The sequence below is a fragment of the Lycium barbarum genome, chromosome 11 (genome assembly GCF_019175385.1).
Source record: "Lycium barbarum isolate Lr01 chromosome 11, ASM1917538v2, whole genome shotgun sequence".
NCBI lineage: Eukaryota > Viridiplantae > Streptophyta > Magnoliopsida > Solanales > Solanaceae > Lycium > Lycium barbarum.
In genome coordinates, this window is record NC_083347.1 from 106,138,461 (window position 1) to 106,210,549 (window position 72,089).

At 38.7% G+C, this 72,089-nt stretch overlaps 1 protein-coding gene across 1 annotated transcript; it reads left to right on the plus strand.

Annotated features, from left to right (window-relative positions):
* Window positions 1–24,595: 24,595 nt before the first annotated feature.
* Window positions 24,596–27,628, plus strand: LOC132618690 (peroxidase 51-like). Its single transcript, XM_060333704.1, has 4 exons — window positions 24,596–24,908; window positions 25,484–25,684; window positions 26,436–26,601; window positions 27,098–27,628. Exons 1-4 carry the CDS (start codon window positions 24,690–24,692, stop codon window positions 27,502–27,504), a joined length of 993 nt encoding a protein of 330 aa, XP_060189687.1. The 5' UTR covers window positions 24,596–24,689; the 3' UTR covers window positions 27,505–27,628.
* The last annotated feature ends 44,461 nt before the right edge of the window (window positions 27,629–72,089 follow it).

Below are 72,089 nucleotides of genomic sequence, written 5' to 3' on the forward strand. Positions count from 1 at the left end.
GTGTTCGTCCTGGTCTAGATTGACCCCTGCCATTCCTTGACTTCGATCTGCCCCTATTTCGGTTGTAGTTTCTGTCATAATTTCTGCTTCTGTTTTCAACATTAAAAGCAGAACTCGTCGATGCCTCTCCAGAATCTGTCCTGCGCACTTCCTCAGCAAGGATACGATCCCTAACATCGTTGAACTTTAGTTTGTTACTGCCGACAGAATTACTAACCGCTGCTCTCATTGGCTCCTAGCTATTTGGTAGGGATGCCAACAAAATTAGAGCTTGCACTTTATCATCGAAATCAATTTTTACCGCTGACAATTGATTTACAATGGTATTGAATTCATTTACGTGTGCGGCAACATGAGCATTTTCCATCATCTTTAAATGAAATACTTTCTTCATGAGAAATACCTTATTATTTGTCGAAGGTTTCTCATACATGTCAGACAATACCTTCATCATATCTGCGGTGGTCTTCTCCTTTGCCACGTTGTGAGCAACGTTCTTCGACAGCGTCAGCCGAATGACTCCCAGAACTTGTCTGTCGAGGAGATCCCAATCTGCTTGCTTCATCTCCTCTGGTTTCGGACTCAGAGGTTCACGAAGCTTTCTGCCATATAAATAATCTTCAATTTGCATTCTCCAGAACGCAAAATCTGTACCATCGAATTTACCGATGTCGTGCGTCGTACCATCTTCGCCTCCCATCGTTTCTAAATCACAACACAACCTGTTGCTCTGATACCAGTTGTTAGGATTTTGAATCCCAAATCCGACCTTTGTAAGCAGGTTCCTAGGAAAGATTGGAGAGTCACAGCTGGACCACTTAAATACCAACCTCCTTAGACAGAACCTACTTACGCCGTGATGTAAGCGAAGAATAAATAGCACACACAAATTTATAGTGGTTCACCCTCAATGTGAGAGCTACGTCCATGTTGCTGCTGCAGATCTTATTAAAGAAGAAATATTACAAGTTTTTACAACACTCAACCTCACAACCCCAATCCCAATTACACTCAAGAATTTTTTTTCTCTCAAAGACTTCTCTTACTTAAGCCTTTCACTAAGAGTATTTTTCTTAGATTTTTCTCTCTTTGGGATATGTTGTCTTCTTAATTTTTTTTTTGTGTCTAACAAATGAGAAAGCTTCCCTATTTATAGGTATGAGATGAACCTATTGATGTCATTAGTGACTCAAGCAAGCACTTGACAATTTTCCAAAGACAAGGAAGATATTTTCTTCCCAAAACAAGGGAAGTGTTTTCTTCCCTAAAATAAGGGAGGTGTTTTCTTCCTCAAAATAAGGGGATGGACCCAACAACTAGGGGGCCGCGACGAGCGCCCGGTGCTAGCCCACCCGGGCACCCCTTAGCTTACTCTTATGCTTACATTTAGGTGAGCCACATAATTAGACATACGTTTCATTTCATCCATCAAACTAGTCCCATTTGGACAACAACATCTTTATATCATCATAGGCATCTATGCCACATCAATGTACATGGGCCGACGAGGCCGACAAAAATGATATACAAAACATAGGCCGACAAGGCTAGACATATCTAACCATATACACGTGACTACAAGCCTCTAAGGAGAGTATCACATGTCACATGTGCGGGCAGGACCCCGCTATGCCCATAATTATGTACACAAAAGAATAAGTACCCAAAAGCTATGGCTCCAAATGAAGTGGAGCTCCGCTACGAAGTCACTGAGAATGTAGCTAATGATCCAGCATGTCTCCCTGTGCACCTGCGGGCATGACGCAACGTCCACAAACAAAAGGATGTCAGTACGAAGAATGTACTGAGTATGTAAAGCATGATCAATATCAATATGAAAGCATAATAGACAACATATGAAGTAGCATAGGAGGGGAGACAATAATATCATCATCATGGCACTTACTTGCTTTCCATAGGGACATTCCGTTCTATTACGTATCCGCATACATACGTCCATATCCGTACTCAATTTCTCTCACAATCATTTACATCTCATATACATAACATATTCGTACTCTTAATGATGTCATATACATAGCATATACACATATATACATATATACATAGCGTGCTCGACCATGAAGGTTCGGTGTTTCATACATACTTGGCCAACCAAGGCTCAAGGTTATATCTATCTGGCCCTACCAAGGCATCAGGGTTATCCGTACCATTTGCAGATGTGTGCGCGCGTTACGTATTCGTATACATACTCTATACATATATTCTACCCGGCATTATACGCTCGGGGTTTCATCATAGCCCTTCATAGGCACACATACATATAATAGCTCATAAGCATCTCTAGCATCATTTTACTCTCATCATCATCTCTATCATCATCATTATTGTTACGTCTATATTATAGGCTTACTCGTCATATGAGGAACGTAGTACAATTGTAGTACATAGCAAGGATCATAGGCTCAGTAGCTTTTGATAATAGAATCATATGGAGCACATCATGAGCACATAGAAGGATAAATGATTGGCCAAAGAACCATGCCTTATGAAAGTAGGGTTAGCCTTACATACCTTTTCGTTGAACTGTTCTACACTTGCACGTACTCCTTCGATTCTCACGTTTCTACCTTCATTAAGGTCATACTATCATTAGAATGGATAACTAGCACACATGGCTAAAACTAGAGAAAATCGGGCAGCATCTCCTTTATTTATACAACATTTTCCCATATCGTAATTCAACTCCCAAACGTCAACAATACACTCACAATATCATAACAATAGCCATTAATCATCCACATTATCCACATTATCTAGATTTCTCAATTTGCTCCTAATTCACCCATATTCATGGTCATAACCCCTGACCTCGTCCATTCATATACAATGTCTATTTCACGATCTTAATGACGTTTATAACCCATTCATATCACAACACAACAACAATCATGATTCAGTTCAAACTATTTCTCAAAACGTCACTATTCATCATTCATGACCCATTTTGCTATACTCTTCTAATGACCAAGCATTTCAACTCTCAAATACCTTAAACAACATATAAATATCATGAATCTTACCTTAGATGTTGTAGGAACGAGCCTTAGTTGATAATACTCCACTTTGAGCAAAACCCTAATTTTCCTCCATTTGGATTTCTTGACTTGGATGGTCTTTAATGGGTTTCCTTACTCTTGACTCACTTGATTTATGTTGTTGATCATTAATAATCCTTGAAAACTTGTGTAATAAATGTAGAGAGATGTTTTAGAGAGAAGGATGAAATGTGGAAATGATTTCATGAACTTGGCCCCTTATTTAATAACCTACCACTGATCTATCAGGTTCATTATACGGTCCATTATACGGTCCGTATAACATTATACGGTCCGTGTAATTGACCGTGAAATGTGTCTTTCCTTCACCCTTCACTGTGACCATTATACGGTCCATTATATGGGCTGTATAAATTTATACGGTCCGTATAACTGACCGTATAATCCCACCAGTGAGCATCCTTCGCTGTGATGGTTCTGCGGTCCATTATACGGTCCGTATAATGAGCCGTATAACCCATCAGTCCACTGAACTTGTTCTCGTCACTTCGTTTGATCTCCAAACCTTATGGAACCTTCTTAACACTTGTTTAACACTTCATTAGAAATCTAAGGGATGTTATAACTCTTTCCCAAAATGCCCTTAAGTCATCATTAACCCGTTACTCGTATTTTTCACTAGTTCATTCACTTGCGTACCAACAGAAGATTTTTCGAGGTGTAACATTCTTCCCCCCTTAGGAACATTCGTCCTCGAATGTTAAGCACTCGGGGACTCTAGAGAAATTTCGCCAGAGTTTCCTCTGTAATATGACACTACCATCTTGTGACAACAACCCATAATATCGATGCCTCACAGGGCCACAACATAATAGCATTACAATTTGGCCTCACGCGACCAAAAACATAAAAGAAAGCATACATACCTTATGATTTTGGCGCCTCATCTTGGCCCTCATCCAAAGGCTGGAATAGATGTGGGTATTTAGATTTCATACTTCCTTCCGCTTCCCGTGTCATTTCTTCTCGATTGTTATTTCTCCACAAAACTTTAACTGAGGCCATTTCTTTGTTTCTAAGCCTCCGTACTTGCCTATCTAGTATGACAATGGGTATTTCATCATAGGCTAGCTTCTCTGTCACTTGCACATCATTTACCGGGACGATCCTAGTAGGATCTCCAACACATTTCCGAAGCATCGAGACATGGAAAACTGGATGGACTGACTCCAAATCTGGAGGTAGATCTAACTCATAGGCCACCTTGCCTATCTTGCGCACAATCTCATAAGGCCCTATATACCGGGGACTAAGCTTCCCTTTTTTGCCAAATCTCATAACGCCTTTCATTGGTGACACTTTAAGGAATACCCAATCTTTAATTTGGAACTCTAAGTCCCTTCGACGATTATCCGCATAGGACTTCTGGCGACTTTGAGCCGCTAACAACCGATCTTGTATGAGCTCGAATTTCTCTATGGCTTGCTGGACCAAGTCTGGCCCTATCAACTTAGCTTTTCCAGTTTCAAACCACCCAATTGGGGATATGCACTTTCGCCCATATAAAGCCTCATACGGTGCCATTTGAATTCTAGAATGAAAACTATTATTGGAAGCAAATTCAATGAGTGGAAAATGATCATCCCAACTACCTCCAAAATCTATCATACATGCCCGTAACATATCTTCAAGAGTCTGAATGGTACGTTCAACTTGTCCATCAGTCTGCGGATGAAATGCCGTGCTAAGGCTCACTTGGGTCCCTAGACCCTCTTGGAAAGACGTCCAAAAATTAGCTGTAAACTGAGTCCCTCTATCCGAGATAATATATACTGGAACACCATGGAGTCTCACTATCTCTTTAACATACAGTTTTGCATAATCTTCAGCCACATATGTCGTCCTGACTGGTAAGAAATGAGCTGACTTTGTGAGTCTATCGACAATCACCCATACAGAATCATACTTACGTCGAGAACGGGGTAGACCTGTGATGAAATCCATATTAATCACTTCCCACTTCCAAGTTGGGATTTCTATAGCTTGCAACAATCCACCTGGATTTTGGTGCTCGATTTTCACTTGCTGACAATTGGGACATTGAGCTACAAATTTCGCTACATCTTTCTTCATCCCATTCCACCAATATATAGACTTAAGATCATGGTACATTTTCGTCGCTCCGGGGTGGATAGAATAACGGGAACAATGAGCTTCTCTCAAAATTTGGTGGCGTAGACCTGCCACGTCAGGAACACATAACCTGCCTCGACATCGGAGAACTCCGTCTCCTGAAATATCAAATAATGACCCTTCTTTCTGAGGGAGTGAATCTCTGTATTGCATTAGCATGGAATCCTCATATTGTCGCGCTTTCACTTCCGCTACTAGCGACGAAACTGCTAAATTCTGAATAGTGGTTCCCCGGCTACCTGAGTCCATCACTCGGACTCCTAGGCTAGCTAACCGTTGGAGCTCACGAGTCATTTCTCTCTTTTCTTGTCGCACTTCACATAGACTTCCCATGGACCTGCGGCTAAGAGCATCAGCCACAACTTTCGCCTTTCCGGGGTGATACAAGATATCAACATCATAATCTTTTAGCAACTCTAGCCATCGTCGTTGCCGCAAATTCAACTCTTTCTGCTTGAAGATATACTGGAGACTCTTATGATCTGTATAAATATCCATATGGACACCATATAAATAATGTCTCCATATCTTTAATGCATGAACCACCGCGACCAATTTTAAGTCATGGGTTGGATAATTCTGTTCATGTTTTCGCAATTGCCTTGAAGCGTACGCAATCACCTTGCCATGTTGTATCAATACACAGCCTAATCCAACACCTGAAGCATCGCAATAAACAACATATCCTTCCAATCTCTCCGGAAGTGTCAAGACTGGGGTGGACGTCAATCTGTCCTTCAACTCTTGGAAACTGCGTTCGCAAGCATCTGTCCATTGAAACTTAGCTGACTTCTGGGTCAACTTTGTGAGTGGGGCAGAAATAGAAGAAAAACCCTCAACGAATCTCCTGTAATAACCTGCTAAGCCCAGAAAGCTACGTACCTCCGTAGGAGTTGTGGGCCGTGGCCAAGTCTTCACAGCCTCAATCTTTTGGCTATCCACTCGAATACCATCGGCTGCAACAATATACCCTAGAAATGCCACTGAGGTCAACCAGAACTCGCATTTGGCAAACTTTGCAAATAACTCTCGAGTCCGAAGAACTCCAAGGACAGTACGCAAATGATCCGCATGTTCTGTCTCGGATCTAGAATACACCAAGATGTCATCGATGAATACTATCACAAATAAATCCAGGAAAGGTCTGAACACATTATTCATCAAATCCATAAATACCGCCAGTGCATTAGTTAGCCCAAATGACATTACTCGGAACTCAAAATGGCCATATCTTGTTCTGAAAGCTGTTTTAGGGATATCTTTCTCCCTAACTCTCACTTGGTGATAACTGGACCTCAAATCGATCTTTGAAAACCATTTGGCACCTTTCAATTGATCAAATAAATCATCGATCCTCGGAAGAGGATATTTGTTCTTAATCGTCACTTTATTCAATTGCCGATAGTCAATGCACATTCTCAAAGAGCCATCATTCTTTCGGACAAACAATATGGGTGCTCCCCACGGGGATGAACTAGGCCTAATAAAGCCTTTCTCAAGCAAGTCTTTCAATTGCTCCTTCAACTCTTTCAATTCTGCGGGTGCCATTCTATAGGGAGGAATAGATATGGGCTTAGTGTCTGGAAACACATCAATAGTAAATTCAATCTCCCGCTCCGGGAGGAAGGCCTGGAAGCTCTTCCGGGAATACATCCGGAAATTCATTCACTACCGGAACTGACTGAAGAGTCGGCGACTCAGCTTCTACATCTTGAACTCGTACTAGATGATAAATACAACCTTTTGTGATCATTTTCCTTGCCTTTAGATTGGAAATAAACCTACCTTTTGGTGATGCCGTATTTTCTTTCCATTCTAAAACTGGTTCTCCCGGAAATTGAAAGCGAACCATTTTTATTCTACAGTCAACATTGGCATAACAAGAAGCCAACCAATCCATACCCATAATGACATCAAAATCTACCATCGTTAGTTCATGCAAGTCAACTATAGTACGACGGTCACATATCACAACTACACAATCTCTATATACTCGGCTAGCTATTACCGATTCACCCACGAGTGTAGACACCTCAAAATGTTTGATCGACTCCGGCTCGACTTCAAATCGACCTGCAATATATGGAGTAACATAGGACAATGGGGAGCTCGGATCAATCAAAGCATATACATTATGAGAGAATACCGATAATATACCTGTGACCACGTCAGGAGAAGACTCAAGATCTTGGCGTCCAACCAAAGCATAAATACGGTGCTGAGGACCGCTAGAAGTGGGGGATCTCCCTCTGCCTCTACCATGGCCGACTGGCGCATGTGAACCTGGCCCCGTAGGGCGTACAGATGCTGAAGATTCGGCTGTTGACCCTGATGGCTGGGTCCTACCTCTACCATGTACTGAGGGGCAATCACGCATGAGATGGCCCGGTCGACCGCATGAATAACAACCATCTGAGCCCAATCGGCATCGACCCCAATGCGACTTCCCACACTGGGAACATCGCGGTGCGGGTGGCCTTGCCTGACCCGAATCATCTCTAAACTGAGACCCCGAATAACTCTGACTCGGTCCGGAATGAGTAGATCTATCAAATCCCTGGCCCGAAAACCGTCGAGGTGCACTAGTCATAGAATGTCTTGAATGCCTGGGAAACTGTTGCCTGTGCCCGCCTCTAAACTCGCTCGTCGGACCCGAAGATCTAGCCCTCTTGCTATGTCCCCTATCTTGCTCACGTTCACTTCTTTGCTGTTGCAGGCTTTCTTCTAAGTTCTGAACATGGGCCTGAATGCGTGCAATATCCATATTGTCCTGAAGGGACGTAGTCAAGCATCTATCCATCAAGTGTGGCCCTAGGCCTTTAACAAACCGGTGCACTCGATCACCCATATCCGCTACCATGGCCGAAGCATACCTAGCCAATGAATTGAAGCGGAGACTATATTCTAGAGCACTCATACTACCTTGCCTCAAATTTAAGAACTTATCGGCCCTAGCTCGCCGAACTTTTGGAGGCATATAGTGTCGGAGAAAAGCGTCAACAAACGCTTGCCATACCGGTGGAGGTGCATTGGCTCCCCGTGAAGCCATCTAAACCTTATACCACTGGATTGAGACATCTCTCAATCTATATGACGTTAGCTCCACCAACTCGGTGTCTGAAGCATGTATCAATTGAAGTGTCCTCAACATGCCATCAATGAAGTCCTGAGGATCCTCCTCCGGCTTTGACCCAAAGAATTTCGAAGGGTTCAAAGCAATAAAATCACGGGCCCTCGCACTAACGGACCTATCACCCTGTCTCGTACTCTGCCGCTGAGTCTGAGCAGCAACCAAATGAGTAAGCAAATGTATGGCCTCTTTCACATCTCGGCCTGAAGCATCTGGTGGAGGAGCTGGCTCCTCAGTAATAGGCACTGTCTGGGAGGACTGAGATTGGGCCACACTCCGGCCTCACTTTCCTCTACTACCGGTGGCGGTGCTCTTTCACCCACTTTTCTGCCACCGTCTTGCCCTTTTGGGCTGCTGTAGCCTTTCTCTTTTTAGGCGTTTCTGAAATACACAACACACGATTAAGGAACAAGAATTTTCTTATATCATAGCCCTATCGTACGATTCTTAGGAAAAAAAGAAGGTGATTTAGTCCTAAAATGTCCGCAGCTTCTTGTTTATAAGTGTGGCGCGCAACACACCCATAACCAAGACTCTACTAGACACGACTCGTAGACACACCCTAGGACTGAACTGCTCTGATACCACATTTGTCACGACCCGACTAGGGGGCCGCGACGAGCACCCGGTGCTAGCCCACCCGGGCACCCCGTAGCTTACTATTATGCTTACATTTAGGTGAGCCACATAATTAGACATACATTTCCTTTCATCCATCAAACTAGTCTGATTTGGACAACAACATCTTTATATCATCATAGGCATCTATGCCACATCAATGTACATGGGCCGACGAGGCCGACAAAAATGATATACAAAACATAGGCCGACAAGGCCAGACATATCTAACCATATACACGTGACTACGAGCCTCTAAGGAGAGTATCACATGTCACATGAGCGGGACAGGACCCCGCTATACCCATAATTATGTACACAAAAGAATAAGTACCCAAAAGCTATGGCTCCAAATGAAGTGGAGCTTCGCTACGAAGTCACTGAGAATGTAGCTAATGATCGAGCCTGTCTCCCTGTGCACCTGCGGGCATGACGCAGCGTCCACAAACAAAAGGACGTCAGTACGAAGAATGTACTGAGTATGTAAAACATGATCAATATCAATATGAAAGCATAATAGACAACATATGAAATAGCATAGGAGGGGAGACAATAATATCATCATCATGGCACTTACTTGCTTTCCATAGGGACATTCCGTTCTATTACGTATCCGCATACATACGTCCATATCCGTACTCAATTTCCCTCACAATCATTTACATCTCATATAAATAACATATTCGTACTCTTAATGATGTCATATACATAGCATATACACATATATACATATATACATAGCGTGCCCGACCATGAAGGTTCAGTGTTTCATACATACTCTGCCAACCAAGGCTCAAGGTTATATCTACCTGGCCCTACCAAGGCAACAGGGTTATCGGTACCATTTTCAGATGTGTGCGCGCGTTACGTATTCGTATACATACTCTATACATATATTCTACCCGGCATTATACGCTCGGGGTTTCATCATAACCCTTCATAGGCACACATACATATAATAGCTCATAAGCATCTCTAGCATCATTTTACTCTCATCATCATCTCTATCATCATCATTATTGTTACGTCTATATTATAGGCTTACTCGTCATATGAGGAACGTAGTACAATTGTAGTACACAACAAGGATCATAGGCTCAGTAGCTTTTGATAATAGAATCATATAGAGCACATTATGAGCTCATAGAAGGATAAATGATTGGCCAAAGAATCATGCCTTATGAAAGAAGGTTAGCCTTACATACCTTTTCGTTGAACTATTCTACACTTGCACGTACTCCTCTGATGCTCACGTTTCTACCTTCATTAAGGTCATACTATCATTAGAATCGATAACTAGCACACATGGCTAAAGCTAGAGAAATTCGGGCAACATCTCCTTTATTTATACAACATTTTCCCATATCGTAATTCAACTCCCAAACGTCAACAATACACTCACAATATCATAACAATAGTCATTAATTATCCACATTATCTAGATTTCTCAATTTGCTCCTAATTCACCCATATTCATGGTCATAACCCCCGACCTCGTCCATTCATATACAATGTCTATTTCACGATCTTAACGACGTTTATAACCCATTCATATCACAACACAACAACAATCATGATTCAGTTCAAACTATTTCTCAAAACGTCACTATTCATCATTTATGACCCATTTTGCTATACTCTTCTAATGACCAAGCATTTCAACTCTCAAATACCTTAAACAACATATAAATATCATGAATCTTACCTTAGATGTTGTAGGAACGAGCCTTAGTTGATAATACTCCACTTTGAGCAAAACCCTAGTTTTCCTCAATTTGGATTTCTTGACTTGGACGGTCTTTAATGGGTTTCCTTACTCTTGGCTCACTTGATTTATGTTGTTGATCATTAATAATCCTTGAAAACTTGTGTAATAAATTTAGAGAGATGTTTTAGAGAGAAGGATGAAATGTGGAAATGATTTCACGAACTTAGCCCCTTATTTAATAACCCACCACTGATCTGTCGGGTTCATTATACGGTCCGTATAATTGACCGTGAAATGTGTCTTTCCTTCACCCTTCACTGTGACCATTATACGACCCATTATACGGGCTGTATAAATTTATACGGTCCGTATAACTGACCGTATAATCCCACCAGTGAGCATCCTTCGCTGTGATGGTTCTGCGGTCCATTATACGGTCCGTATAAAATTATACGGTCCGTATAATAAGCCGTATAACCCATCAGTCCACTGAACTTGTTCTCGTTACTTCGTTTGATCTCCAAACCTTATGGAACCTTCTTAACACTTGTTTAACACTTCATTAGAAATCTAAGGGACGTTATAACTCTTTCCCAAAATTCCCTTAAGTCATCATTAACCCGTTACTCGTATTTTTCACTAGTTCATTCACTTGCGTACCAACGGAAGATTTTCCGAGGTGTAACACATATACAAAGTGAAATATGACGCTAGAAAGCTTGGAAAAGAAAGTGTAACAACGTACCGACCCCTCATTTTTAGTATTTGCATTTTAATCCTTGTTTTAAGAGTTTGCTTAAGTTGGTATTAAATTTTGGGACTTGTTGGTATGGTTGGGACATAAGGGGCTCAGGATGGAATTTGACAATTTTGCAACTTGAATTCAACAGTTGAAATTTCTGGTGCACGCAATCGCGGACCTGGTGGTTGATGTCGCGATAAAAAGTGGTTAGGGCCAGTAAGCCTTTGCAAACATGTGAGACCTTCCGCGAATGCAGAGGGTCACAGTACTATTGACCTTTGCGAACGTATTTTGTGGTACGCAATCACAAAGAAGGAAACATGGATTGATTAAGAGTTGACCCTGGCGATTGTGTGATACCTTTCAGCGATTGCGATGAAGACCAGACCTGGGTGTAAATTGGACAGCGATGAATTTCAGTCGGTATCTCTTGCCACTTTTGGATACTTGGAGTTAGTAGGTGATTTCACAGGGAATGACTTTGACCTAAAGAGATAATTTATTCTTTGTTATCCTTTGAGAATTATACTCAATTATGATTGGATTTGGACCATCAAAACATGAGATTTGATCTGTGAAATTGGGTAATTTGACCTAGTTTTTCAACTAGGAACTTTGAGGATTTGACCTAGCTAGTAATTGAACTCTAATTGATTTATTTGGATTCGTTTGATATATAGGTAATCCAATTTTATAAATTCTTTTCGAAATTGACTAGTTTGACCGGGGGTTGACTTTTCTTTAAATTTGACTTTTTTGAAGATTATGAATAATTCCTAGCCTAATTTGAGCTGAGTGTCTATTGGAAACAACCTCTCTACCTACCAAGGTAGGAAAAAGGTTTGCATGCACTCTACCCTCCCCCATACCCCACTTGTGGGACTTCACTGGGTATGTTGTTGCTCTAATTCCTAGCCTAATTTTAATGTGTTATTCAATATTTGTGTAGAATGGGGTCATCTTGGTGGGTTTGGCAATTTCAAGTGAAGAAAAGCTTACCGATTATGAGATATGTAGAATCTTTAGCCTTTCAAGTGCTTGCTTTCTCAAAGACGTAGGATCTTACTGATTAAATGATATTATTAATGCCAAAGTGAATAAAGGCTTACCGATTAAATGATTTTATTAATACCAAATTGAACTTTACATTGCCAAACTTTCTCCACAAAAAAAAAAAAAAAAAAGGAAAAAAAAAGACCCCCATTACAAAACTGGAATCTATTACTCAGGCCTAAAGACAGTCATGAAAAAAACATAGAACAAAGGACACATGACACCCTCAATAGCTATACTTAGACCAAAACATAAACATACTTGCCTCCATCACCTTACAAGACTCTATATGGACTTGAAAACTTCTACCAGGTTAGTTCAGTTAATCAGTTGCATCCTTCATTCTTTGGTGACTTCATGGAGACTGCAGAAACTGGTTGGGTATTGGTTGCCATTTCCTCTGCTTGTTCCCCCTGATATGAATGAAAATTGCTAGTTCCTTGCATAATTTGTTAAACTAAAATGTTCCTGGAACCTTATCAGATTCCTTTCTCTCTTGATAACAGACACGACCATGGCAAATAAGCAACTTATGATGCCACCTTTACCTGATCTTTGCTTAGCTCTATTGTTTACTCGCTCCACCTCTTCTTGCCAACTTCCTATTTGGCTATATTCCCTTATCCACACTATTACCCTATGCCATATTGCTTTTGTTGTATAGCAGGTGAAGAAAAGATGCTCCATGGTCTCATCAGGTCCATTATAAAATACAAATGAAGGAGGTACAAGTACACCAAATTTGAGTAACCTGGCTACTGTTGCTAATCTTCTTAGTAGAGCAAGCCATAATATAAATTTGTGCTTGGGATGGATATTTAGACGCAACAACAAGTTATTTTAGGGAAATTTTGGTTGAAGTGGTAGCATGGTAACATACATTTTCTTGATGGAGTATCTATTGCTTACCACTATTGATGCTAATCTGCTCTGCAGGTTTTCTTGTAGTGAATTCAAATTCAACACATACTTTCTTGCTTAATCTTTATCACTATCCAAGTAGCATTCTTGGGTATTTGACAGCTCTCCAGTGGTTCTTGCTTAATGTAGTAAGCATGTACCCACTTAATCCATAAACAGTTCTTCTCCTCTGCTAAAGCACACAGTTGTTTCAGAATAGCAGCCTTGTTCCAATAGCATAAGTGTAGTATATTAGCCCCCAACAACCTTTGGGTGACATAGTTTCTCCCACAATACAAGTGCTCTCTTGGAAATGACATCAAAACCTATCCACAAGAAGGACATGCACATAAACTCAATCAGTTTAAGTATCTTCTTTCGTAATATGAAGATTTGTGCCCAATAAGTTTGTATCCCAAACACCATAGATTTTATAAGTTGCAACCTCCCTGCATAAGAGAGCAACTTGGCTGACTAGTACCTAATCCTCTCTGTAATCTTTTCAATCAAGGGCATACACTGTGCAATGGTGAGTTTCTTTGAGGACATTGGCACTCCTAGATATTTGAAAGGCAATGATCCTTCACTGAACCCCAATTGATTGAGAATATCTTGTTTTAACTGTGGATTGACACCTGATAGGTATATTGAACTCTTGTCGATGTTTGCTTAAACCTAGATACTACTGAAAATTTGTGAAATGACTCATGAATAAGTATAATGGACTGTAAATCAGCTCTACAAAAGATCAAAATGTCATTAACAAAAAATATATGCATTACATTCAATTTCTTGGATCTGGGATGGGAACTGAACCCTCTGTTAGTAGCAACCTTGTTCAGCTGTCTTTGCAAATATTCCATGGAAATCACAAAAGGTAAGGTGACATAGGGTCACTTTGCCTAATACTTCTTTTCCCTTGGAATGGTTTTGTGAGTCCCCTATTAAGAACCGATGAATAAGATACAGGGGAGATGTATTCCATTATCCATTGTATAAACTTAAAAGGAAATCCCAAATCTACAAGCATACCCCTTAGAAAACACCATTCAATAGAGTTATATGACTTCCTCAAGTATACTTTCATCACACATCTAGGGGATAAGCCTTTCCTAGTGTACCATTTAAGCACCTCATGAGACAACAAGATATTATGTATTATGCTTCTACCTTCAATAAATGCATATTGTGAAGAACTAATAATTGTGCTGATCACTTGCTTCAATTTGTTGGTAAGTACTTTTGTAATAGTAAATTGTGGTGCAACATGCTATTGGTCTGTAGTCTTTCACTAATGTAGGATTGTTGGTTTTAAGGATCAGAGTTACTGCAGTGCAGTTGAAAGACTTTAACATTTTACCAGTGTGAAAAAAAAATTCTTTTACAGCCTTTAGGACAGATCCTTTTATGGTATCCCATTGTTGTGTAAAGAACTCAATAGGATAACCATCAATCCCAGGAGCTTTCTCACGTGGCATAGTCTTGATTGTCTTTACAATCTCCTCATCTGTGACATCATGGATAAGGAAGAATTTTTGCTCATATGGTATACAGGTTCCATTTCTGATAACCTCAGAGTTAGGACAAAAAAATTGTCACGACCCGACTAGGGGGCCATGACGGGTACCCAGAGCTGGCTACCGAGCACCTCTCATTACACTAGTCATCATAGTCATTCCGAACACATATAACTCCAAGGTAATACATGGATATACATAAGCCCTCACGGCTACAAAAATGATATACAAATGTATAATACGATCGTCATAGGACATCAACTTACGTATCTACGAGCCTTTACTAGAGTACTAGACATAAGGACAAGACAGGACCCCGTCGTGCCCAAATATGTACACAAAGTAATGTATCAAAATAGCACATCCGAAATAATGGAGTGCTCCTGTAAATCTGCTGATCAGCTTCTATGAATCTGGGCCACCTCCCTGTCTACCTGTAGGCATGAACACAACGTCCAAAAGAAAAGGACGTCAGTACGAAATATGTACTGAGTATGTAAGGCCTGAATAATACTAGCATAATAAAGAAATCATGAAACATGAGATGAAGATATAACATGTTTACCCTTTAAAAGAAAACACAAGTCATACATATCACATATACCATCATTGTTAACCCGCGTCCGGGTAACCATCGCACGCCGCCCACTAGTGATGTCATGTTCGGCCCTCTAGGCACGATGTAATCATATGCAGCCCACTTTCGCGGTGACATGTCCGGACATCTAGGCACGATGTAATTGTATGCAGCCCGCCTTCGCAGTGACATGTCCTGCCATCTAGGCATGGTGTAATCGTATGCAGCCCACCTTCGTGGTGACATGTCTGGCCATCTAGGAACGGTGTAAACTCATCATCATATACTTATCATAAAGCATGCATTAGAACTCAAAGATAATTTATAACTATATCGGGGTGACGTAAGGTCGAGCACCCCCGATTCCATTATGGAGTAATCATAATCATCATAGCTCACCTTGAAGGAACTAGCATTTTAAGGTGAGTGTACCAATAGTGAATATCACATCATAAGCTTTAGAATATCTAGACTTAGACTCAACATCATCGTTATCATACTCGTAACATATCTCTTATTTTTATCTCATGAGAAGCTCTTTATAATCATAGACTCATAGTTTCCGAAATGTAAGATAGTCATGGAAAGATAAAGGAAGTCGTGTCATAGGAATCATGCCTTAAGTAAACAAAGGACTAGCCTTACATACCTTTACATTTCGCTAACTTAATCACTTGAACGCTTCCCTCCAATATTCACGTTTTTACATTCAACAAAGTTCGTACTAACATTAGATAATCGAAAACATGCTTAGGCTTAAGCTAAAGCTAACGAAGATTGGGAAGCATCTCCTTTGATTCTACAACTTCCTCCACATGGTATAACAACTCCCAAACATCAATAGCAACATTCCTAATATTATAATCCATAATTTGACAAGTTCAACATTATTAAATTCCCAAAATTGCCCTCAAGGTCATTCGTAACCATAGCCATATTATAACACCACATTCATCCTCATATAATGTTTCTCTAATATTCTTGATACCATTTATAACAAGATTATACTCATAACATATCAAGAATTATGGTTCATGTCACACTATTATTCAAGAACACTGTTTCTTCACATATAAGCTCTATGTTCTACCTTTTCCCACAATCCAAGTCTTTCAACCCCTCAATATTCCAAATAACATGAAATGATCATAAAAATTACCTTTGATTATGTAGGGACGGGCTTTGGATGGAAATGCTTCACTTGAAGAAAAACCCTAGCTTCAATCCAAGGAGATTTCTTGACTTCAAGCAATCCAAGATGTCATTCTTACACTTGATTCTCTTGAATTTGTGATATTAATCTTTGATTTTCCTTGAATTCTTGTGGATGAAGGGTGTAGAATGTTCTAGAGACTTGGAGAGAAGTGGAGAAGTGAGAAAAATGAAAATAATAACGTGGCGTCTTGTATTTATAATTGGACAAATATGACACGTCGTGCATTCTACGGACACTTATACGGTCCGTATAAACTTATACAGTCCGTATAAGTGACCGTGAAATCGCCCTAACAACATCTCGTTTCTGTAACCATTATACGGCACATTATACGGTCCGTATAAGTGACCGTATAACTCCATCAGTGGTGGACCTTCACTGTAACGGTTATACGGACCATTATACGGAACGTATAAATGTTTGTATAATCCATTTTCTCTGAACTTGTTCTTGTCATTTCGTTTGATCTCCAATCCTTATGGAACCTTCTTAGCACTTGTTTAACACTTCCTTAACAATCTAAGGAGCGTTATAACTTTTCCTCAAGACATTATTAAGTCAACACTAACTCGGTACTTTGTAAATCCTTTCCGAAACATAACGTATATTTCACCTTTCTTAATGAACTTTCTTCCCTTGCTTCAAACGTCTTTAGAATCTTAATGGGAACCGTTAAGTACTACTTCTTACTTGTAGGAACACCGTATACACCTCACCCTACGTTGGTATATTTATTGTGCAATGACATGAAATTTTTCGAGGTGTAACAACAATATCTCTACTGAGGTTCCCATGGGGTTTGAAAAGAAATTAACAAACTCCTGCTCTACTTGCAGAGGATCAGTAAGTTTTGTACTTATTTCATCATTCACAGATGTGATGGAATTCCTGATTTCCCCAATCTTACATTGTGTATGAAAATACTTTGTGTTGGCGTCTTCACAAGCTATCCACATAGTTCTAGATTTTTGTCTAAGATCCTGTTCTTCTACTATGCTCAATTTTGTCAGGTCCTCCAGTAATTACTTCTCCTTTACTATTAAAGTTTGGTCCAGAGGCTGGCATGAGGAGCTTGAACTATGTCCAGTTTCTGTCTTATGTGTTTCAATTTCTGGGCATAGGATGCCATATAATTATTAAGGTCCTTGAGAGCACTCTTCAATTCTTTTAAGTATTGCCACAGTTGAAACATATTGGTTCCCTTATATTGCTTTGACCAAACAGTTTTCAAGATTCTAGAAAAATCTTTGTGATTTAGCATAGTTGTGAACAGTTTGAATGGTCTGAGATGGATAGTCATATGAGATTGTACTCAATAAAGATGAGAGAATGGTCAGAGATACTAGGGTTGAGGAACTCAGCTTCCACATGACCATACTCTTGGATTCATTCGAAGTTTCCCAGAGCCCAATCAATTTTTTAGTATACTCTTGAACCTTATTATTGCTTGTTGCAAAAAGTACAGTGCCATCGTTTTGATTTCAATGGGTGAGCTGGAGATCATCTATACAATCTTTTGTCTCAGTGGGTGACATAGGGTAGCCTATTATATCCTATGAGGACTAAACACTGTTAAAGTCACCACATAAAATCCATGCATCCTGGTCTGCCACCCCAAGTAGTCTAAGATCATCCCACAAGCTATTTCTATCATGAGCATCATTATGAGCATAAAACATTATGAGATAGGCAGAGAGTGAAGTTGCATTGTTCATTACTTTACAATGGATGAATTGCTCTTGTTTGTGTAGAATTTGCACCTGTACATCGGGCTTCTAAAATAACCAGATTCTACCATTTGGGGCCATTGGGTAGTTGCAACATGTGTTCCAACCCTATGCAGCTTTCTTCAGAATGTTTTGAGCCTTGTGTTCCTTTACCTTTGTCTCAATACAACCAAACACTTCTATACCATGATTTTGCAAAAGGATTCTCACCTCCTTTTGCTTTAGGGCTGATTCAAGCCCCTTATATTCCAGGTTGCTATCTTCATGGCGGATCAAAGGCAATCCCTAGGTCCCCATTCTGACTAGATACTGGATTTCAGCCAAATTCTGAAGACTAACAAAAGTGTTAGTGGTAGTAACCTCATCATGCACTCTAATTTCACCGATCTGGTTGAGGTATGGGATCCTCATCATCCTTGTTGTTATTTACCCCATAACTTAGTAATTGAGAAACATTATGCTTATGTTTTCTTCCGTTGCTAAACATATAGACTTTTATATATTCTTTTGTCATTTTGATTCTGAATTGTGGAAATTGATAAGTGTCAGGTTCGCCTATGAGATAGTTCATGGAATACAAGCATAAACAGCGGAAGCAAATAGCCAGGATCGAACTTGCATGTAATATAGATAACACATAATCGAGATCTTAATCAAACATAAAATCAGTACTTATCTCTTGAAGCGTGACCGCGATGGCAAATCGAACCTTTAAGCATCCATGCGATCTTCCTTCAGTTCCACGGTCTGCAGCCTTCTGCTTTGTAACCTAACTAGCCTTTGGACAGTGAATACTTGTGCGGGCAAGCGTAACAGCTTAGGAAAGAGTGTCACTCTTAGGGCTGAAAAGTATATTATATATAACCACGTTTTATGGTGCAAACCCTAGTCCAAAATACACGTGGGCTTGCTTTTCCACCAAGAATATTATTTTCCAAGTCCAAGAATAATTAGGCATAGCAGGGACCACAAATTTATTATAGAGGCTTTCAATTGTGGCATTAATTCGGAATATGAATGAATTTGTCACACCCCTAACGAGGAGTATGACAGGCTCCGACCCGTAGGCCGGAAGTCACCTGACTTAACCATTACTTGGACATCACGTACTATAACTCAAAGAACATCTATTCACGGAAAAGGTCCCACATAGAAATATTCGATAATTCAACATATATATATATACATAAGCGGACCGGCAAGGTCGCTACACACAAAATATATCATAAAGCCGACAAGGCTATCAGAAAATATGAAGAAGCCAAAACAAGGCCGACAAGGCCATACATAATATTTACATATCTCATAATGTCCATGAGCCTCTAAGAGTATACATATGAACATATATTATACTAACAGAAAGTACCCAAAAGGTAGCAAGGCCGGAGTAGTGGTACTTGCTAACACCGCGGAAGCTGGAAAATCCTACTACGGTTGCTCCTCGATAATTCTGTCAGAGCCTGCAGCAAGAAATGCAGCGTCCTGTCAATCGGACATCAATATGGATAAAAGTACTGAGTATGTAAGGCAGGAGGGCAATAACATAATTAAGATAAAATGTGACAGTAATATAGGCAAAAGAAATCCGAACATCTGGAAGTAGCACAAAATGCAATGCATGATAAAAATCATTGGTATGCTTACGTGTGTATATATATATATATATATATATATATATATATATATATATATGTACGTAATAGATAGTATCCATGCCCGGCCGTAAGGCTCGGTGTTATATGTGTAAAATCATGCCCGGCCATTAAGGCTCGGTGTTATCATCATTAGCCCGCGTCCGGGGCAATATCGTAACATGCCCACTGCAGTGGTGTGCGCATCTATGCGCCATGCCCGGCCGACTATAGCGCGGCACGGTGTAGTAAAATAGTGCAATACATTTATACATATACAATGCATGAGAAGCCAATAATCTAACCTGTGTAGTAAAGTAGTGCATTACAGTTATTTATATGTATATACCATTGTTGGTTCCGAACCGGGAAAGCTGCGCAGGAATCCGCTTTTCTTCTGCGATGCGGAAGGAAAGCGCAATGTCCTGAGACCTTCCGCTTTCCTTCCGTGATGCGGACGGAAAGCGCAATGTCCTGAGGCCTCCTGCGCAATGTTCTGAGGTTGATTTTTGAATGAGAAGTCAATGATCTGATCTTGGCCTTTCGGAGTGACATAAGGTCGGAAGTCTCCAAATAGCTTGTGGAATTCGTATCGAGTCCAAAGGAGTAATCGATGATGATAAATCAAATAGTACTTTAAGAATCATTCAAATAACAAGATATTAAGATTTGAAATACAAAACATGGGAATAGAGTGAATTCGTTATGAAACACTCATGTCTATGTTATCATTGGATTCGTGCCAAAGAAAAGGGGAAACGAACACCTTACATACCTTATCCGTCGATCCACCACTTAAAGAATTCCTTATATCGAAGCTTGCCCTTCACCCGAGCCTATATATCGAGAAATATATCATTAATCATACTTTCATCGCATTTCCCCTATATCATCGACTTCCTCCAAATACCAAAACAACTCCCAAACAATACTAACAACATCAACAACAACATCCTCAACATTCTACAAGATAATATATGTATTTTCATCCAAAATCCTCTTCAAACCTCAATCCATAAGTCAACAACACCAACACAACAAACTATAACTTTTATTCTTGCAATTATTCCTTAATCAATGTTGATAAAGGAAACGATTCAAGGATTCATACCTTATATTTACTAAAGTATCAAGATCTTCAATATCCACTTGTTCCCAAGCTCACTCCAACACCAAACGAAATTATAATTGCGACTACACGTTGCCCGGACCTCGATTGATATTCCGTAGCTTAAATTCCACTCAAAATCCTCACTTATAGGTGGTATAAGAGCCCCTTTTGTTGGATGAAATTTCTAGAAGGTTTTGGAAAATGTTTGATGAAAAATGGGGTTTTAACCCCTTTTATAGTGGCTGAGGCGGCAGCACTGTAGCGGTACTGTTTCTGCTTTGTCAGCTCAGTTTGTAACATCCATAATTCTCTACTTCGAAGTCCTATCGACGAGCGGTTTGTTACATTGGAAACTAGACTCGACGAACTTCATTTTAGGATTTTGAAATACCTTAAAACTCCTAATATACATGGAGATATACCTCTCCAAAGTTGACTTAAAAATCTATTTCAAATTTTCGACAAACTTATTCTCCTTGATTTGCTTGGTCCCAGAGTCTTCCATAGCTTATTATATGAAATCAAACCCTCGTAACCATGAGACAAATGCTCCACGTCTAGACTTAAACAACTAACACCTAATAGATTTCACGTACAAGACTACGAGGTGTAACATTTGAGCCTTAATGGCCGGGCATGATTTTACACATATAACACCGAGCCTTACGGCCGAGCATGGATACTATCTATTACGTACATATATATCTATATATATATATACGTAAATATCCAAATCATTTTTATCATGCATTGCATTTTGTGCTACTTCCAGATGTTCGGATTTCTTTTGCCTATATTAATGTCACATTTTATCTTAATTATGTTGTTTCCCTCCTGCCTTACATACTCAGTACTTTTATCCGTACTGACGTCCCATTGACGGGACGCTGCATTTCGTGCTGCAGGCTCTGACAGAATTATCGAGGAGCAACCGTAGTAGGATTTTCCAGCTTCAGCGGTGTTAGCAAGTACCACTACTCCGGCCTTGCTACCTTTTGGGTACTTTCTGTTAGTATAATATATGTTCATATGTATACTCTTAGAGGCTCATGGACATTGTGGGATATGTAAATATTATGTATGGCATTGTCGGCCTTGTTTTGGCTTCTTCATATTTTCTGATAGCCTTGTCGGCTTTATGATATATTTTGTGTGTAGCGACCTTGCCGATCCGCTTATGTATATATATATGTTGAATTATCGAATATTTCTATGTGGGCCCTTTTCCGCGAATAGATGTTCTTTGAGTTATGGTACGTGATGTCCAAGTAATGGTTAAGTCAGGTGACTTTCGGCCTACGGGTCGGAGCCTGTCATACTCCTCGTTGGGGGTGTGACAGAATTAATCCTACCACAATAAATTACAAATTATTCCCCTAAAAATCTGTAATTGCACTCCTCAATTTAATTTCGAATCTCATTCCCCAATTTAATTTCTTATCTTTCATTAAATCTTATTTAACTCTCCATGTTAAGGTTACAGATACCAATTAATTAAATTAAATTACTGACAACTTAATTCATTGACTAATTAAATCCTTTATGTTTCAGTTTAAATTATATCATGTGACGGATACAATATCCACCTGTAGGATTTTCACATTAGACTTATAAGCATCCATAAAGGGGTATCATCAATCTCAAAGTCGAGACATAGATTCTATCAACTAATTATAATTTCACAAATGAATTTTGCCATTATACAATTTACCAAGAATACATAGACCCGCAATTGAGTCCTACCTTTTAATAAATCAAAATAATGAACAAATCACATTGATCGTAATAATTATATCAAGATTAAGAGTATAAGTACATTTAATGAACTAGAGAAGTTGTTTTATATATTCAGTACAAAAATATTTATCTCTACTTAGTTCGTTTAATACATACAAAATGTACTAGCACAAAAAGTCCGAACTATACAGCTCCCATAATGAAAATAATTATATTTAATATTGTGCTACAATCATACCGATAGATTTGTCCAATTTCAATCTTAGATTGTGAACATAAGCTTTATACTTATAAGAACCGATGATTTAGGGCCCGTTTGGCCATAATATTTTTCATTTTTTTGGGAAAACGTTTTCACTTTATTTGGAAATCAACGTTTGACCATGGAAATTCCAAATACAACTGGAATTTGAAAAACACCAACAAACTTGTTTTCATTTTTTTTTCCCCACTTGTTTCACTTTCAATACATTCAAATAACCAAATATTCTTTGCAAAAACTCTAACCAAACACAACTCCATCTTCAACTCTAACTCCAAAATACCAAATAAAGTGAAAAATATTTGATTTTCATGGCTGAACTCCTACTTAATCTTTCGTGTATAAGCTAAACTCTATACACTAAATCATCTACTATATAAGTAAAGGACATACATACTAGAACATGATCTATTTAACTCCTTATTAAGAATTGAATAAATAATTTTTCTATAATAAATAGTGTATCCAAACACATGGTTAATTGTATATATCAATCTCCCACTTATAGTATATGTCCCAACAATCTCCCACTTAGACTTTAATCATGATAATTGTTAGAATATGCCATATCTAAATGCATGGTTATGGCACATACCCCAACATTAGTAACTCTTTAGGTTCCTATCATGGCTCACGAATTTGGATAGCGACAAACTTAATATTAGAGCTTAGGCTTAAGAGTCTCGCGAGTCAACCAATAGTGTCTTAGTAGTTCGTTATGAGTATGTTATCGATCATATTTATAAACGGGAGGCTACAGAGACATCGAAGGGAGTTTCCCTTCTTTCATTCTTATCCGGTGAGATAGAGCTGAATGAAGGTCTAATTGTTGATTGTTTTTAATAATTTCACAGTTATGCTCTTAATAAGCATGTATCTCTTGTTCTTTATCCAAATCGGCCCAATTAATGCCACATAGGCTGAGTCACCAGTTAGAGGCGTTTATAACACTTGTTTTGATCAAATTGAAGTGTTTAATGATGAAAACTCCCTGAATTTAGGGCCCGAGAAAGCACAAATGCAAGTACAGGTATCAATTTAGCTATTCGGCCAAAAGAAAATTTTCCAGAACTTTCTCCACCACACAAACCAAACTTGTCCATGAGAATATCTTTAGCCAAGTATCGTAGCAGATAGGGTCAAGCCTATTATGCGTATGGATTCCACATTACTATGTTCTTTAATCTTCTCAAGTTAATATGTTGAATTCTATTTCTTGGACATGATTAGCATTTTATTCATATTTTAGCCTTAACTTCACTTAATTAAACTACTAATTAGAGAGCAGCACATAATAAGGTACTCATATCAAGAGAAAAAAACAAATGTAAGGCGGCTAATAAACAATACCCAAGAGTTCATGTCTCATTCACAAAAGACTGACTAGTATTTGCTTTTAAAAGCTCAACCACTTTTGTAGTCAGAAAGATTCTTTAGCCAACTGGCTTATATAGTGACTCTCCTTCCCCTTGTATATATAGTCCTTATCTTAGATTTAAGATTTGTAAACCAATTTGTATTTCCATTACATTGTTGTGCTTATAGAAATGGGTCTTCTACATATTATTATAGCATTTTTGTCCATTTCTTCTGTTACTATTTTCATGCCAGACTTGGTTTCTGCTCAACTCAAGACCAATTATTATGCCAAAACCTGTCCTAATGTTGAAACCATTGTGCGTAATGTCGTTAAACAGAAAATCCAACAAACGCTTGTCACAATCCCTGCAGTTCTTCGTATCTTCTTCCATGATTGCTTTGTTGAGGTACTAATTTCTCCCCATGCATAATTCCGTGTAAAGACTTTGATCTAATTATTAAATGAATCAGAACTTTGTTTCTGTTAAAATGTCTCACATTAGTTGAGGGAATGAACTGATGTGAGGGCCGGAGCCACAATGCAAGTTATGAGTTCAGCAGAATCCAGTTGCTTTGGTTTAAACCTAGTACTTGTGTTAAAGATTCATTTAATATTGCAATAATCTATTTAGAGCACAGTAAGCAAAACAAACTGTGATTCAGAACCCATAAGTTAAAAATCTTGAATCACAATTTGTTTTGCCTAAGAGTTAGCTTTTGTGGTCAAGTTAAGTCAAAAATTCATTTTTCTTAAAAGAAGCACCAGGACCAAACACATCTCATTAATTTCTTAGCACTAATGTCGGGCCTCGTGTTATATTGTTCAATCTCCATTTCTTGGTTAGAAATGTCAACTGTCAAAGCTTTATGTTATATTGTACACGCTCCACACATCCTATCAATGGCGCGCGGGGTTTATGAGCTAATTTTTTGAATTTTACACAGTAATTTAATTATATGTTTTTTTCTTATGTCGATGTAGGGCTGTGATGGTTCAGTCATAATAGCATCAACACAAGGGAACACAGCAGAGAAAGATCATCCAGATAATCTTTCATTGGCTGGAGATGGATTTGACACTGTTATTAAAGCAAAAGCCGCCGTTGATGCGATCCCAAGTTGTAAAAATAAAGTTTCTTGTGCTGACATTCTTGCCATAGCCACTCGAGATGTCGTTCAACTTGTATGTACTACGTACCTTTTATTTAACACTTTCGCATCTCTTTTTCTTTTACTCGTTTCTTTCTATTTCTGCCTTTCATGCATGCTTGATTAAGTATAAAAATTACCTATTAATTAGTTTTACATGTTTAGTTACTCATTTTGATGCTATTAAGTAAATTTATTATGGTAGATTTATTGTAGGACGATGCCAATTAGTTGAAAATAAATTTTAATCGTCTTAGTACATCTACTTTAATTAGGACCATCTCTCCAGAAACCCTTAATTTTCTAGCTAGTAACCCTTCATCGTTATTGGAACATAGATCCTCGACAGACGGGTATAATAAAAGAAACAAAAGGAGAGAAAAGTAAGGTCCCAACTGGTGTCGTCTATGTATTTTCTTTCATTATCCTTTTGTCGAGACGAATGTGGTGATACCGGAAGACTATCACAGAGTTCAACAAGACGACTTCCTAGTCAGATCCATCCTACAGTTCGTATCTGAAGAGTTTGATAGCTATTTTTAGGAAAGATTAAAAAACAAAAGGTTCATTCTTTCTCCTGAACTTTTAGGCATCTTTTAGTCATGCCAGTTACAAAATACGTATAGTCTAGCATTTTTTTCTTTTTATTTTGTATAATATTGATACGAAATAAGCTTAAACTAAGCGGCTTAATCAGTAAGAATAAATATATTCAGTCCCACCGTACTTATGATTGAAACATAATTATTTTTATATCTTAAAAATGACTTATACAATACATGCAGTCTGGCGGACCAGGGTATCAAGTGGAATTGGGAAGGCTAGATGGGTTGACATCAAAATCTTCAAACGTGGAAGGCAATCTGCCTAAGCCTACTTTCAATTTGAATCAACTCAATGCGATGTTTGCTTCTCATGGTCTAAATCAAGCCGACATGATCGCCCTCTCTGGTAATTTTCTAATATTTCATTCATTTCATTTTATATGATGAGTACGTTTTTTTTTAAATAAAGGAAGATTTTTTCTACAATATGTCAAAAGTAAAACTTGTAATTTTGAATGTGGTCAATATTGCTATTGTTGTGAGAGTATGCCATTAAAAGTAAACTGAAAATTTTAAAGTTATACAATTTAAAGTGTTCCATAAAAAAAAATAAAAAAAAAAATAGATACTTCAGCGTCCAAAATATCCAATCAATAATTCATCTCATTATCTAATCTGCCTATTTTGGCATTTTTGCCAGTTAGGACTTAGATCTTACTTATTCCACACGTAGCTGTCTCTTTCCCATACAGTCAACTACAAATTTTAATACTGTGCATATATTTTAAAGTCGCCGTTCTAAAATGCAAAAAATCATAAAATTGAGATGGAAGAAGGATGTATGATCAAGCGTGTTTATAGGGTCTGCTTATCCTGATAGAACATTTTATTATTTTATGCAGCTGCTCATACTCTTGGATTTTCGCATTGCAACAAAGTCTCCAACCGAATTTACAACTTTAGCCCTAAAAATCCAGTGGACCCAACCCTAAACAAGACATATGCAATCCAATTACAACAAATGTGTCCAAAGAATGTGGACCCAAGGGTAGCCATCAACATGGACCCAATCACGCGTAGGGCCTTTGACAATGTCTACTTCCAAAACTTGCAAAAAGGAATGGGCCTATTCACGTCCGATCAAGTATTATTCACGGACCAACGGTCCAAGGGTACTGTTGATTCTTGGGCCAGCAACTCTAAGGCTTTCCAAACCGCATTCGTGAATGCGATGACTAAATTGGGTCGGGTTGGTGTGAAGACGGGTAAGAATGGAAATATTCGTAGAGACTGTGGAGCGTTTAATTGAGAACTAGAAAATCAATAATTTTATTTGAAGTTTGCATGGCTAGTGAACGACAAGAAAAGACTGTGAACCAGAATTTTGTTGTTTTAATAAAAAAAATGGGACCAAGTTCCTTAATCATTCCATAGGATGGATGAGTTGCAACAATGGAATAAGAATAAGCTTGAAATCCAACTTCAAACAATTAGGGTGTAGGCAACATGTACACTTGTAAACCCATTAATTTTGCGGTGAAATTTCAGCTTCTCAATTCTGATTAAAGTAATCTGCCACATTCTTGCATAGTTCCTTATATGAACCTCTTCAAACTAGGTTTATTGCTATTAATTGACTCCCTATCAGACGTGGAGAGCGAGAATTAGTTTTTGAAAACAATAGTGTACTCAGTAATAGAATTATCAATTAGCAAGGTCTGGTATCAATATAAATTTTGTTTACACTATCGACATAGTAAATTCAAAGTTATTAAATCAAATTATTATCAATAATTAGTGGGATTAGTTATCTATAAAATAAATAACTTTCTATAGCATGTTAAATTGTGTTGATTAAAGAACTATAGGGAAAGGGTAAAAGTTTGATGCTACGCCTTTGAGAACTCTTTTCTCTGGACGGTGCACAACCTCCTGATGAGGTTGTTTAGCCTCCCCCCCCCCCCCCCCCGCCCTCGCCCCTCCCCACGGGCATGCTACTACTCCAATCTCCATGTAAACGCCCTAACCCCATGCAGCCAATACAATCTTTTCCAATCAAACCTATCGTGTATCTTCATGGTGAACCAACTATCAAATGGAATTCTGAAAAAATGGACTGTATGATTATCCGATCCATATCCATGAGAATCTCCGTTATGCAACCGTAGGCAAGTTTTCCTGTGGCCAGCCTTAGTTACAAGATTTACGCAAAGTTATCTTACACAGTGTGAGATTAAGGGAGAATACCAAGTTGGATTTTTACGCAATCGTTATATTTTGATTAAATTGAGTTTTCTTGAGCATTATGTGTAATTATTGTTGAAGCCTGCTTATTACATAAAGGATAAAAATGTGTATTATTAGATGAGACCTCTTAAATTGAATTCATGGTTTGATCCTATGCTTTTCCTCATCTTTGTCATGTTCCTTGGTATAAATCACAGTGTGCGACATTGCTTTTAGTACCTCCCCATATAAAATCACAAGTTTTGTTTGTCGCCTCATTCAAGAAGGAATCAAACTTTGAAAATCCTTGGAAATCTTCTTGATTCTAGGTGAATCGAATGTTCTAATGCCTTGATAATTTCTTTGGAATTTTGTTCATCAAAGACATAAGGTCTTTTGTAGAAGCAACAAACTCATCTTCCACATTGAAATAATAATTGTTGCTTGCCCTTCTTATAGAAATACGAACTGGTGGAGGCTTCTTGTATTACAAACCTTCACATGATCGTATCATGACAACTTCTGATGGAAGCTTCCCTAACTCTGGTAGCTCGTTGGGGTTGTATCCAGCATTTACAAATAACTTAGATCAAAACCTTCATTTTAATGCTTCATAGGGAGTGCCACATTTTGCGATGGATTTTGGGTCAGAAACTCTTCAAAGTAGCTCTGAAGACAACTTTATTGCCTTAGTTCGTTTGATAAGAAGAGTTAACCCCTTCAACACATTTCTTTGTGTACCTTCCTCTTTCTTCATCTTTAGAATATAGTGGAGCATCGAGTTACCTTCGTCTCCGAAGACACGATGTTTCCTTTATTTGAACTAAAGTGCAGCTCCTCATCAGCAACAACTTTAACTTTACCAACAACCACCTCGACTCTTTTAGTTCGTCAGCTTTAGACATTGCGAATCGAAATCGAAATTATTTTATGGATCTAAATCCGACAAAATTTAAGTGATTACACCCTTATATCTTATGATCACAGTTTAAAGGAAAATTCGTTTAAACACAACATGAGTACGTTACAATTCAATTGCCTCGTATGGACGCATAAGAGAGTAGAAGTTTACTTGTTTTAAAATTTCACATTCAACTCCTATTTGCACATTAAAGCTTAGTATTTTCTAGATGTCATTATAAATTGCATGATTTCTCTCTCGAACATTGATTTTTTTTTTTTGAAAGATGGATACTTCGTAACACCAATTCTGATATATTTTACTTTGAAACATTATTTTTCTTATTCTCTCAATAAATGTCTCTTTAATAACATTTAGGTGTTAATAGTGTTGAGGTTATAATTTTACACCTTTAATTTCTATTTATGTTTTGGGAAGACCATTTGTTCTAACATTATTCTCTAAAATTGTGATAAATTTTGTAACAACTGACATTATATTGTGAAAAATTTGTAGAACACAATTAGATGAATTGCATGGCAAAACGTGTCAACAGGGATGAGTCAGATCCAAGTCAGCACTTAATTGCCTCTGGGGGAGATCAAATTACTTCGAAGGCTCATTAAAATTTGTGTCCTGGGGGATCGTGAATCTAATAGAGCACCAGTTGAAGAGGCCAACAGTCGACCGTTACAAGAAGACTTTGCACCTCCCACGGGATATTAATAAACATTATTGCCCATCTTTACTACAACATTAATTTATATTATTAATGGGGGCATAGTTCATGGAATGTGTACCCATTGAGTCCAGGTATAATAGGGCATTTCACTTCGTTGTAAGGGATCCAAGAGAGATATACAACACACACTTGATACTTGCATTATTTTATGATTTCTTGTCTAAATTCATATTATCAATATTATAATCAGCAGCTTGCCCGAAGACCTTAGCTCAAAGCTTCTCCAAGGCTCTGGCTATTTTAATTCTTTACTTTCAATCTTATTTTGTTTGTATTGATTTTGACTGCCTATTACATTGCTATTTTGGTCACTTTGATCTACGTGTACAAATTCAACTATACCGATTTACGGATAAACAGTTTAGCGCCCACCGTGGGGCCTTGACAGTAGTGGTATCGCAAGTGACCCTGTTTTTAAAACTAATCCTTTAAGTTTCTATTTTGTTTCTAGCATCAACTTCAGGCATGTTGGGAGTTACGAACAACCTAGCTACCAGAAACAATGCTAAGAATGAACAGCTTGGCCCAGATTGTCACGCCCCAAAACCCACCCTGGGCGCAACAGGCATCCGATGCTATGAACAACACTGAAAGCACCTTGTAAAATCAATAATCAACTATTCTCTTTTCATAGTATTTTAAAAAAAAAAAATCATAGATGGCTAACCGAAAGCATACTCATACTTATAAGAATCAGCAGAAGTCTAATATGAATAATCAATTATAAGATGTGGCAAACATCTCAATAAGTCATACGAGACTTTCAACATCTATCCACAACAGAACGACTAGCTATGGAGCTCCTAAGAAAACATAACAAAAGCTAAAACATTGGGACGCAGCCCAGAAACTAAAATGATAAAACTAGATAGATGGGGTGTTCCACGAACAAAGGTGTGGACTCACCAATAAGTCCAAAAAGCAGCAAGTTCTTCTACTCCGCACGCATACCAAGAACCTGCTTTTCTTCGTTACCAAACATACCATAAAAAACAACAGTAGTATGCCAGAGTACTGGGTACTCAGTGAGTGTCTCCGGGACAATAGTTAATAACAAAATATATAAGTAGTAAGTGTAATTAAGAATCACATTGAGAACCAGTTCAAAACAAATGATAACATCTCATGAACTTCCAGTATAAGTCAATGATGAAGAAATAATCACTTTGAATCCTTAAGTCATTCCCGTTACCTTAAGTTCTTTCCAAAACTAGTTCATAATATAAAAGTAGAGTAAATCATCAAACTTAATAAAAACCAACACTGAGAAACCAATAACGAGTAAATACATCAAGTTCAACTCATTTACCATTTACCATATTAAGTCTTTCAGTTACGAACCCGAAACTCAAGATCATCAACAAGTCACTCATAGGCAACCAAAGCATAACACATGCCAATACAGGCCCAAATCAATAAAACAAAGAGACGACCACTTAAGGTTCCTTAAATTGCATAGAAGCACCATATCCGGGCTATCAACCCACGATGGCTACCCTTTCTGCCGAATAGCTAGGCAAAGACTACACTGGGGCTACAAACCCTCGATGACCACTCTTCTTCCCGAATGACTAGGCATGAACCACAATGGGACCCTCAACCCTCGATGACCACTCTTTATCCTAAATGGCTAGGCAACCGCACTAGGATCTATAGTGACTACCTTCCTCCCGAGTAGCTAGGCCAAACACAAACAATAAAATCATGGCATATTAGCTGAATCACAAGTCATTGCTTGGGAAGCTGAATCTCAAATCATGGCATAGAAGCTGAATCACAAGTCAAAATATGATATCCAAATTGTTCATTATGAATTATGTTCATCGTCCAGTTAATAGGGTAGATCAAGTCATTAATCTGTTTAGAAACCATGTTCAATAATTAATCAACTTTCAACTCACCAAAACCCATTCATAGGGCAAAACACATTAAAGACCCAAGCTTTAGAAACCAAGTTCAATCATCCCATAATAGGGGATAATCATGTTTAAATATTATCACTTTAAAAATCAATTCAATCATCCCATAGTAGGGGAAAAACAGTTCGTAGATCCTCTATTTCAAAATCAAGTCATCCCTTATAAGGGAGTAAAGCATGCTCAAAGTTCAAAGCTTTATAATTCAATTTCAATAGTCCCTTGATAGGAAATCATGGATACATACATATAATATAATGCACATAAGGTTTAATTCGGGCTTGTCCCTCATGCAGACAAACCTTGCAAAATAAACCATTTTTAAAGGTTGAAAAGTATGTTCGAAAAGAGACATACCTCAATTCCCGCTATATCACTACCAAACGGATTTTTTGAGGTTCAAAAATCATGCTACAATTGATTTAGATGAGAAATATTATGGCTTTACACTGTTCTCTTGAATTCCCACCCTTTTTGAAAACTAGGGTTTTTAAGCCAATTTCACGTTCTTGCTTTCATGAGATTCACCCATGGATTCTAATGGTATATAGATGATATATAAACCCAAAATAGTCCCCATAACTATACTTAAATTTCAGAAACTTACTTCACAACGAATTCCCAACAACTTTTCTCTTCCACCGTTTTTGAATCTAATTTTCACAATCTATGGAGTAGGTGAGGTTTCTACTATTAATCTTCGTTAGATTAAGATAAAAATCATAAGAATTGATCAAAAACTTACCTTAGATGTGTTGGGGAAGCCTTAGGGTTGTTTGCTCTCAAAAAGTCATCCTTAAGGGTTTTCCACGAAGTTGGAATGTCTGATAAATGAAATTTTGAGTTAAGTGTTGAATTTATAGGATGGGGAATTTTGGACCCTACACCTCGCTGAGCGAAGTCTATAGCATGACCCTATCTCGCTTTGAGCTTAGCTCAGAGCTCCTAGGTCCATTTTATACTTAGCAAAGTTTTCTGAAATTTTTCATGCTACACCTCGCTGTGTGAGGTCTATAACATAACCCTCGTCACACCCCTTTTTTACCCCTCTTAAAAGGATTTAAAAAGAGTTTTTCCAATTGAAGTGACGTTTTGAAAAGAGATTACTTATTTGTTACAGAGTCGCCACTTGGAATTGAGTTTTGGTGTTCCAGGTCACCTTATGAATTCCCTAATCAAAAGGAAATGACTCTATTTTTATTAGTCTGCGAAAACAAAGTCCGGGTAAGGAATTCTGTTGACCGGGGAGAAGGTGTGAGGCATTCCAGGAGTCCCGTGGTTCTAGCACGGTCGCTTTATCAACTTATGCTCGGCTTAAATTATTTTGGATAAAATGTATTTATTTAGCTATGCCTACGATTCGCTTAAAATATTATTGATCTTTTATTAGTCTTAACTTAGACGCGTAGTTGTGACCTCAGCCTTGACACACATCGGTCAAGACGCGTAAACGCGACCTTAACTTGTGTATTGCACCTAGAATTTTGAGTCTACTCGCCCTACTAAAAAAATGATGATTATCTTTATTATTCTGATTCTTCGCTCATCTATTAAACTCCATTTATTTACATAAATAATTCAATATCTCATATTTTCATTATAAATTATAAGTATATACCATATATATTCCTACTATATTTTTTGTGTATATTTACATGTAGGATTTAATATTTTTTAACTTATATAACATGTATTATTTACATTATTATACCATGTATATATTTAATTATCCACTATTATAATATCATTTATATATTTATTCTACGTATATTTGACTATATCGTGTATAATACTGTTTATATAGTTAATTTATTAACACTACAAGCTTGGAATTCTACCATTCTCATTCTAATTCATGAAAGAAATTAAATTTCAATACTAAACAAAGGGAACTGAGCATTCAAAGGCTTACCATTTATGTTAGCATAAACTTTCAAACTCAAAATGGAATAAACTATTAGTGATATTAAAAGAAAGCTCTAAGCTAACGTGTTACTAACAAATTTCAGAACCATTAAATCACGCACACAAAAAGAAATGATTTTATACTTAACAATCTTTAAGAGCACTAACAAAACTATATATTATACATGACTAAGACATGATCAAAACTTACTATTTATCTAAAAATATATCTCCATACTTAAGCAAAGAAAACGGATTCGGGAGATTCCAACATATTCAACTGCAATTTAAATTTGAACTCGAGCATATATAAGTACCAAACTATTAAACAACAAAAGATTTTATTCCACGTCAAATGATTCTTCAACAAAATTTTGATTCATATAATATATTGAAATAGAAAAGTAATAACGAAAACGAACCTTCAAAGTCTTTTCGATTAATAACAAAAGCAGCGTACAATCTACAGAGTTCCAAAGCTAGCAAAACCTAACTTTCAAGTCCACGAACACGAAACAGCGAACAAAACCTCGAGCTCACATAATTTCCAAACCAAACCTTTGTCACGACCCAACCCCGTAGGCCGTGATTGGCGCCCTAGTTGGGCACCCTGACGTACTTATTCAATCGAATCATACACAAATAGCATACACGGCCATAAATACTATATGTCGTCTCAAACCATATCAAACTGTTCAAATACATCTCAACGCAACCGTATGCGGGTATATATATATATATATATATATATATATATATATATATATATATATATATATATATATGTCAAAAAGCCGGCAAGGCTATCAAATGTATCAAAAGCCGACAAGGCTATCAAATGGCACAACGGCCCAAAACATATACAGAATGCACGCCGACAAGGTTGCCATAACCATATAGGATCATACAATCGCATCTGAACAGAAGTAGGCACACAAACCCACAAATACGTCTACAAACCTCTAAACAGACCAACATAAACATATGGCGGGACAGGGCCCCGCCGTACCCCTGATCGAATATATATATATATATATATATATATATATATATATATATATATATATATATATATATATATATATATATATATATATATATATATATATATATATACATACACAGTGAAAAAAATATATATACCAAAATGTAGGCTCTGGAATGAGAAGAGCACTCCAAATAGCAGAAGAGGGTGTCCTAGACTGGTGGATCACCAAACTGTGCGTCTGTACCTGTGGGCATGAAACGCAGCCCCCGAAGAGAGGGGGTCAGTACGAAATAAGTACTGAGTATGCAAAGCAGAAGATACAGAAAACAAATCTGAGACAGAAACGAAATAGAAGTACAAATCCAATCATATCAAAATGTTTAGTTTCAAAATATGTAAGTCATGCATAGGGCACAGAAGAATATGGTCGCCCGCCTGTCGATGGCGCCATAACACAGCATAACACCAGAAAGGTTTCAAATCTCCGAATTCCCGTCGCATATCATAACACAGCATAACGCCGTACACACCACAACACCATACACGGCATAGCACCAAATATAAGTGGAACCCGACCCTCCTTGGCGAGTAGCTCGGTGAACCATAAACACAGCATAACTCCGGAGTATATCAAAGTGCGCACGACAACAGAACTGGCCCGGGACTCGGCGAAGGGATAACAGAATGCACGAGTAGAGTCGTGAGTAGTCATATGCATAAAATCATTATCATGAATTCAAACATAAGTAAAGTGATCATAATTGAAAATCGAAATAATAGACATAACAATTTCTTTCAAAAGTTCTCCAAATTACATAAGGGAAAGTCGCGGGACCCACGGAAGGGTATTAACCCGAGTCGGGCCCGCCTATGGAAAACATACTCATCATGAGCCATGCAAACTCATACGAAAATATCAAAGCAATCCGAGTCTTTATGTGAAAGATATGTCATTCAAAATTTACGAAATTCTTTAAAGTGAAATACAAAGTTCGAAAGGCGATTATTTCAAATACATGAAGGTTCATATTTCATCAAACCATACATAAGAGTGCCAAGAATTATATAAGGATCATATCATGCTCGGATTTCGAATTTGGAATTCCCTTAAGGCTCTAATCTAGCCTATGTAAAACTAAGGCATGCCAAAAGAAGGAAGGTTGCTTTACATACCTCGTACGCACTCCAAGCTACCCAATCTAAAGTTAATCCCAAACTACGCCTCGAGCTCCCCAAGGTCTACAAATATGCCAACGAATATCCAATATTAACCATAGGCACTTAAGCAATTATTTATTCCAACTAACTCTAAATTCTACAGAAAATTCGGCAGCATTTCCCCTGTAAATAGGCCAACCCGAGAATTTAACTCGCTCAAAATCAACAATAACAACCACAATAACCAACCTAGCAACATCGATAATCAATTCGAAAGACAAAATAACAATAGTAACTTTCTTTTACATCATTCAACAACTTTCCAAATATTCAATTCAACGGCTTACATTCAAGCCACAATATCGCTCACACATTCGATTATCAACCCGAATCCTTACCAACAATATTCAAGGGCATTCTAAACAATTCACATAATATTTCCAACAATCCACAATTTTTTCCATCTATAGCCGAAAACAGCCCCCTAGCCGAGAGCAGCCCCCTTTTCACTTTCCTCATTTTCAAGTCGTGTTTTGTACCACAATCCACAATATAACGATATCATCCTCATAAAATATACAAATTACATCAACGCACAATAAGCCTTAAATCAGCCCACAAAAATCTCAACGTAAATCTTGAGTCATTAAATGCTCATTTCCAAACTAGAATTCATAACGACGACAATTAAAATGCTAAGCGATATTAATGCGATCTTCGACATATTATATGACCCACATTCGTCCACACTACACATATACATATGTTCATGGTTCTCATATATAAAGATTGCATTAAGTGCACAAAGTTCTCCAAATCAGTCCGCAACGCTTACTATATCAATTTGGGACAATAGACTCTCGCTTCCAACATAACAGTCATCCCAATAACCATTACGACGCTAAGCGACATTAGTGTGTCCTTTGGCATATAGCATGACTCATGTTCATCTATCACTACTTATATATATATAATTCTTAGCCATCCTACACACTACAACAAATTAACATACTACAAGAATTAATTCATCAATCCAATTCAACACCCATATACACGGCTAGAACACCAAACACACGGCCTAACTTCATCACACCATATTTCTTGATTTTAATTCATATTAACATACTACAACATGAAATAAGAGTTCATAACACATAGAACAAGAGCAAAACTTACCTTTCTTCTTCAATACCACAAATGGCTAGGGTTTGCAATTGGACACAATGAATGGTTAGATGATCCAAACAATACTTCCACGCTACTTAGGGACCTCAATATAGTGGGTTTACACCAAGAAATTATTTTTGGGAAGGCTAAAAATGGGGGTTGGTTTTCTTGGTTTCTAGCCGAGAAAGAGAGAGAGAGAGAGAGGTTGAAGAGTTCTTCAACTCTTGATATTTTTTTTTCTAAGTGTGTAAAGTGAGAAAGATGAATACATGGTCTTCTATTAATTCCATATGTATTGTACAAGTTTCCATGGTCCACAGAATGTGTTGGACCATTTAAAATTGGCCACACAATGTGTGGGACCATTTAATGGACCACACGACTACAAGGCCCCTTGTGGCAAGATTTTGTTTTTTATGAATTGTGGTCCCAATTTTTCCTAAGTGTTCAATGTCAACAATTTCATATATAACTTATGTCTCAAAATAAAATCAAAGGTCAAAAGTCCCGACTTCAAATCCCGGAATAGTCTTGGCCTTAAATTATCATAGTTACTCCGGGTTGTCCCAATGTATAAAAATACGGGACATAACATCCTCCCCCCCCCCCTTAAGTACATTCGTCCTCGAATGTTGGGTTAATTCTGCGGGTCTTACAAAAAATTCGGGGGAGGTTCTTTTATAGCATCACGTACAAGTTATTCACAATTCAACTTGGTCAAACAAAGAGTTTGAATTACCTGAAGGTACTAGAAATAGGTGAGGATACTTTTTCTTCATCTGCTCCTCAGCCTCCCAGGTCATTTCTTCGCGGTTATTATTCCGCCACAACACTTTAACCGAAGCCACATCTTTATTCCGCAACTTTCTTACCTGACGATCCAATATGGCTATAGGTTGCTCTTCATAAGATAGCTCCTCTGTGACCTGTATATCAACTGCAGGAAAGATTCTGGAAGGGTCACCAATACACTTACGAAGCATAGAAACATGGAATACCGGGTGAACCGCTCCCAAATCAGCCGGTAGATCCAATTCATAGGCCACCTTGCCTATTGTACGAATAATTTGGTACGGCCCAATATATCTCGGACTGAGCTTTCCTTTCTTGCCAAATCTCATAACCCCTTTCATAGGGGACACTTTCAGGAACACCCAATCGCCAATCTGAAACTCTAACGGTCGACGTCGTTTATCAGCATAAGATTTCTATCGTCTCTGGGCCGCTAATAGTCGCTCTCGAATCAGTTTCACTTTATCGACTGCCTGCTGGACCACATCTGGACCAATTAATTGAGTATCACCCACGTCAAACCAACCGATCGGAGATCTGCATTTCCTGCCATACAAAGCCTCATATGGTGCCATCTGAATACTGGAGTGGTAGCTGTTGTTATAAGCAAACTCAACAAGTGGCAAATGATCATCCCAGCTGCCTCTGAAATCAATAACACAGGCCCGCAACATATCTTCCAATGTCTGCATAGTACGCTCGGCCTGTCCGTCAGACTGAGGATGAAATGCTGTACTCAGACTCACCTGGGTCCCCAATCCCTCCTGAAATGATCTCCAGAATTTAGCTGTAAACTGGGCACCTCTGTCTGAGATAACAGACACTGGAACCCCGTGCAGTCTCACAATCTCCTTAATATATAGCCTGGCATAATCTTCAGCTGTGTATGATGTCCGAACCGGAAGAAAGTGGGCTGATTTTGTCAGCCGATCAACGATAACCCAAATGGAGTCGTACCTCCGTGGAGTGCGAGGCAAGCCTACAATGAAATCCATATTAATTATCTCCCACTTCCACGTTGGTATCTCCATCTCCTGCAATAACCCACCGGGTTTCTGATGCTCAATCTTTACTTGCTGACAATTTGGGCATTGGGCAACGAACTCTGCTATGTCCTTTTTCATACCGTCCCACCAATACAGGCATCTCAGATCGTGATACATCTTCGTCGACCCTGGATGAACAGAATACCTGGCATGATGTGCCTCACCCATAACCTGTCGCCGCAGTCCCACAACGTCAGGTACACATAATCTGCCCCTGTATAATAATACTCCATCGGATGAAATCTCAAACGGGGTCTCCTCTTTGTCACGGACTGTGTCTCTGTACTGCATCAGAACAGGATCCTCATACTGACGCCGCTTTATCTCACCCAGAATAGAGGACTCGGCAACTCCTCGAACAGAAATCCCAGTATTTCCAGAATCGGCTAAGCAGACTCCAAGACTGGCTAACTGATGAATATCACGAACCATTTCTTTCTTACCAGACTGTACATCAATCAAACTGCCCATGGACTTGCAGCTAAGCGCATCTGCTACGACATTAGCTTTCCCTGGATGGTATAGAATATCAACATCATAATCTTTCAGCAACTCCAACCACCGCCTCTGCCGCAAATTCAATTCTTTCTGTCTGAAAATATACTGGAGGCTCTTATGGTCCGTATAAATATCAACGTGGACCCTATATAAGTAATGCCGCCAAATCTTCAAAGCATGAATCACCGCGGCTAACTCCAGGTCGTGAGTGGGATAATTCTTCTCGTGCGATCTGAGCTGCCGGGAAGCATAGGCTATGACTCGACCGTGCTGCATCAACACACAACCCAAACCCATACCAGAGGCATCACAATAAACCACATACCCGTCTGACCCTTCTGGGAGAGCTAAAACTGGAGCTGTAATTAATTTTTCCTTCAACATCTGAAAACCGCGCTCACAGGCATCAGTGCACTGAAATTTGGTTGCCTTCTGAGTTAACTTTGTTAATGGCGCCGCAATAGAAGAAAAATTCTCTACGAACCTTCTGTAATAACTGACCAACCCCAGAAAGTTGCGTACCTCTGTAGGTGTAGTAGGCCTGGGCCAATTCTGTACAGCTTCAATTTTCTGCGTATCAACCTGAATACCATCTGCTCCGACTATATGCCCCAAGAATGCCACAGAAGTTAACCAGAATTCACATTTAGCAAATTTAGCATATAATTGCTGCTGCCGAAGAGTGCCAAGCACTATTCTCTGATGATCAGAATGCTCGTCCACTGATCGTGAATAAACCAAAATATCATCAATAAACACAATCACGAACATATCAAGGAAAGGCCGAAATACCCGATTCATCAAATCCATGAATACCGCTGGAGCATTAGTCATCCCGAAAGACATAACTCTGAATTCATAATGCCCGTACCGGGTCCTGAAAGCAGTCTTCGAAATATTTTCCTCTCGTACCCGTACCTGGTCATACCCCGAACTCAGATCTATCTTCGAAAAATATTTGGCACCCTGCAACTGATCAAAAAAATCATCAATCCGGGGAAGGGGATATTTATTCTTGATAGTCACCTTATTTAATTGCCTGTAGTCAATACACATCCGCAGTGACCCATCTTTCTTTCTCAGAAATAATACCGGCGCTCCCCAGGGCGATGTACTGGGTCTGATGAAACCTTTGTCTAATAGATCTTTCCACTGCTCCTTCAATTCTTTTAGTTCTGCCGGTGCCATTCTGTACGGAGGAATAGATATGGGCTGCGTATCTGGCAACAAATCAATAACAAAGTCTATCTCTCGCTCCGGCGGAAGACCCGGAAGCTCATCTGGAAATACATCTGAAAACTCATTGACAACCGGAACTGACTGCAAAGTAGGTGCCTCGGCTGTAGTATCGTGCACCCGGACCAAGTGATAAATATAACCCTTCTAAATCATCTTCTTAGCCTTGAGGTATGAAATAAACTTACCCCTCGGCGATGCTGTACACCCGGACCACTCTATAACTGGTTCCCCTGGGAACTGGAAATGAACTACCTTCTTTTGGCAGTCAACATTAGCATAACAGGAAGCTAACCAGTCCATGCCCATAATAACATCAAATTCCAGCATATTTAACTCTACCAAATCAGCTTTAGTGCAACGATCATATATAATAACAGAACAATCTCGATAAACGTGTCTGGCTATAACAGAATCTCCTACAGGTGTAGCTACCTCAAAAGGTTCTATCGGCTCAGATTCTATCCCAATTTCATTAGCAACAAGTGGAGAGATATATGATAAAGTAGAACCAGGATCAATCAGTGAATATACAGATCGGGAGAAAACCAGTAAGGTACCTGTAACAACATTTGGCGAAGCCTCCTGATCCTGGCGGCTAGCCAATGCATATATGCGGTTCGATGGACCGCTAGAACCTGAACCACTGCCACGACCTCGACCGCGGCCCGCCTGTGTCGGCATACCTCGCCCCGCAGGGCGCACAACTGAGGGAGTAGAAGATGAATCCGCGACTGATCCCGTCGGCTGAACTGTACTACCAGAACCACTCGCCATCGGACAATCACGCATAATATGGCCCTGACGCCCGCAAGAAAAGCAGGCTCCTGTAGCTCGATAGCACTCCCCTGGGTGCGATTCCCCGCAATAAGTACAATGGGGCCTGGGTAGTCTGGACTGGATGGACCCTCTGGCTGTCTGTGAACCTGATGTTCTGGAGCTCTGACCGGCCCCAGATGGCCCTGCACTATCAAATCGCCTGCCGGATGACTGTGTACCCCGGCCCGACGGAGGAAAATATCTGCCTGACGGCTGCTGCTGAGGCTGTCCGCCTCGAAAATATCCAGAATACCTTGCGGACCTGGCCCTCTTGGGCGGCCTCCTGTCTCGATCCCTACCAGCATAATCAGCCCTATGTCGGTCCTCCATACCCTGAGCGTGGGCCTGTAACCGGGCGATATCCATATCCGTCTGTGACGCCATCGACATGCAACTGTCAATCAGGTAGCGGTCCAATCCGATCACATACCGGTGCATCCGGTCAGCCATATCCGCTATTATAGCAGGTGCATATCGAGCCAGAGAATCAAACTCCAGGTTATACTCGCGAACACTCCGGCCGTTCTGCCGCAACAGCAAGAATCTGTCAACCCGTGCCCGCCGTAACTCCGGGGGCAAAAAGTGGCGGAGAAAAGCAGTCACAAACTCATCCCAAGTAGCTGGGGAAGCACTCTCACCCCTGGATAGCTCCCAAGACTCATACCAATTGGCAGCAACATCCCGTAATCTGTGCGAGGCCAACTCAACAGACTCAGTCTCTGAAGCCCTGACCAGATCTAATGAGCGCCTCACCCCCCGAATGAAGTCGTGGGGGTCCTTCTCAGGCTTAGACCCAAAAAACTCTGGGGGACGGCATGTCAGAAAATCACGAACCCTCAGGCTATCACGCCTGTCATCATCATCATCATCTCTCAGCCCGCGTCTGCGGACCTGTCCCGCTACCAAGGTAGTCAGTAGCTGTACTGCCTCCCTCAACGTCCTATCCTCCGCCCCTGGCTGAGGAGCTGGAGGCGCGTCGCTGGAGCCTCGGGAGCTGATGGTGAAGCCCCCCCCCCGTGATCCATAGTGGCAGCGGCTGGTGTTCCAGACTCCTCTGATGATGAAGACGTAGCAGAGTTTGTTGACCGGGGCGCAGTATCACGCATAATCTGAGCGAGGGTCCGAGTAGCCTTCTGAGCCCGGCTAGTCTCTCCGGCCGTTGCCGACTTGCCCTTCTGGGCAGCTGTCGCCTTTTTCGGAGGCATCACTGAAAAGAAAACACAACAACTAATCAGAACAGAGTCATCCTAATAGCACAGCTCTATCGCACGATCTAAGATCCAAAGAAAGGAAACACCCTAAATGTCCGGTAGCTTCCTGTTTATAGATGTGGTGCACAACACACCGATAAACAAGACTCTACTAGACACGGTCTGTAGACATTCCGAGGACAAACCGCTCTGATACCACTTCTGTCACTACTCAACCCCGTAGGCCGTGACTGGCGCCCTAGTTGGGCACCCTGATGAACTTATTCAATCGAATCATACACAAATAGCATACACGACCATAAATACTATATGCCGTCTCAAACCATATCAAATTGTTCAAATACATCTCAACGCAACCGTATGCGGGTATATATATATATATGTCAAAAAGCCGGCAAGGCTATCAAATGTATCAAAAGCCGACAAGGCTATCAAATGGCACAACGGCCCAAAACATCTACAGAATGCACGCCGACAAGGCTGCCATAACCATATAGGATCATACAATCGCATCTGAACAGAAGTAGACACACACACCCACAAATACGTCTACAAACCTCTAAACAGACCAACAGAAAGATATGGCGGGACAGGGCCCCGCCGTACCCCTGATCGAATATATATATATATATATATATATATATATATATATATATATATATATATACATACACAGTGAACAAAATATATATACCAAAATGTAGGCTCTGGAATGAGAAGAGCACTCCAAATAGCAGAAGAGGGTGTCCTAGACTGGTGGATCACCAAACTGTGCGTCTGTACCTGCGGGCATGAAACGCAGCCCCCGAAGAGAGGGGGTCAGTACGAAATTTGTACTGAGTATGCAAAGCAGAAGATACAGAAAACAAATCTGAGACAGAAATGAAATAGAAGTACAAATCCAATCATATCAAAATGTTTAGTTTCAAAATATGTAAGTCATGCATAGGGCACAGAAGAATATGGTCGCCCGCCTGTCGATGGCGCCATAACACAGCATAACACCAGAAAGGTTTCAAATCTCCGAATCCCTGTCGCATATCATAACACAGCATAACGCCGTACACACCACAACACCATACATGACATAGCACCAAATATAAGTGGAACCCGACCCTCCTTGGCGAGTAGCTCGGTGAACCATAAACACAGCATAACTCCGGAGTATATCAAAGTGCGCACGACAACAGAACCGGCCCGGGACTCGGCGATGGGATAACAGAATGCACGAGTAGAGTCGTGAGTAGTCATATGCATAAAATCATTATCATGAATTCAAACATAAGTAAAGTGATCATAATTGAAAATCGAAATAATAGACATAACAATTTCTTTCAAAAGTTCTCCAAATTACATAAGGGAAAGTCGCGGGACCCACGAAAGGGTATTAACCCGAGTCGGGCCCGCCTATGGAAAACATACTCATCATGAGCCATGCAAACTCATACGAAAATATCAAAGCAATCCGAGTCTTTATGTGAAAGATATGTCATTCAAAATTTACGAAATTCTTTAAAGTGAAACCTTTCCATACAAAGTTCGAAAGGCGATTATTTCAAATACATGAAGGTTCATATTTCATCAAATCATACATAAGAGTGCCAAGAATTATATAAGGATCATATCATGCTCGGATTTCGAATTTGGAATTCCCTTAAGGCTCTAATCTAGCCTATGTAAAACTAAGGCATGCCAAAAGAAGGAAGGTTGTTTTACATACCTCGTACGCACTCCAAGCTACCCAATCTAAAGTTAATCCCAAACTACGCCTCGGGCTCCCCAAGGTCTACAAATATGCCAACGAATATTCAATATTAACCATAGGCACTTAAGCAATTATTTATTCCAACTAACTCTAAATTCTACAGAAAATTCGGCAGCATTTCCCCTGTAAATAGGCCAACCCGAAAATTTAACTCGCTCAAAATCAACAATAACAACCACAATAACCAACCTAGCAACATCGATAATCAATTCGAAAGACAAAATAACAATAGTAACTTTCTTTTACATCATTCAACAACTTTCCAAATATTCAATTCAACGGCTTACATTCAAGCCACAATATCGTTCACACATTCGATTATCAACCCGAATCCTTACCAACAATATTCAAGGGCATTCTAAACAATTCACATAATATTTCCAACAATCCACAATGTTTTCCATCTATGGCCGAAAACAGCCCCCTAGCCGAGAGCAGCCCCCTAGCCGAGAGCAGCCCCCTTTTCACTTTCCTCATTTTCAAGTCGTGTTTTGTACCACAATCCACAATATAATGATATCATCCTCATAAAATATACAAATTACATCAACGCACAATAAGCCTTAAATCAGCCCACAAAAATCTCAACGTAAATCTTGAGTCATTAAATGCTCATTTCCAAACTAGAATTCATAACGACGACAATTAAAACGCTAAGCGATATTAATGCGATCTTCGACATATTATATGACCCACATTCGTCCACACTACACATATACATATGTTCATGGTTCTCATATATAAAGATTGCATTAAGTGCACAAAGTTCTCCAAATCAGTCCGCAATGCTTACTATATCAATTTGGGACAATAGACTCTCGCTTCCAAAATAACAGTCATCCCAATAACCATTACGACGCTAAGCGACATTAGTGTGTCCTTTGGCATATAGCATGACTCGTGTTCATCTATCACTACTTATATATATATATATATATATATAATTCTTAGCCATCCTACACACTACAACAATTTAACATACTACAAGAATTAATTCATCAATCCAATTCAACACCCATATACACGGCTAGAACACCAAACACACGGCCCAACTTCATCACACCATATTTCATGATTTTCATCCATATTAACATACTACAACATGAAATAAGAGTTCACAACACATAGAACAAGAGCAAAACTTACCTTTCTTCTTCAATACCACAAATGGCTAGGGTTTGCAATTGGACACAATGAATGGTTAGATGATCCAAACAATACTTCCACGCTACTTAGAGACCTCAATATAGTGGGTTTACACCAAGGAATTATTTTTGGGAAGGCTAAAAATGGGGGTTGGTTTTCTTGGTTTCTAGCCGAGAAAGAGAGAGAGAGAGAGGGGTTGAAGAGTTCTTCAACTCTTGATATTTGTTTTTTCTAAGTGTGTAAAGTGAGAAAGATGAATACATGATCTTCTTTTAATTCCATATGTATTGTACAAGTTTCCATGGTCCACACAATGTGTTGGACCATTTAAAATTGGCCACACAATGTGTGGGACCATTTAATGGACCACACGGCTACAAGGCCCCTTGTGGCAAGATTTTGTTTTTTATGAATTGTGGTCCCAATTTTTCCTAAGTGTTCAATGCCAACAATTTCATATATAACTTATGTCTCAAAATAAAATCAAAGGTCAAAAGTCACGACTTCAAATCCCGGAATAGTCTTGGCCTTAAATTATCATAGTTACTCCGGGTTGTCCCAATGTATAAAAATACGGGACATAACAACCTTTTTAGAACTGATATTTTTCTGTCTCAATATTTTTCGCTCTATATTATTTTGTGCTCTCTGTTGCTGTTTTTGTGTGTTCTTTTTTTCTCAAAGTGTGTATGTATTTATATATAGGTGTATGTGTGTGGCCTGTTTTATTGAAGAAATCGTGAGGGAGTTGGATAGAGGGGAGATAAGTTTATTCTGAGAGTTTTAGGGAAAAAACATTATGTTTGCTTTAGGATAGGTGAAAGGGAGGAAAAACAACGTGAGGTGTAGGGGAAGTGTGTGACGTGTGTCTATAGGGTAATGGTGGGCTGGTGAGTTGAAAGTTTTAGGTCAGCAAAACTTTTTTTTTATTTTTGTTTATTTTGTCTTTTTTTCCCTTTTCAAAGATAAGACTCAAATGTGACAATACAAAAATTAACTAATTGTTTTAAAACTAATAAAAAAATATAACATGTCAAGTAGCTAGTCCAAAAATAAAATATAGCTAAGACAAATATTATAATCACTAATTTATTTATTAAAATCTAAATTAGAAGAAAAATATATATTTTTTTTATAAATTTTCTTTTGTTTTGAAAAATAAAGACAAAACTTATCCTAAAATATGACTCTATTTTTTGTAGTTTTCAGATTTAAAAATTAAGACTTACGAAAAATGAAATAAAAATTAAAATATTTAATTAAACCTGAAGAAATATTTAAATGCTAAAAATGATGTAAAAAATTATTTTTGGTAAAAAATTAGGTGTTTACAACCCTATCGTGCTTTGAGCTTAGCTTAGTGAGCTCCTAGGTCCATTTTCATACTTATTCAAAATTTCACGTTTTTTCAACTTTGTCGATACCGTTTAGTAAAATGGGCATAACTCGTAGCACAGAGCTTCATTTGAGCTCCACTTTATATGGATGGGAAGCTATTTCAAAGATCTACGACTTTTGTGTTTTGAGTTTTGTTTGATTCCTAGTGTAACCACCTGAGAAAAATGCTAAAGAGTTCCAGCGGCTTCTGAGTCACATTTTGGGGACTCCTCCGCTCATAGAAGGTCGGGATGCAAGGAAGTACATTTAGCTAGCACACAAACCTGAGGCTGCACCAAAGTTGATCCTGAAGAGATTCAAACTGCCGAGCATACCGAAGTATGACTGAACAACTGATCCACGAGAGCATATTATGGCCTATACCATGGCCGTCAAGAGGAATAATCTGAAAGAGAAGGAAATATAACCGATTCTGATTAAGAAATTTGGCGAAAGGCTCACTAAGGGTGCTTTGACCTGGTATTCCCTACTTCCTGAACACTCAGTTGGTTCATTTACCATGTTGGACGACATATTCATCAAGGCACATGCAGGAGTTCGAAAAAACAGATATCTTCCATATTTCTCAAGGATAATCAGAGTTGCTTTGAGACTTCGTCATTCGGTTCCAGAAGGAGTGTATGTTTCTGCCTGTTGTCTCGGATGAGTGGGCTGTCGAAGATTTTACCAAGGGTCTGAATCCTCTAAGTTCAGACGCCTCTCGCAAACTAAAGGAGATTTTTATGGAATTCCAGGCCACAACCTGGGAGGATGTGCACAAGAGGTACGAGTCGAAAATCCAGGTAGAGGACGACCTACTGGGAACTCCAGCTCGGGAACTTCCCGTAAAGACAAAAAAGAAGGTTAGGCCGGATCAAAACTCATCAAAAAATCATTTCCAGCCTCACCCTTTGCCTGAAACATCCGATGGTGGCCAAATATATCGTTCTTTGGAAAAGTCAAATTCGAACAAGAAAGGAAATCGTGGGAGGAACAATCGAGACTTGCAGAACCAGTATAGGGGAAACTCCCTAGTTTTCTTTTCGAAGGGATCGAAATATCTAAAACGTTTCGGTTACAATTTTAGTATTGATGAAGCACAGATGGTGGCAGTGTTGAGGACCTATCCGACGTCACATCCTCCGAAACCCCTGCGATCTGATCCAAACACTAAGGATCAGACCATATGGTTTGACTTCCATGGCACTTCCGGGCATAAAACATCGGATTGCAGGCATCTTCGGTGCTCAATAGGGGACATCTGCAGTAGATTTTGAGTGAGAAAGCAAGGAATAATTACGGGAGAGTTGAGTTGATAGGTGGAAAAAAACCTTCGGATGCCCCTCCACACGTCATAAATATGATATGTGGGGGATCCATGATTGTTGTTATGACCTTCACGGCGGCCAAGAAAATAAAGATCTTGGTTACACGGGAGAAAAGGTTTCGAGAATCACCGAACATAGACAGCATCACTTTCACCGATAAAGATGTAATCGGCGTCGACCTACCATACAATGATGCCTTAGTTATCACTCTATCCATCGACTATTTCCAAATAAAGCGCATGTTGATCGATATGGGTAGCTCCATCAACATCATCCGCTGGAAAGTGGTGGAGGAGATGTGAATGCTGGAAAACATCGCATCGGCTGCAAGGACACTCGCTGGTTTTAACATGTCAAGTGAAACTATAAAAGCTGAGATTGATTTTCCTGTAGAAGCTGAAAGAGTCGTAAAAGAGACCAAGTTTTATATAATAGATGGAGACATGCGTTACAATGGAATATTCGGGATACCATGGCTCCACGATATGAAAGTTTTTCCTTCGACTTACTGGGGTTTTCATCGAGGTGCCGAAGGTCAGTGAAGCAGCCACGGATGCAATCCAACATACTCTTTCAGAAGAGGAGAGGCAAATAGATCTCGAAATTGAGTTCGCGCACAAGAACTAAGTTCCAAGGTATTTCCAGGTGCCCGATGATTCCGACTAGACAAAATCAACGGCTGAGGAAATCGAGCAGATCGCGTTGCATCCTGAGTTACTAGAAACAAAGGTATACCCGGGCACAAGGCTGACCCCGTGTTACAACCCTTCCGGTCTTTATGGTGAGTTAGAACTCCGTTGGGAATTTCGAGGCCGCGGTTGGATTTGTAGGGCTTCTTTTTGTATATGTGCATGTTTGTATTATATTTGTGAGGCCTTGGATGAAATGTGGGGTGATAGGGGGAAAGACTGGACAAAAGTCGAGCTCACTGCCCAAAATATACCGCTGTGGCGGTGGGAGTATCGTTGCGGCGGTACCGCTATGGCGGTACTTGGACTGCTTCCAGTGACCATCCATTTTCCTTGGTGGCCGCTGTAGCGAGTAGGGTACCGCTATGGCGGTCCATCCACCGCTATTGCGGTGGATGGACCGGCATAGCGGTCACAGTGATTTCGGGGAGGGAGCTATAGTGGTCACTTGACCGCTATAGCGTTACTGCTGCAGCGGCGTGATGACCGTTGTAGCGGTCAACGTAAAACAGTAGCCCGAATTTTATATACTCAGTTTTGTTTTCTCTTTTCACAAAACACCAACACACTTCCCAACAAGCACCTAAGGTGAATTTTCAAACTACGGCAACATACTTTGAGAGTTAAGTTCTTTTGATTTCTATTCTATCATTCCATTCTCCTTCATTATTGTAATCCTCTTCATGGGTCTTTAATGGTGAAATTGAAATAGAAACCCTAGAATGTTAATAAAACTTCTAAACTTGATGGGTTATGGTTATTATCGCTTAGTTATCATTTAAATGCATTGATTATTTGCTCTTGATCATAAATTGAACATTTAGAGACATAAAGTAAGTGATTGGAGACCTAGGGTTCAATAAAAATGGTATCTTTACCATAAAAACTGTTTGTAATGGGAATGTTGATAGAAGATTGTTATAAATTGATCATTAATGATTACTAAGGGCTTTGATGGGTTGTTTATCACCTAGAAAATTATCCACCCCTTGGAATGGGGTAAGGGAAGGGTATTCTTGCTTGGTACTTGGGAATTGAGTATTGTGACTCACTGAGCCTTCTATTTCTGGACTTTGAACGTTCTGAGGCTTTGAGGAAAGGAAAGGCTATAACAGAGTGACTTGCATTGTTTCAGCTCTACTTTGAGGTAGGTTACGGTCTACTTGAGTTAGACTTTGATTAGTTGATTGTATGTTTTGTGATTTCCTTCGAAGAAAGCATGTCTAGTTTTCATGCATGATCTTGTGTGGCTAAACTCCTATGTGAATACGAATTGAGTGTTGGTGTAGGATTCGTGCCATTATTCATGAGTGATTAAATCTGTAGTGGATGTATTGCGATGAGAAGCTAAATAATCTTCTCGATGGTATTGTGACATGAAATGATGAGCTAAGTATTGATACTGAAAGGTAAGAAACACTGTTCTGTAAGAGGGATGGAAAAGCACACATGTGACCTAGATTATGGGCTCGTGGTCCGAGGATAGTTCCGAAACTAGAGGTACATTGATATGTCCCGCTCCGAGGTTCGTTCCGGAGCGGAGGTTTGTGCTCGGGTTTGAGGAGTATTTCGGAACGAGTGGTACATGGACACCATAGGTCCCCTGCAGGTCATGACTACTGGGAAATGACATCAGTTAGCATGTGTGTACAACGAGTGAGGTTATTGCGGTAAACTTGTTTCCATGTGGCTTCCGTTGATTGTGATTTTTACTATCTTGGTGATTTGATTGTGATTATTTCTTGGTTGACTTGCTGTGATTTATCGATATTCATGTCTGTTGACTGGCTTTTTTTATCTATTGATTTTATGAAATATTCATGATACTAATCTTAGTCAGCGTATGATGTCTACCGGTACATAATGTTTGTACTGATACTACCTTGCTGCATTCTTTTGAGTGTAGATTATGATATAGAGACTGTTTCTCGTCCTCACATCTAGCGTGGAGGGCATTTGCTGACAGATTTTAGGGTGAGCTTCTTCCCATGCTAGGCTGCCCGAAGATCTTCTCGCTATGATGCCTTTTCGTACTCTGGACATTATGGTTATTTATTTGTTAGACTTCAGTTCTTAGACATGTTTTAGATTAGAGTCATGTACGATGACTTTCAAATTTTGGGGAATTTGTAATAGTTAGAACTTCCGCACTTATTTCAGTATTCTATGGCATGACATATTTTGTTTATATGATGCGTGAATGAGTATAATCGTTTGATTTGGCTAATATAAAATCGGACATAAATGAATAGGTGTCTTGTGTGTTGGTTCGCCCACTAGGATTTAGTTGGGTGCCAGTCATGGCGGATTGGGTCATGACACCCCGGAGCTCAGGGAAATAATTTTTCAATATGTTAGAGCTAACAATGACTACTTTGCTTGGTCCCATCAAGATATGATCGGTATTCCTTCAGAGGTTGCGATCCACAAGCTAGACGACATCAATTTCCCTCATATACGACAGAACAGTGGCATATAACAGAGGTTCGCAACAAGTTTGTCAAAGAAGAGGTATCTAGATTAATTAATATAAGGTCTATCCGAGAACTCAAGTACCCGGACTGGCTAGCAAACATAGTCGTAGTGACTAAAAAGGGAAACAAGTTTAGAATGTGTATTGATTTTAAAGATCTTAAAAGGAGTTATTGACACCTAATTTTTGACCTCCCATAATTTGCTTTAATTACCCAGAGTCCTTGAATATTAAGCAGAGGGAAATATGTTTTTTTTTAGAAGTCAAAATAATTTTCTAAAATTATTTGTATAATATTTTACCAATTTTATTTGGTGAAATAATTTTTACAATATTATTTTTAAGTATTTTCACAATTATAATACTTTTGCTAAATTAATCAGAAAAGAGGATAATTTTCCATAATTATAATTGTTCAAATTGTTAAAATACCAATTTGCAAAGTATTTTACCAATTTGCAAAGTATTTTACTCTATTTAATATGGGAATATATTTAATTAAGTAAATTAACCATTTTTATCCCTCAATTCTTATTTAATCAAACTATTGGATTTTATCATGATTAATTAAGTTTTAATTGTAATTAATTTTGAAAATTGCCATTAAGCGGCTGTAATTGAAATAATTAGTTATTAGCCAATTATGGCAATAATTTGAACTAGACAAATTTAATTAAGGTCTCTTAACAAAACTTATTTATTTTTATTATTTCTTTTAAATTTGACCAGTTAGTTTAAATGGGGTCTTATTTTGAAAATGTCCAATTAATCGACATTACTTCAATTTGGCCACTTATTAAATTTGCATGAAAGGTCCTCACCATATATATGTAAACACGAATACACACACATGTATACATGTGTTTATATCATGTATACAGATTGTCAAAACCAAGCTCCATCATTTCTCTCAAATTCGGCCGGGCCTAACCCTTTAAGGGTTGACCCGGCCTACCTCAGTTTCTAAAGGGGGAATACTCCTCCTTTCCCTTTCATTTTTCAGACACCAAACGACCCTTAAGAGATGAAAAGTTTCCCTTTGAAGGAAACCCTAGCTATCGCGAGGCCACCCTCTCTCTCTCCTCTTGTTATCTCGTCATTTTTGGCAAAGATTCAGAGGTGTAAGACCTTTAACAGGCCTGGTATGGACGATTTAAGGCAATGCATTTAGTGTCTCCTTCATTTCTCACCAAACGAGGTGTAAGAAATCCCTTTTTTTTTTAATCAAATTAACGGTTAAAGGCTGATTTTCTTTAATTACTTTTGTTTGTTTTCGATTTTGAATGTCGTATTATGATTGGTTCTTGAAAAAACTTTTGGGATTGAGTTTTGTTGGGCAAAATCGGACCTTTGATGCACTGTTGACTTGATCTTAGCCTTACGATGTTGAATTGTGAGGAAGAAATCCCAGATTTGGGATTTGTCCCACATCGGATACTCTAGGGTTTCAAGGATCTGGGGGGTTCTATAAATAAGACCCCAATTTTCATTATTCAAGGTGGGGGGGGGGGGGGGGGGGGGGCGATCTGAGATTTTCACTTGGCATTGCCTATAACTCGAAAACACCTGAGGTTTCAAACATTTATTGAGACCTTTAAATTTTTCTGCTTGAAGTTAGTTTTAAAAATTTTGTGTCTTTATTTGTTCTTTGGGGTTCGTGGCTGAGTAATAGAGGAAGGAGTACAAAAATCTCCACATCCAACCCTCGAGTAAGGATGCACTCCAAAGAGGTAATATTCTAGACTTTTCTTTATTTTTCTGGTCTTAGTTTCTATGTAATCATAAGTTGGTTGTATGTGTCTAGTCATTTTGATTATTGGTCTAGTATGGTAGTCACATGAAGTTGTTTTAGTCATTTAGTTTATTTTGCTTTGTATTATGATTACATGAGAGTGTTTTCAGTCATTCAGTTTATTTTGCTTAGTATTATAGTTGGAATGAAACTGTGTTTAAGTATCTAGTTACGGAAAAGGGCCAAAATTACCCCTGAACTTTGGGAAATAGTTCATTAATACTCTTCGTTATACTTAAGGGTCAATTATACCCTTACCGTTATACTATGGGGTCAATTATACCCTTATGTCTAACAGCTGCCACGTGGCATCATCGCAGCCCTTCAAAATTATTTTCCCCTCAAATAATTTTTTACCCACTAAAATAACCCAACCCGACCCGATTTGTTTTTCTTTCCAGCTAAGGGGTATTGGGTTGGGTCCGTATCAGTTTGGCTGGAAAAAAAAATTCGGGTCGGGTTGGGTTATTTTAGTAGGTAAAAAATTATTTGAGGGGAAAATAATTTTGAAAGGCTAGGATGATGCCACATGGCAGCTGTTAGATATAAGGGTATAATTCACCCCATAGTATAACGGTAAGGGTATAATTGGCCTTAAAGTATAACGAAGGGTATGGATGAACTATTTTCCAAAGTTCAGGGGTAATTTTGGCCCTTTTCCGATCTAGTTATCTGCTTAATATTGTAGTTACATGAACTTGTTTTCGTTGTTTAGCTTACTTTGCTTCATATATAGTTATATGAAACTGTGTTTGCTTACTAAGCTTATTTGCTATGTATCTAGAATGAGACCATGTCTAGTCATTCAACCTGTGTGCTTAATGTTATAAGTGGTATAAGATTGCACTCAATATAGTTTAGCTTGTTTGTTTGATTTAATGTGGTAGAAGTGTAGAGATGTGCTTGGTTTAACTAGTTCTGCCTGGGATTGAATGTTGTGGTCTGGACTATTTAGAATCTTGTTCAAAATCATGTCTATGATAAGCAAGGTTAAGAGATTGTGTTTAGAAAGGTGACTGAATGGCCTAGACTCCATTATTCTCCAAATTATAACTTGCTAAACCTGTCTAAACTTGAAGTTGTTACATTCTGTATGTCTTGTATTGATAAAGTTGTTTTTCCTAATCTAACTAAAGTAAGGAAGGTTTAAAGTTAGTTGTGGATTGTCTCTAATCATGAAAAAAAACTGGGAAGGTCCTGTTTGGTTTGAGTGTTGGTCTGTATTTTTGTTGGAACACCCCAATCTGCAAGATAAGTTTCATTACTTTAGAAAGGTTTCCTATAATGTGATAGCCCCTATTCTAAATCAACATTTGAAGGCTAATGAATATGCAATGCCTCCTGTTTTGGTTGAGTTCTGTTTTAAAAGGGTTTTAAACTAATAGAGAACTAGGCTTTAAACCAAGGTCCATTTCACTCTTCCCTTTTTATTGAGACACTATCTAAAAAATGAAGCATTTAGGCTTAATTAATTGAGTTGTGATCTGTTGGATTCTGAATTTGCTCTTAGATTCATAGTTACTCCTCTTTGTTTAAGTAGGAGTCTCTGTTTGGTTGGGTGTTTAATTTGTAATTGGTCTATGGATTTTAAAACTAGAACACTTTGAGTTATTTCAAAACTGTCAAATCTTCTTTGGTATGGTTTGTTTGTTGTGTTGATATATGAGTTAGTCTAATCTAGTGAATGATGACTTGCTAAGTGTCTTACTTAATCACTTTGTTTGTCTTAAATGGATTCACCTATTCACTAAGGTTAAAATAAGCACTTACCCTCATGAAATATTAGTTTAAACCATGCTTCACTTATCCACCACAAAGATAATTAAAATTGGATATTTGTGCAGTTCATCTAAGTACATTAAGTCCATTGTGGTCTGTTTAAGTGAATGTAACAGTCTTATTATCTTCTCCTGCTGTCAAGTGTAAGCTGGCCTAAAATTTGGCTTCTTTAGAGTGTAAGCTAATCCTGGAAACTGCTGCTTGACAACTTATTTGATAACTGGTGTGTAACACCTAATAGCTATTAGCTGGTTCTCTTTAAAGTCTAGTCACTAATTATTTGAGTTCATTTACTCGTCTTGTGTGGCTTGCCTGGGGAATGCCCTCCTAAAATTGATTAAGTGCTGATACTATGTATATATTGGGTACACAGGTTCTGTGTTTGTATACCTATAGATTATCTCTTACTTTGTCTAGGATGTGTGACAGAATTGCTCAAACATCCTATTGGTGATGTCTGAATTCAATAGGATACTGATATCAATGTTAAGATAGCCAAATTTGTTAGATATATACATAGATATCTTGTTAGGGGTTGCTTGTTGTCGCCATTAGATATACACTTCCTCTCCCATATACTATGAGCTTAACACATAAATAGAAAGGCAAAATAGCACTTAGGGATTAAGCTTAAGCCTTCCCTGGTGTCTGACATTCCTGAGGTTCCTGGGAACCCCTTGGATCTTATGCGGCATCAGGAATAAGAGGGTGAAAGCCTTCCTTTTTGGGCTGTTTTAGTATCTCCATGGGTGTGTATATCAATGGTATGTTGGCTGATGGTTGTGTATATCTATTTGTTGGCATTGCTCATTTTTACTTAAGAAAATAACATTATGAACCTGTTTTATTCTTCTTCAGTTTTGGGCTCTGAATCTATTATTGCTAGCTTGCATAAGATAAATAAGAACCCTCAACATGTTTTCCTATAGCACTTCTCTCAATATATATTGGTTTTCTGCCCCATATACCAAGTGATATACCAAGTTATGCAGAGCATATTCACTTCTATACCCTCAAAAGTGTATAGAAGTGGGTATATTCAATATACCTAAGGTATATCACTCCTACAATTTATAAACATGAGCCAACTTTGTGCCAGTTTGGTCTCTTGGGCCGAATGCTTTTACCTAATGGTTGGGCCTCCTCTAGCATACTAAACAGGCTTTGTACTTGGGCTAAATATTTTTTTTTCCTGGTCTTGTTAAGTGGCCCATGTGGGCTTTGGATTTTTCTTTTTATTATTTCGGGCCTTAGCTGTTTTCTTCTAAATACTATGTTGTCGCTTAATGATTTATTTGTTTAACTTATGTACTTGTTTATCTTGAACGTAAATTATTTATGACTTAGTACCAATATTTAGACAAATACTAATCCTTTCCTTCTTATGTGCTCTATGGGAACCAATTCTGGGCCATTCTGGCCGTCTCTTGCATCAAGACCTGTTGGGCCTAAGGCCCAACGTTCCTCTCTTTGATCGAGTGCGCTAAAGAATGGAAAGGGAAGCAAATATTCGTGTTAGAAGGCTCAGCCAAGGGGTAAAAATAGCACTGATGGGCTTGGGTAGGCCCATCAGTTTAAAGATTTATTTTCTTCTTCTCTCTACTTTATACGTACTTGGCATGTATATATGTTGTATATATACTAAACGTGTAAATAATGCAACCCTCATGCATAGAACTTAGGAAACACTTAGTATATTGGGAAGTCGCTCAAAACACTTTCTAAACTCAGTTAATTCTAACTTTACATGACAAAATAGTACTCAATCTGATTTTCCTAAGGTTTAAAAAAAAATTAACTCAATGTTTTCGGGTAAATTAAATGATTTTATCGAATGTCTAAGTAGTAAGCTTTGGGCTTTTGGCAAAAGATCTGGAGACGGTCTATTTGAAAGGGATGAAAATAGTTTTGGGCCTTAAGCCCACCAACTTTAATTGTTTTGCTGGACCTAAATATGATTTTGAGTTTAAAGATGAAAAATGGATTAGGGAATAGTTTGTGAGACTCTTTAAACTTGGACTAAAATTTTGAGACTAAAGGGTCAAGGATTTAGAAATTCTCGTAAAAGGTAAAAAGATTGTGTGGTTGGACTTAAAGAAATTTTCAGAATAAGAGGAAATGAGGCTATTGGGCCAAAAGCCCAAATATTTCATGGACCGAAATAAAGGGAAATATAATCGGATCATTTTGAGGAAAGATGGCTTTGGAAAGTTGAATGTGGTGGTCTATGAGCTTCAATTAAATAAAAATGGACTTAATAAAACTTTCCATTTTCTTATATATATATATATATATATGTATAAATATAGGAGAATACTCTATATTTTCTTATATATAAATAAAACCCATAAGAACTAAACTCATCTTATTAGGACTAGAATAGCAGTGAAATCCTGGGTGTGTCCTAGTCAGGCAATAAAGTGAGTTGAACACTTACGCGGATTTTCAAACCCAAAAACCCCTATTATAAGGGGACTTTTTTGCCCATTTTTAAAAAACTTATGCTATGAACAAAAAATGACATTTTCGGAAAGTTAAACACTTTTTAAACAAATAAGTACATTAATCACATATTGAAGCTCGTAAGTCAACCATATTCTATGGATCTTTAGCACTAAGGTGCATAAAACCTTCCTTAGGGGATCACCAGAACCATACCTCGAACTTTGGTACCAAAAGATTTCTCTCTTGCTTGAAAAATCTTTAAACCGGGTTTTTCTAGTTTTTCATAATAAATTAGGTGGCGACTCTAAAATTACTAAAATCTAATTAGAGCACCAACAACCTCGTAGTAACTTTTATGCCTTACCGCGTAAAAGCGAACCGTAACAAGAGTGTCTGAAGGACTCTTTCCCACTTCCTAGCATAGATCAAATGATTGATGCTATAGCTGGGCATAAGATACTGAATTTTCTTGATGCGTACTCCGAGTATAACCAGATCAGGATGCACCTAGAGGACCAAGAGAAAACTTCTTTCATTAATAATTTTGGAACTTATTGTTATAATGTGATTGCCTTTTGGGCTAAAACTGCTGGAGCCACTTATCAAAGGCTTGTGAATATGTGGTTTGAACAACAAATTGGAAAAATAATGAAAGTTACATAGATGATATGGTTGTTATGAGTCTCCGTACAGGGAACATTTGAGTCACTTGTAGGAAGCGTTTGAAATTCTGAGACAGTTCAATATGAAGCTCAATCTGGAGAAGTGTGTTTTTGGAGTGGGCTCAAGAAGTTCCTGGGTTTCCTAGTCTCTCAAAGAGGGATCGAGGTAAACCCGGATAAAATCAAAATAACCGAGGACATTCCCGACACATTAGAGAATGTCAAGGCAGTGCAACGGTTGATTGATAGGATCACAGCCCTTAGAAGATTCATATCATGGTCATCAGAAAAGTGCCATAATTTCCATTCACTATTCAAAAAGAAAAATGACTTTGAGTGGAGGACGAAGTGTCAGTAGATGCTTCGCGATTTGAAAACATACTTATCCAACCCTCTGCTCATGTCAAAGCCAATGGATGAAGAGCACGTCCTGGTATACTTGGCCGTCTTAGAGGTAGCGGTAAGTGCAGTTTTAGTACTTGAAGAAAAAGGTATGCAATTTCCAGTTTATTATTTAAGCAGAATCATGTCAGGGTCTGAAACCCGGTATCGCATCTGGAAGGATTTTCTTTTGCTTTATTGATGGCTTCACGAAAGCTCCGAACTAACTTCTAATACTTCCCTATCGCAGTCGTGACTACATTTGTCACGTCCCAAATCAGGGAACTATAACGACCCATTTGGTTGTTATTGCTTTTCGATGCTCTTGATCCTTTTCTGAGCTTAATTACCTCACATTTAATCGGAGGAGACCCTTGACACACTTCCTGAGGTCATTGGACGTGAATTGGGTGAGTTTGTGGGAAATATGGGCTTAAAGTGAAAAGAGTTGACTCAAAGTTGACTTTTGGGCAAACGTACCTTTATTGAAAATTCGTCGATTCTGAGAGGTCCGGATAGTCATTTAGAACTTGTGTGTATATTTGGATGGGTTCCCAATGCACTTGGGTGATGGACAGCTGGTGTGCGGGACTTGAGATTATGCCATAGGCTATTGGATGGGTTCGAGTGATGATTGGACGGTGGCAGTGATTGTGATCTGATGGAAATTAAGGAATTAAAGAGTTAAGAAAAGGCATAGTTGATCGATAATTGGTAAGAATAAGGTACATTTTCGGGACTACTTGGGTGATTATAGATGGTGTTGATGTTATCCTACACGTTTAGATGAGTATGATTGTTGAGTATGCTTAGAGAAGGATATAACGAGGTCTCATGAGGATTTGCGATCAGCGATTAGTAGGAAATAAGTTTTAGGTAACCAACATGTTAATGCTTATGGAAGTGGCTTGTGTAGTGCACAGTTTGCTAACTTCGTCACACTCTTCAATAGATTAGTAGTATGGCTTTAAAGAAAGAAATTGTGAAAATCCCCATTATGTGAGGGCTAGAGTTATATTCTCAAGATGAGACCGTACTCGTGGTAGTATATTATGTTGCAAGTAATATTGATTGGATAGTTTGGGTAAGTGTTTTTGGTTATTAAAAACTTGGGAGTAGTTGCATGATATTTAGAGCCACAGTTGTAAAATTAGACACTTTCAGAAAATTTACGGGCATATCGAGGTGATACTGTGGGAAATTTGATGGTTAAAGGGGCATTACATGAGGCTACAGGTTTTACATCAAAAGGTTCGAAGTGTGTCAGATTTGCGTATTGGGTAAATGTTGAAGATTGTAATCATAAAGTATAGCTCTTCGATACTAAGTTGACAACTTGGATATGACTCAGATTTTGGAGTCGAGGGTGACAGACATGATTTTTTATGTGTTGACCGCCACAGATGTGTGGTAGGACTGTGATTGGTTTCGAAAATTTAGAGTCAGTTCAAGTGACAATTGGTGGTATTCAAGGGCGGTACCTTCATTCAAGGCCAAATTGTTCGAGTTAAGTCTGATGGTCTATGTTTATATTTCCAGGAGGATTCTATGGGTTCCCAGCAAATCACTTTCACGGATTTGATGAGTTTCAGTTCAGATTTGAGGTATGACATATTTACCGAGCATTCTAATAGATTTGATAATATGTTTTGAGAATAGTTACTTGGATAGGATAACGGTTTGCAATGAGCTTAGTACAGATTTGAGGAGGAATTGTTGTGCGAGAGGCCTTTATAGTGATCAGTTGGGTTCCAACGGAATTCGCTCGGGGAGATATTCAGTGGGATGGTTTCGATATTGTGATTTGAAGGTTTACGAATACTTGGAACTAGCCAAGTTAACTGTCAGTAAGATCAGTTTTGATGGAATGGCGTAGAGATCTCAGATGGATTAAGGATTTTTTCTGGTGAGAGTAAGCCATGGTTTCAGGTTTGTGGTGTGTGTGACCATGTGCTTCTAAGAAATCGCGGTGTGAAAAATGGATTTAGCAAGGGTGAGAGAAAGGTTAGTGAAATCCGAATATATTCCTTATTCAGAATGGGCTATGGTTTGTGGCCATATTTCAAAAGATTGCATTGGTTTGGGAAAGTGTTTGTGAAGCCTATCGATCGCATTCAGAGTTGTGGTTTTATCAAATTTAAAGGATTCGATCAAAAGCAAATTGTTTATTCGAGAATCAGTTGCAAGGGAAATTTAAATACGTAGATATGAGAATTGGAGCTTGAGATAAGTTTAGAGAGTTATGACTGGTAAAGTGAGCGATCAGTTTTTTTTAAATGTCACACCCAACAAGGGTGTCATGCGATGTGGGAAGGAGGGCAAGTGAGCCCGATGTGTATTGGCCTGTTTGAGACTATCTGTTGTATTGATCTTGTGTGTTATGAGTTAGTTTTTCACCAGGCCTATCAGGTGTTCATCCGGTCTTCCATGTTTCTATGTTGAAGAAGTACCATTCTAATAGTTCCTATATCATTCGTTGGGATTCAGTTTTGTTCGATGAGAATCTTTCCTATAAGGAAAAGTCTGATATGCATTCTAGATATCCAATTGTTGCGGACTCGAGTATCTTTCCCCTGTTCTTTTCCTTGTCGCTCGAGGACGAGCGATGGTTTAATTGGTATCTGATGTAACGAGCCATTTGGTCGTTATCATTGCTTTTCGAAGATTTTGATCCTTTTCCAAGCTTGATTAGCTCACATTTGACTCGAGGAGACCGTTGACACGCTTCCTGAGGTCATTGGGCATGAATTGGGTGAGTTTGTGGGAAATTTGGGCTTAAAGTGAAAATAGTTTAGAATTTGGTGAGTTTGTGGGAAATTTGGGCTTAAAGTGAAAAAAGTTGACTCAAAGTTAACTTTTGCATAAACGGACCTTTATTAGAAATCCGTCGATTAAGAAAGGACCGGATAGTCGTTTAGAACTTTTGTGTGTATTCGGTTCGGTTCCCAATGCACTAGGGTGCATTCTGGGACTTGGGTTGGAAAGTTAGTTTTGAGGTATCGGGGGTTGACTTGGCCAACGAGACCTTCGATGGGAATTCTGAGGTCACGAGTACATTCGTAGCACGTTTTTATGTATATTTGCATATTTGGTTTGTGTCCGGGAGGTTCCGGGATGGTTCCGGTGTCGATTCCAATTTTGACAGACACTAGAAAGCTCTGGTGTCTGGTGACCGCTATAGCAGTGGGGTGACCGCTATAGCGGTCGCTTGACCGTGGAAGCAGCTGACGGACCAGATTCTTATTTAAAAGCCTTATGAAAACCCTTATTCCTCCCATTCCTTATCTTACATTTCCGTAGCATCTTGGAAGCGATTTGAGGGGGGTTTAGTCAGATTCTCATGAGGGTAAGTTTCCCAATCTTAATCTCTTTCATTTAACCTTTTTAAGTAAGAATTTGTAGTCGTAAATCCATAGAACTTGGAAGAATAAGAGAGGGTTTTTGAGTTTCTTTCTTGAATAAGTTGCTAATTATAAAACCTTGATTTGTTGGTGGATTAAGCTTGATTAAGTATGGAATTGATGAGTAGTGGATATATAAACATGATTCCTTCATTATTAGTGACCAATTTGTGAGATTTAAAGTTAGGGTTTGTACCTAAAATTGTGGGTTTCACCTAGAATCTGAATTTGAGTATTCCATGAGTTAATCTAGCTTCTAATTGATGGGAATTGATCACTTAGAGTATTAAATCCATTTTGAGACTTATAGATTTCTAATTTCCTCTTTTTAGTTCATAAACCAATTCCATAGGTTGCAATTTGGGTCTTGAATCAGAGTAAGGTTTGAATAATTATTCTTCTTGATACTAATTCCCTAATTCGGATATGATTAGACTTTCATTATCACGAGGCACAAAGGAAAGGGAAAGACTAAGGTTTGATCATTTGAGTTTGTTGTTCGGCTTTTCAGGTTGGTTATGGTTTACCTTATGGTGTGACTTCGATTAGCAAAGCATATGTTTAGATGATATTGTCAGAAAATGCATGTACACCTTCGGGTATGGAGTTTGGGATGGATATTGCCTTAGGTTGGGCTTTGTTGTATGATATGGGAGCTAGCCACCCCATTGCGTTGTTGACCTATCTATTCTATGTACTTGTTGGCTCGTCGCCACTTTGAGATATTAGATATTAGTGATTAGTTATATATCATGATTATGATATTGTGGTACCTTACTTTGTTGATATTGAGATGAGAACTGTGAATCTGTTCTGGCTTATGGTGTAGCCTTATTAAAATACTTGTGTGCCCATGTGTGGTACTGTTTAGGATTGATTTGGTTTGTTGATATTACACTTGCATTGTATTGATTTGGTTTATTGATATTACACTTGCATTGTATTCATACTCATTTCCATGATATCTTGATATTGCCTTGATATGATACTGATGATGGGAAGTGAGAAGGAAATACAGTTGCATTGAGACCTATTGATATGAGTCATCTCTGGGCTGTGTGCAGAGTGACTAGTGAATGGGCTTCACGGGTCCCCCATGGGTTGTGCTGCCGAGACGTGATTTTCCGTCGTTGGAGTACATGTGTATGAGTATATGCACTGCATACATATCATATACATCTTGCATTGCATCTTATCATCTCTCTTGTTTGATTATGATATGGATTTGTGATTGAAATCTATGAGACTTGGCACAATTGGGTCTAGATACGTGATATGGTTGTGATTGATGGATTCAGAGCTGATATACTAAGACTTGGCACAATTGAGTTTAAATGATATAACATAGGCTGTGATTTGTATTGTGGATACTTGTCTAGTAATGACCTGTACCTTACTGTTTACGTGTTATTCTTACTTTATTGTCTTCGTATACGTTAGCTAGTATTAGTCGGCCTATGATACCTACCAGTACTTGTTGTTTGTACTGACCTACACTTGCTACATTCTTTTATGGATGCCGAGTATTTGCCAGGTTTCACTTCATCTCCTCGTGGCTGATTTTCGAGTTTTCTATCGAGTCCATTCAGGGTGAGCATGATGACGTTGGCTGCCTGAAGAGTCCTCTTTATTTCTTATGTCTTACTTCCTATTCCGAGACATGAATTGAGACTTTTATGTATTATTCAGACTTATGGTAAAGTAGAGCTCTTGTATGACCAAACCACGATACTGGGGTTGTATTTCACTACTTTCCGCACTACATATTATTATTGTTAGACTTACGTTATTTCTAGTTTCTTCCAATTTATTTATGTTTGTGAATGTTGGGATAAGGGTTAGCCTACCGAGGTGGGAAAGGTAGGTGCCCGCACGATTTATCTAAAACGAGTCCTGACAGGAACGTGCGGGCACTTACCCTTTTCCCACCTGGTAGGCTAACCCGTCCCTTAATCAATATTCAAATAATAAAAAAATAACCCAACCAACATAAATATTTAATAAGTCTGAAATAGAAAAGTAAATAAGTACAGAATTATTACATCAATCCCAAAATCTGATCTAGGTTGTACAAGAGCCACTAAATAACTAAAAGTCTGATACATAGTCTCAAAATGAAACACTGTCTCAGAAGTAGCGAATAAGACAAGTAAAATAGGAGTCGTCCTGGCTGCGGATCTGGCCATGTGCTCACCCTAGATGCTCGTCAGCAATGCCTCGAGAGTCAGTCTAGAGAGGAAGAAGTCGATCCAGTTATGTACTCTGCACTCATAAAAGAATGCAACAAGGTAGAATCAGTACAACAATACGTACTGAGTAGGAATCATGAGCCGAAAACAGTTAGTTAACATATATATAAGTAAGAGACTGAAAGGTAGACATGCTCACAACAAGTACAACAACACTGTCCAAGAACAGAATCACAATCACTAAATACCAAGTCCAAATGGCACCATAAGTACAGAATACCCAGTCCAAATGCCTCCACAAATATAGATCACCAAATTCAAATATCATCACAAGTACAAGTACCAAGTCCAAATCCAACAGTACGAAAATGTAAATAAGAATGCAATGCAATGCAATGATACACACACGCTCCAGGCAGAATAAATTCACGCCTGCTAGTCATGACCCATGGGGGACTTGCGAGTCCATGTAGCTGTTGTGGCGCACAGCCGATCCAATACCCCGTCCAATATATGTGTTGACACATAATTTTTGACCTCCCTTAATTTACTTTACTTACTCTGGGTCCTTGGATAATAAAAGAGACAATTTTGCACACACGCAGAGGTTTCTGAATAATTTTAAACAATTATTCAGGTTAACATTTTTTCTTCCGTGAATTAATGATGACACTTTCAAAGCTTTATTAATTTTAGAAATTTAATTTATTAATTTTAGAAATTTACTTGCACTTTACAACACTTGCTATGATTTCCCTGGCAGCCAATGCAATTTTAAATAATTGTTCCTTTAATTCAGCAAAAAAATCAGAAAAAAAGTTAGGCAAAAGGCATATTCATTTACTTTTATCCAAGGGACTTGAGTAATTAAAAGAATTCGCTGCTTTTACCCCTCGAGCTTGAATTATTACTGTATAGGTATATTTGTGCCACTTGTGGCAAAATTATTTTTTAATTATGATTTCTAGCCCAGTTACTATTATTGTGCATCAGTGACTGCCTCGTGGTTAACTAACTCATGATTCAAAACGGCTGGGGTCATTTTGTAAAATTCTGAACTCCGAACGGCCTTAATTAAAATGCCCAAGTCATGGGAAGATTAATTAAGGACGTTGATGCAAATTAGTCTTAATTGGTTAAATTTAAATACCAAAATAAGGCTACGCTTGCGAATAATTGATTGCAAGGTCATTTGTGCAATTAATTACAATGATTGACCGTAATTGCAATCTTTATTACTAAAGACCAATTTAAGTTTATCGTCTGTGAAATGGGTTTCAAAGCTCTTTTTTAATTTCGTTACGTCTTCAGTCGCCCTCGTTTTAATTATTTCTTTTGTGATCGCGAGCTTTAAGTAGCAACCTATTTTTATTGAACTATTTGTTTTTCCCTACGAGTGTATATACACTCAATATATGCTCGTATACGTGCATAATATATGAAAAAGGTTCAGTTTTAAAAAAAATAGGGCCAGGACCAGCCCACAAAGAGGCTGACCCAGCCCAAGTCACACTATAATACTCCATCAGTGTATTAACGAGCATAAGGGGGCCTATATGTTATTCTCGACGATGGGGCTAGGGTAAAACCCTAGCCGCCTCCCTACTCCCCACCCCTCTACCCCCTCTCGTCGGGTCAAGTCGCCGCTACTATGCGCCACTAGTCTGTTAACGTTGGTGGGTGGTTGGAGAGAGGACGAAGCATTAAAACCTTCATCTTTTCCCCCCTAATTTTGCTCGATTTTCATCTAAACAGCCCTTATAAGGTACCATTCGCGATTTTGTTTATTATTTTACTTCAGTTATAGTTATGAAAGGCGATTGTGACCATTGATTTCATGTGACCTTTGAATCTGAGCGCTTCCTTTGCGATTTGGGCTTGGATTTATGGAGTCCCACACTAATTGTTGTAAGTTTGATGTGCATCCTGGGGTTTCTATAAATAGAAACCCCCCTTCCATGAGCAAAGAGGTCGGGACTTGAAAAGAGTTAAGAAAATCTGAGATTTAAAGCTCTCAAAAGTTGAAATTTTAGTCTCGTTTAAGGTTATTTCGATTTGCTCAAAAACCTAGTCTATAGTCTTGTTCTTTATTTTGTTTTTGTTGCTGGGCTTGTGTTTGGAGAGGGAATTCCTTTCAAATCCCCATTTGGTCTTGGCCGTGCCGAAGAAAGGTAATACTCTTTTTAATTATTGCCCTCCTTTTAATTCCTGTCAAATTTGTTGTGCATTTGCTTATTGTTGAGTGATTTTGTGATAACTAATTATTTTTCCAGCTTTCTTTTGATTAATATGGAAATTTTCAGTTCATGTTCAGTGATATAAATAAAGTCTGAATGCTGTTGGTTCGACTAGAACATGCTCTTATTTGGCCTTGAATGATTTGTTGGTAACACTGGAATGGTTTCCTTTAGTGGATATGGTAATGGCCTTGAGCTGAATCCTTGCTACTGATGAGTGCAAACATGGCTTAGTTGTTATTGTTTTGACTGAGTTAAGTCAGGTTTTGTTCTGCCTTAAATAAGCCCAACTATATGGTTAGAAGGGGTCTGTTCTGTTGAACTTAGGATGGAATAATGACTTGGCTTGGCTTGAGATAGTGCTTGAGTCTTTGTGTGATAATGGTGTGGGAGAGTAACCCCGTAGCTAAAAGGAGGAAAAGAGTGACCAGTTGCTTGTTTTGAATAAATAGAAGAAAAAAAAAAGTTACTAGGACTTAAATGGTCAGGGAAGGGGGGGGGGGGGGGAATGTTTCAGTCTGATGTTGATATATGTCTTTGGTATGTGTCCTACTTGCCCTTGGCAGGGGAAGAGTTATTGGGATGAGAGTGATCTTGGAAAATAAAGTGTGGCATATCCCATCTGCTTTGTTTTATCTATTTGTATGAATCATGTGAGTTTTTCTCCTCAAAAATCTGTTCACTTGCATTTATGTGTTAGCCCTCCCCCCCCCCCCCCCCCCTAATCTGGAAACTTCTGCTTGTTTGCTCAAGTTTTCCTCATCCTATATACCATGTTTCCTGTTCAATCCCTCATGAGAGTGCAGACCAGACCCCTTCATCTACTCCTGAGCATTTGTGTTTGGTCTAGAGCAGCTCACCTTCCTTATGATGAAGGAATCCTGCACAACTTTCTTTTTCTTTCTTTCTTCCTGTGCTCTTGCTTGTTTTCTCTCAACTTGCTCTCTCTCTCTCTGAATTTGTATGAACTAGAGTAGGCCATATACTTTGGAACTCCCCATGTTGGACTTAAAACACATACATGTATGACCTGTTTCAAAACTCTGAATTACCTCTTAATCCATACCCTATTTGACTGATGCCTTGAGTACCATCTCTTAAAAAGATAAGGTTGTAATAGTTTTTTTTCTTCATTAAAGTTTGGCACATGAATGACTTATGACCTAAGACCCATGAGACCTTCTAGTCACCCATCTATTCCAAATAGACCAATACAGTCAACTTAGCATGCCAACTTGCCTCCTTCCTGTTACCTGTACATCATGGCTCATATTCCCTGTTTGGTGGACTGTATTCTTACCCTGTGAGGGTCTGTACTACCCCTGTTAATCTCAAGATCAGCCCTTAGTTGGACTTTAGGATCTATGATCATGTATTGCAGCTCTGCCATGCATTTGTAGGTCATACTACCATTAGCACTTCCTTCATATATTTGGGGTTCCATCTGCTGCCTGTTCTCAGCAGTATCATGACTTGTCTATCCTCTTTGACCACCATGAAAGCTATGTCTACATCACATGCATGTCCCTCTTGCTTGAAACTAGTTCTGCCTTCTCCTTGAACTGCCACCTTACTTGTAGGATTTTTGTATAGCTGGTTTACTTATTACTATATTAAGTGTGTGATCATCCATGTCTGGTAGGTCTCTCTATGTCTATGTCACTTGTCAATAGAAACATCCTTACCTCAGGACCACTAAGTGATTGCCCAGGTTGCTTAAGTATATGATCTAACTCCTGCCACTTCACCATAGAGCTTTACCCACCACGTCTCTGCCTGCCTCACCTTGTTTAATGTATGCCCATGCTTGGCCAGGCCTGCCTGTTTCTTTTTTTTCTCCCTTTTCTTGTTCTTTTCCTTTTTCTTGGGGTTTGACTTCTAGGGACCTTCCTCCTTCTCTTAACATGCTTGCTCCCATCTCTTGCTTCCCTTTCTTGGCTGCACTATTTTGTTTGCTTTGCCCTATCTAGTCATGAAGTCTTAGGTGCCAACTTTTCCCACTCTCTGTATATTGCTGAAATTTTCTCCCATTCGTGTTCCATAAATATAGAGGTCAGTACTTGTAGCATTTATATGCCTTATGATGAACTTAGGATCATATTGCATCCCTTTGTTGGTACTGAACCTATCTGCTAAGTTTGCTTATGTTGCCTTGTCTTGTTCTATGTCCTCCCCTACCTCTGTTCATACATGTCTTGTCCAGCTTGCCCTGATAATATGATCATTAACTTCCTTGTTTGAGTATGATTGATGTTGCTTGCTGGTGTGTGCTAATCTGCCAAAGAATGGGCCTGCACACTTTTTAATTCTATAAGGACTTGACTTCAAAAGGGGGACTGGTTAACCCTTCCTCCTGAACTGATCTTGTTTCAGTTGCGTCTACCACATTGATTAATAACCTTCGCTCTCCTTCAACTTGATATAAACTAGTAATAATACTCTCATGTTGTGTCTCTGCCAAGCTGTTGAATCTCATCAAATTATTTCATGATATTACTTGCTTTCCTTATTCCTGGGCATCGTTGTTGTTTGGTATATACAAGCTTAATTGATTTTATTTAATTTCATAGTCTTGTGCTCTCTACTGTCTCTTTCGAGACTTATTAATTTTGAAATAAGTTAAGGTAGTTGGGATTGTCCAAGCCTTTCTCGGTGTTAGCTATGCCTGGGCTCCTTAGATACCCCTTGGAACTTGTGCGACATCGGTTATATAGGGGCAAAGACCCAGTCCCCATACCATGTCAAGTTTCAAACAAATAAAGCCCCACTTTTGGGATTAGTATGGGGTAAGAATAAAACCTCATATGTCTTGTTTGATATGCACATACATAAGTATAGTTTGTTATTATTCTAGTGATAAGTTCAGCGATTGTAAACTAACTGGGGTTTTCTTTCTTTGCTCCCCCTCTCCCCTCCTACCACGTGGCTGCTCGGGTAAAAAATGCATAAACCACCCACTTGGGCCTAAGGCCCAAGTAGGGGTACTACTTCAAAAAATAGAGTCGGGAAGGTAAAAGATAGCGAGGCGTGCAGAAGGCCCAGCCATGAGTGAAACTGAGCAACTAGGGGCTTGGTACGCCCCTAGTATAACCAATTTCTTTTACACTTTGTTCAAAATTTGTTTCTATTTTGATGTGCTTGCATAAATGTTTTCAAAACTCATGATTATAGTGGAAATCCTTATGATTGGAATTAGATGTCTTAGGGCAACGGTACTTATGCCGATTAGTTGACTTTAGGTCCCCGTACGCAATTTTTTCTAAAAAACCCGCAGACCTAGCATAATTTTCATTACTTTAATAAATTGTCATTTTCGGGTTTAAAGTAAAACAAATCATGTTTTTATAATAAAAATGAGCTCTTCAATAGAATTCCTACTCCAAAAGGGAATTTCGAAAATCAGATGGAATTAGACAGATTTAATAAATGGGTTTAATCTAGATATAACCGATTTTCGCATAAAGATTGGGTCAATTTTAGGCAAAGGGTCATATTTTGTCAAAGCAATAAAACTCGTTTTTTAAAAGGATAACGAACAAGTTGGAGTTTTAGTATGAATGTTGTTTTTTGGACGAAGTTGGCCCAAATTAACCTATCTTTTCAGACGGAATATACTCATCAAAACATAAAATATCTTTACAAATGATCGTAAGAGCCTCCGCGTAATATAAAGTTTCGGATAAGACTGAAACGTATCGATACGAGTCAACCCGAGCCTTGGTGTATGAGTATAAAAAATAATAAAACTTATTTATAGTTCACATTTTTCATAAAGGAAACTGTTTAGATATGGATAATATAAAAACTAAGATACCCCTATAAATAAAAGGGAATATACTCTTTTCAAAACATATGGTATACATGACAGTTCACTTTTTGCGGGAGAATAAACACAAGATAAGCAATTTAGACAAATACTCATACACTGGGATTCGAAGGTCAACCGTATAGTATGGATCCTTAATACTGGAGTGCCTAACACCTTCCTCAGGGGATCATCAGAACCATCACCTAGAACTCTAGATTATGAAGGTTTGTTTTTCACGGCGTTCGAATAAACCCTTCAAAACTGGTTTTCCTAATTTCCTAAAAATTAGGTGGCGACTCTTTTTTCAAACAAGTCCGAAAGAGCACCAACGATTTCGAAGTAGCTTTTCCGACCGCTAACCCCGCCCGCGAAAATGCGAACCATTACAATATGTTGCGGAACGTACAACCCAATCCAATATATGTGTTGTGGCGCTCAACCCTATCCCAATATATAAGCATGAATGCATGCATGATATCAATGCCAACAAGAGTTTATCAATGCTAAATCGTGCCAAACATGGACACCTATCACAAGAATCTATCAATATCAATGATGCCACACATGGAGACGTATCACGAGGATTTATCAATATGAAGTCTAGTATCACAAACGGGGCAACAAGCCAATAGATCATAACAAGGCAACAAGCCACAATCAAACAACAATACCAACCTAAGTAATCCATCCCAACTTCATACCCGAAGGCGTAACATGCTTTCTCCAACAATCGCTAACTCTACATATTCCTCGCTAACTGAAGTCTAACCATAAGGTAAACTGTAACCTACCTAGAAGCCAAAGAGCCACAAACAATCAAATCTTTGCCTGGCACTTTCGTTGCACCTCTAAATACTCAAAACCTAATCATGATCGAATTCTCTATTAGAAATCATAAAGAACAATATCCATATTGCTATACTTATTGTTTGGTCAAATCCAGCTATGAAGAATGGGGGAAACGGCCCACAAGGGTAAAACTATCATTTCAAAAGTGAAATATGCAATTCCATGTTCTAGGATATGCAATTCTATGTTCAAGAAGTTCAATCCTACTAAACAATTGCTAAAATAAATCAAGAATAGGCTAATTTCGAGATTCAAGTGAAATCCCCCAAATTAGGTATGGACCCTAATTTTCAATCTTCAAATTAATCAACATAAATGGAAGATTCAAGCCTATTAGCTATGAAATCATCAAATCTTCAACCCCCATCAACGATTTCCATTTAGAAAGGTTAGAACTCATTTCAAGAAGTTATCATCAAAACCCATTTTCCCTCTTTGATTCTAATGGATTTCTAGCATGGATTCAAACTTAGGAAGATTAAATCAATGAATACTAGGTTAGGAAACTTACCACCATGAAGAATCATCCAAGAGCTCCTCAATTTGCGCCAAATATGCTTAGAAAGTGATGAATTAAATGATAGGGGCTTAAGGGTTTTATCCTAACCTTTAATGATTTTGGAATCCCGTAATACCACTGCAGGAGTCACAAGTCCACTACAGTGGGCTCGCGCTACCGAGACCCAGTTCGTTGAAATGAAACCGCTACAGTGGATTTCCATCTGCGGTAGCGCCCCAAGGCCCACAACCAAACATCAATTAACCGCTATAGCGGGAGCGGTTCCGCTATGGCGAGTCTGGTACCGCTACAACGGACACCAGAACCAGAAAAATCCTAGTTTTTCACAAATCCAACCCCGAAATCTGACAATCAGCTGAGACCTCACAGGTACAAACCAAACATGTATTCGCACATAAAAACACGCTACGAACTCACTTGTGGTCTCAGAATTCCCAACGGATGTCTA

Excerpts from the sequence above, each read along its gene's own strand:
- LOC132618690 (XM_060333704.1), top strand. The coding sequence starts at position 24,690 with ATGGGTCTTCTACATATTATTATAGCATTTTTGTCCATTTCTTCTGTT. Across the intron at positions 24,909-25,483 it reads TCCATGATTGCTTTGTTGAG|GGCTGTGATGGTTCAGTCAT; the intron begins GTACTAATTTCT and ends ATGTCGATGTAG. Across the intron at positions 25,685-26,435 it reads CTCGAGATGTCGTTCAACTT|TCTGGCGGACCAGGGTATCA; the intron begins GTATGTACTACG and ends CAATACATGCAG.